Genomic DNA, 72,089 nt, shown 5'->3' with positions numbered 1-72,089 from the left:
GACAAAATTACACATGAAGTAGTGATATCTATCTTTGGGGGTGAAATAGAATAACAAATGCCTCCTCTGCAAAACTCTTTAAACAATGTAAACTATCAGCCAATAAATAATATACTGCTGCTGCTCCTTCTGCTAAGTCGCTTCAGTCGCGTCCGACTGTGTGTGACCCCATAGACGGCAGCCCACCAGGCTCCCCCGTCCCTGGGATTCTCCAGGCAAGAACACTGGAGTGGGTTGCCATTTCCCTCTCCAATGCGTGAAAGTGAAAAGTGAAGGTGAAGTCGCTAGTGATATGCAAGTTAAGGGAAGTCACAGATTCTTAAGAATGTCATCCTCAGGTAGAACGAGAGGGTTTGAGTCTTCCCATGCCTCACTTCTGCCCTGCCCCGCACAGACAATGATGGCCTCTGGAGCACTTCTCAGCAGTGACATCGTGCTTCTGTAAGAGCTTCTATTGGCCATACACATGGCTGCCATATTAAGAGAGCATGAGAAGTTGGGCAGGAAGAGTTTAGGAAAAATTGTTACTAAATGTTGTCATAGACACCAACTCAAAGAGAATAAAGACTCTTTGCCCTAGATGTTTTTGTAGGAGGTAAGCTGGTTTTGCTCTAAATTAAGGAAGCAGATGGGACTCGAAATATTTCCTCCCTGGAGCTCCTGGACATGATTTATCTTTTCATCATCACCATCTATCTCCCCTCAACCACCCTTCAGTGCTGAATTAGAAAGTAGCATAAGACATGGTTCTATAAGAAGGTTGGTGGTTGTTGGGGGTTGGGGCAGGGAAATGGGGAGATGTTGGCCAAAGAATACAAACTTCCAGTTATACCTGAATAAGTTCTGGGTTTCTTATGTCCCCAGTTAGCAAAACTGTGTTGTGTACTTGAAAATTGTTAACAGAGTTGATCTTAACTGTTTCCAAACCAAAAACTGGTAATCACGTTATGCAATTCATGTGTTAATTAAACTTATTATGGTAATCATTTCTCCCAGCAATCTTGATTCCAGCTTGTGCTTCTTCCAGCCCAGCGTTCCTCATGATGTACTCTGCATATAAGTTAAATAAGCAGGGTAGCAATATACAAACCTGACGTACTCCTTTTTCTATTTGGAACCAGTGTGTTGTTCCATGACCAGTTCTAACTGTTGTTTCCTGACCTGCATACAGGTTTCTCAAGAGGCAGGTCAGGTGGTCTGGGACTCCCATCTCTTTCAGAATTTTCCTCAGTTTATTGTGATCCACACAGTCAAAGGCTTTGGCATAGTCAATGAAGCAGAAATAGATGTTTTTCTGGAACTCTCTTGCTTTCTCCATGATCCAGTGGATGTTGGCAATTTGATCTCTGGTGCCTCTGCCTTTTCTAAAACCTGCTTGAACATCTGGAAGTTCACGGTTCACATATTGATGAAGCCTGGCTTGGAGAATTTTGAGCATGACTTTACTAGCGTGTGAGATGAGTGCAATTGTGCGGTAGTTTGAGCATTCTTTGGCATTGCCTTTTTTTGAGATTGGAATGAAGACTGACCTTTTCCAGTCCTGTGGCCACTGCTGAGTTTTCCAAATTTGCTGGCATATTGAGTGCAGCACTTTCACAGCATCATCTTTCAGGATTTGAAATAACTCAACTGGAATTCCATCACATCCACTAGCTTTGCTCGTGGTGATGCTTTCTAAGGCCCACTTGACTTCACATTCCAAGATGTCTGGCTCTAGGTGAGTGATCACACCATCGTGATTATCTTGGTTGTGAAGATCTTTTTTGTACAGTTCTTCTGTGTATTCTTGCCACCTCTTCTTAATATCTTCTGCTTCTGTTAGGTCCATACCATTTCTGTCCTTTAACAAGCCCATCTTTGCATGAAATGTTCCCTTGGTATCTCTAATTTTCTTGAAGAGATCTCTTGTCTTTCCTATTCTGTTGTTTTCCTCTGTTTCTTTGCATTGATCGCTGAGGAAGGCTTTCTTATCTCTCCTTGCTATTCTTTGGAACTCTGCATTCAGATGCTTATATCTTTCCTTTTCTCCTTTGCTTTTCACTCCTCTTCTTTTCACAGCTATTTGTAAGGCCTCCTCAGACAGCCATTTTGCTTTTTTACATTTTTTCCATGGGGATGGTCTTGGTCCCTGTCTCCTGTTGCCTGGAGAAATATCAATAACCTCAGATATGCAGATGACACCATCCTTATGGCAGAAAGTGAAGAGGAACTAAAAAGCCTCTTGATGAAAGTGAAAGAGGAGAGTGAAAAAGTTGGCTTGAAGCTCAACATTCAGAAAACGAAGATCATGGCATCTGGTCCCATCACTTCATGGGAAATAGATGGGGAAACAGTGGTAGACTTTATTTTTCTGGGCTCCAAAATCACTGCAGATGGTGACTGCAGCCGTGAAATTAAAAGACGCTTACTCCTTGGAAGGAAAGTTATGACCAACCTAGACAGCATATTAAAAAGCAGAGACATTACTTTGCCAACAAAGGTCAGTCTAGTCAAGGCTATGGTTTTTCCAGTGGTCATGTATGGATGTGAGAGTTGGACTATAAAGAAAGCTGAGCGCCAAAGAATTGATGCTTTTGAACTGTGGTGTTGGAGGACTCTTGAGAGTCCCTTGGACTGCAAGGAGATTCAACCAGTCCATCCTAAAGGAAATCAGTCCTGAATATTCATTGGAAGGACTGATGTTGAAAGTGAAACTCCAATACTTTGGCCACCTGATGTGAAGAGCTGACTCATTTGAAAAGACCCTGATGCTGGGAAAGATTGAGGGCAGGAGGAGAAGGGGACGCAGAGGATGAGATGGTTGGATGGCATCATCAACTTGATGGACATGAGTTTGAGTAAACTTCGGAAGTTGGTGATGGACAGGATGGCCTGGCGTGCTGTGGTTCATGGGGTCGCAAAGAGTCGGACACGACTGAGCAACTGAACTGAACTGTACCATGTTAAACATGGATCATTGAAATGAAATTTTTATGCTTTGTGAATGATGTGCTGTGCTGTGCTTGGTCGCTCAGTCGTGTCTGACTCTTTGTGACCCCACGGACGATAGCCAGCCAGGCTCTTCTGTCCATGGGGATTCTCCAGGCAAGAATACTGGAATGCGTTGCCATGCCCTCCTCCAGAGGATCTTCCGAACCCAGGGATCAAACCCAGGTCTTCCGCATTGCAGTTGTTCCACATTGCATTCTTTACTGTCTGAGCTACCTCAGTTTTAAAAAATAATTAGATGATTTAGCTAAGATCCCTAGAAGGAATTAAAGTAAATATTATGAACTTAACCTAAAATCAAAATTAGAGTCACTTTTTAACCAAAAGTTACATCCTACACAGCATGTCAAATGAAAATTACTCTGGAAAAGTCCAGGTATTCAGTAATATTCAGTATTAGTTTAGTCTTTACCATTTCTTAATGAATCCAGCACTGCCAGTTCTTCCCACAGCATTGGAGTCCTTCACCGTTTCTATTGTTAGGCAACAGATAAAGTTGTTGGCTTGCATTTCAGGCCTAGGTTATATGAAAACTTCAATTTGAATATGCACAGTTGACTTGTCAGAAACTAAAGACATATATATGCAATTTCTCTGTATGATTCAATTCTACTATTTACCTAATACTTCCAGATGTTCAAGCAGGATTTAGAAAAGGCAGAAGAACCAGAGATCAAATTGCCAACATCCGCTGGATCATGGAGAAAGCAAGAGAGTTCCAGAAAAACATCTATTTCTGCTTCATTGACTATGCCAAAGCCTTTGACTGTGTGGATCACAGTAGACTGTGGAACATTCTGAAAGAGATGGGAATCCCAGACCACCTGACCCGCCTCTTGAGAAACCTGTATGCAGGTCAGGAAGCAACAGTTAGAACTGGTCATGGAACAACACACTGGTTCCAAATAGGAAAAAGGAGTACGTCAAGGTTGTATATTGCTACCCTGCTTATTTAACTTATATGCAGAGTACATCATGAGGAACGCTGGGCTGGAAGAAGCACAAGCTGGAATCAAGATTGCTGGGAGAAATATCAATAACCTCAGATATGCAGATGACACCACCCTTATGGCAGAAAGTGAGGAAATAAACAGCCTCTTGATGAAAGTGAAAGAGGAGAGTGAAAAGTTTGGCTTGAAGCTCAACATTCAGAAAACGAAGATCATGGCATCTGGTCCCATCACTTCATGGGAAATAGATGGGGAAACAGTGTCAGACTTTATTTTTTGGGGCTCCAAAATCACTGCAGATGCTGATTGCAGCCATGAAATTAAAAGACGCTTAATCCTTGGAAGGAAAGTTATGACCAACCTAGAGAGCATATTAAAAAGCAGAGACATTACTTTGCCAACAAAGGTCCATCTAGTTAAGGCTATGGTTTTTCCCGTGGTCATGTATGGATGTGAGAGTTGGACTGTGAAGAAAGCTGATCGCCGAAGAATTGATGCTTTTGAACTGTGGTGTTGGAGAAGACTCTTGAGAGTCCCTTGTACTGCAAGGAGATCCAACCAGTCCATTCTGGAGGAGATCAATCCTGGGTGTTCATTGGAAGGACTGATGCTGAGGCTGAAACTCCAATACTTTGGCCACCTTATGCGACGAGTTGACTCACTGGAAAAGAGTCTGATGCTAGGAGGGATTGGGGGTGGGAGGAAACAGGGACGACAGAGAATGAGATGGCTGGATGGCATCACCGACTCGATGGACATGAGTTTTAGTGAACTCTGGGAGTTGGTGATGGACAGGGAGGCCTGGCGTGCTGTGATTCATGGGGTTGCAAAGAGTTGGAACGACTGAGCGACTGAACTGATGTCATCTAATCCCTTTCCTCACTTCTGTTACTTTATAATTAAATTCTACCATCTAGTCCTAGTGAACCATAACATTCCTCTGTAGATAATACATGCCCTTCCAAAAAACACAAAATCATAATTCTTCCACATAGATATACATAACCATAACACATTCACAGATTTCTTTATAATCATTTCTTCCATATTTTTAAACACAGTTGGGATCATCATGTACAATTTGTTACACATTTCATTGTTTTTAGTTTTCTGATATAAATCATTCTGCAATGGACAGATATGAACACATTGGCCTTTCTGACTGTACTTTTAATTTTTAGAATTTTTGAAATAGATTTAAATTTTGAAACAATTATAGAAAAGTTTTAAGTACAGTTCAAAGAATTTTACTTTCTTTAATCATTTGAGAGTCAGTTATCTACCTGATGCCATATTACCCCTGAATATTTCTATGTGCGCTTTCCTAAAAATAAGAACATTCTCCCACTTAACTGTAAAATAAAAACCCAAGTCCAGAATTTAACTTGGATTCACTACTACCATCTAATAATTCATAGTACCCATTCAAGTCGGCCAATTGTTCTAATAACTGCTTGAGAGCGAGTTTCCACCTCAGAGTCAGGTATTATATGCAGTTGTCCTGCCTCTGTAGTGTCCTACATACTGGAATGTTGCTTCAGTCTTTTCTTGATCTCATGGGCTTGACACTACTATCTTTGTTAATGCCTCTCATCTCTTTATATGTGTCTACTCTGGATTTTTACGAGATTTCTGAATAAGAACCCATAAGCGCCAAACTCTAAATTTCCCACCTTTTCTGACAACTGTCACTGTCTCTGAAACCAATCCTTTGATTTAAAAAAAAAAAAAAGCGGGGAAGTTTTAAAAGAAATCTCGTATATCATCTTTGAGCCACAGATTTGTTGCTTGCAGCCCCTTGCCTTTTGTCTCCCTGTTGTTTCCTGCTTCTCACACACAAATGCGTGACCCTGGACAGATCCTCCTCTTCAGGCTGAAGCAACATAAAGAGACTTCAGGGTCTTTTCATCATCTGTGGTTGTCGTTGTTTAGTCGCTAAGTCATGTCCGACTCTGCAACCCCATGGACTGTAACCCACCAGCCTCCTCTGTCCATGGGATTTCCCAGGCAAGAATACTGGAGTGGGTTGCCATTTCCTTCTCCAGAGGGTCTTCCTGACCCAGGGATCGAACCTGCGTCTCCTGCATTGGCACTTTACCACTGAGCCACCAGCAAAGAGTTTTCATCACCTAGTTAGCCCTTTTGATTTATTCGTATCATTTTTATAAAGTTACAGGGCAAAAATCAAAACTCAAGCAGAGTTTGGGGATAAAATAATGACCAAATTAGAAGCTCTAATTTAAGGAAGCAGCTCAATTTCCTAAATGCTCTCTAATTATGTTTTTCATTTACTGTCAAACCAACGGCGACCATAAATTCAAGTGTTATAGTTAGAGAGCACATTTCTGATCAAACAAATCATGAATCTAAGTCAGCCAGTCAAGGCATAGCATGCTCTTTCCCCTTTTTACAGTCATAGGAAGCAATAAATGATAAAGACTCACTTGCAATAAAGCTGTTATCAGACTGTGAGAAAAAAAATCCCATGTATTAGTGGCTACATTATAGCTTCGCCAAGCTAACAAACTCAGATGCCTTTTATTTGAAAGGATATTTTCCCATCACAAATGAGGTACCATGTAATATTTGTCTTTCCAAAGATTTGTCACAGTCATTCCTACCATTCCTGCATGAATCACCCTGGCTCATCTGTTATGACTGAGAAGATTGCTGCCAATGGTCAATATAACTGAAATGATAAATGTGCAGTTGGCTCATGTGAAAGCCCATGTGAGTTCATTTCAGGAGTAACGGGGAAGATTTATGGTGAGAAGGCAGTGATATGTGTGGGAATTTCAGCTGCTGTGAAGCTGAGATGCAGCAGGATCAGAATGAGAGGGTGAAACCCAACTATTGGACTGAGAGAAGTAAAGTTTAGAAAGAACTGCTGAATTCAGATCACAGCTGCAAAGGACAACTTGAGTCAAGAAAGGTGTCAGGTCAGTGCTAACCTAGATGCCCCAGGTTTGCCCGGGGGACACCAGAAGGTCTTCAGGCAGCTTCTGCTGTGAGATGAATAATAACTCCCTTTCCTTTTCTCAGAGGACTCTCTTAAAGCCAATGAGATGACACCTGACAAAAAGAGCTTACACAAATCTTGGTGATGTCCTATACAACAGGAAACAAATTTTATATCTTTTTAAAAAAGATAATTCCTACCATTACTCTCTGTTGAGGCATTATATAATTAAGGAAAACTCATTTTAGTGATCCCCTGTGGCTCAGCTGGTAAAGAATCCGCCTACGATGTGGGACACCTGGGTTCCATCCCTGGGTTGGAAAGATCCCCTGGAGAAGGGAACAGCTACCAACTCCAGTATTCTGGCCTAGAGAATTCCATGGACTGTACAGCCCATGGTGTTGCAAAGAGTCAGACATGACTGAGCAACTTTCATTTCATTCATTTTAGTGATGTAGCTAAAAATCAGAACCTGCTAGTCAGTTGCCCTTGGGTTGTGCTTATCTGTATCCAGCCCTCTCAAATTTTTCATCAACAACAAGGAGAACATGGGTGCAAATGGCAGAAATCTCAGGAGTGAGAGTGGCTGGTGGCCACTGGCCACAGACAAGAGGTGTGGACGAGAGGTGCCCCTTTAAGGTAGCTTCCATTTTCCTCTTTGGGGCTCTTTGCCTAAGCTCAGGACTAGACTTGTGATGAGGGAAGAAGCTCAAATCATTTCCCTATTATGGTAACTGAGCAACTATAGCATATACTTGACCAATTATGTTTCATTTGGATGAAACTTCACTTTGGAATTTATCATAAGAAAAATATTGGGAAAGACACAAAAAGTATATCTAGTTTTCTTCTGGTGATTATGTTTAGTTTTAAAGAATTACCTTAACCATCGTTTGGTGTTGAGGGTGTCTTCAGATGATGCCTAAGAGAATGGTGAATACAGTCCAGAGTAATTTCTTAGCTTTTTTGCCTACTTCAACATACAAAAGTGACATACTTAGAGCATTTCTACCTACTAAAGAATTTAAACTCAATGGACATGAGTCTGAGCAAGCTTCGAGAGTTAGTGATGGACAAGGAAGCCTGACATGCTGCAGTCCATGGGGTCACAAAGAGTCACACATGACTCAGCGACTGAACTGAACTGAAAGAATTTAAGGAAATGAAGGTCATGTGATCATACACGAAGAGCTGTGAAAATTGAAAAAGTTAGATGCTCTAACTGTTGTTAATGACGAATCTCTAGTGACTCTCCTCAAAATGAGGGCAATGCACCAGGTGTGTTAATTTAATAGTCTGAGATGATCTTGTCCAGAAAATCTCTTGAGAGATCCAGCTGAGAAATTAGAGATCTCTGAGATCCAGAGATCCCCTTTTAGAGTTCCAAGAATCCCACAGAACTCTTAGAAACCATAGGATTTCTGGATAAGATGCAAAATTTTTTTAAATACATATAAGCTTGAAAAGGAAGTACTGAGGCATCAGAACAGAAGATAGAACTCGAAACTAGAGCAATATGTGTATGGGACGACATCCAAGCCCCTAGGGCACTGGGGCCAGACACATGGCCTGATGGCTGTGGGCCGGCATTTTAGCAACCATATAGGAATAAAGGTCATGACTGAAGGTTCACACCAGATGGGGAACTGGAACCAAGATTGCTGCTTCAGAGCAGAGTCCTAGAGGTCTGGTCCCTCTGTGAAGAGAGTATTAGACACAACACACCAGTGGCCTCAAGGAAGCTAGTGCCCTTGGCAATTAGTGCATAAAGAGGAGTCTTCACTGAGAAATTAAAATCCCAAGCAGAGATGTAAGATCTGAATTGATATCGTCCATGAGGTATGAGAATCCCAAGCCCAGAAACCAGTATGAAAATGTATCCTGAGGGGGATGGAATCTCTGAGAGCTAGACCGGAAGCAAACGCAAAATCTTTCTTTGAGGTACTTTTATAATGCAAAGCATGTGGAACATCTAAAGAACCAATGTTCCTGCTAAAGACATGCTCACAATTAAAAATTATAGACTACGTAAGGAAATGATCTACTGTGAGGGAGGGTCAGTCAGTTCAGTTCAGTCATGCAGTGGTGTCTGGCTCTTTGCGACCCCATGGATTGCAGCATGCCAGGCTTACCTGTCCATCATCAACTCTCGGAACTTACTCAAATTCATGTCCATCTAGTTGGTGATGACATCTACCTTTCTCTGACATGAAGGTGATGTCATCACCTTCTCCTCCCACCTTCAATCTTTCCCAGCATCAGGGTCTTTTCTAATGAGTCAGCTATTCACATCAGGTAGCCAAAGTACTGGAGTTTCAGCTTCAACATCAGTCCTTCCAATGAATATTCAGGACTGATTTCCTTTAGGATTTACTGGTTGAATCTCCTTGCAGTCCAAGGGACTCTCAATAGTCTTCTCCAACACCACAGTTCAAAAGCATCAATTCTTCAGTGCTCAGCTTTCTTTATAGTCCAACTCTCACATCCATACATGACTACTGGAAAAACCATAGCTTTGACTAGACAGAACTTTGTTGACAAAGGAGAGAGTCAGGAGACAATAAATGGGAGAATTAGGAATTTGAGATAACAGAGAATAAAATAATCAAGGAAAGAAGATGAGATGAATAGATTATTTAGTAAAAGAAATATGTTATAATGTGATATAAGCACACATATTCCTATAAAGTCACTAGGTCATAAGGGATCCAAATGGAAGCCAAAGAATTAAAAGTAAATTTGACATATTTTGATCATTATACTTCAGAATAGATTACCTACAGGGATTACAGAAACTTAATTATGTGACTTGTAATTTGATTTAAAATCATCAAATAGGTTTAGTTTATAATTACATAAGCTTTTCATTGATTTTTGAGCTGGTATATGAATAAATTTTCTTTCATATAAATGTTTTTCTAGTTTTTAACTCTTTTCTCATTATCAAAACAATTAATCTTTATATTTGAGACAAATTCTGAAATATGGAAAAGAGGCAAAAAAAACCCCACCACATTTTAATAGTCTCACTACCTTGAAAATATTTGTACCGAAATATAACTTAGTAGGCCCTTGGTTTTATAAATTAAGCATTATATCATGGGCATTTGTGCATGTTCTTTAAAGTTGTTATAAATATAGCTTAAAGACTTGCATAATATTTCCTCATGGATATACCATTTATTTTATAATTCTCTTATTATTGCCCTATTAGATTGCTTCCAATTTATTGCTATAACTCTCCAATAAACATTTGTGCATGAATCTTGCTTTAAGGGGTTATGTCCTGAGGCTATATCTATGACTTTTTTGAATCAAGGGACAAGTCTTGATTTCATAATTCATGTTTTCAAATGTATTTTTTCCATTCAACAAAATTTATTGAATATCTACTGTGTGCCAGATAACCATACACTTATTACTGTTTTTTTCTAATTGTCAAAATTATCACATGCACTGTAGAAAATTTGGCCAATACTTTGGCCACCTCATGTGATGAGTTGACTCACTGGAAAAGACTCTGATGCTGGGAGGAATTGGGGGCCGGAGGAGACAGGGACGACAAAGAATGAGATGGATGGATGGCATCACCAATTCGATGGACATGAGTTTGAGTGAACTCCGGGAGTTGGTGATGGACAGGGAGGCCTGGTGTGCTGTGATTCATGGGGTCACGGAGAGTCGGACACGACTGAGCGACTGAAAAAAAAACAAAAAACACACATGTGCGTGTGTGTGTGTGTGTGTGTGTGTAAAAGGACAGAGTAGGAAAGAGGATGTATAAGGGAACTCACCTACTTCTCTGGATCTAAGCCAGCAAAGAGAAAACTCCAGTTAGAAGAACATTTGCTTGGCTGCTCAGTCGTGTCCAACTCTTTGCAGCCCTATGAACTGTAGCCCACCAGGTTCCTCTGCCCATGGAATTTTCCAAGCAAGAATACTGGAATGAGTTGCCATTTCATACTCAAGGGGATCTTCCCCAACCAGGAATCAAGCCCGAGTCTCCTGTGTCTCCTACACTGGCACGTGAATTTTTTACCACTGTGCCACGTGGGAAACCCCAATCTTTAGAATATATCTGTATTACAACAGGTAAATTAGATTACTTCCTTCCCAGAATTTCTCCCATCATAACTCTAGGATTTGATGAAAACTTTTGTAGCTACATTCAAAAATGATATTAGCTTACCAAGATATCTGTTCATCTGAAGCATACACCCATCAGAGCCACATATATAAACTCTAAGCTTTTCATTACATTTCAACTCAGAGAAGCAACACTAACCTAATGTGATAAAATGAATCAAATTTATCCCAGAGCAAGAACTTCCTGAAAAATCCAGATTAAAAAAATTAAGTTGAACCTCTTTCAAATAGGCCAACACCTGAATTTCTCTCTTACACATAGGTAGATATATTGTTTTGCTTGTCTTTTCAAGTTCTGCATTGCAGAGAAAAGAATTTAAAAGTCAGAATGCTAAAATCTGGAAATAAGGTAAAGGATTGTGTAGATAGAGCCGGAGGGGGGGAATCAAAGGACAGTAAATTCCTATTATTAAATGCTCTGCTCTAGTGCTGGATTTTTCTAATATTTAATTAGTGTTGTTTGACTTTTTCGGACCCTATGGATTGTAGCCCAGCAGGTTCCTCTGTCCATGGACTTTCCCAGGCACGAATACTGCAGTGACTTGCTATTTTCTTCTCCAGAGGACCCTCCTCAGCCAGAGATTAAATTCATATTTCTTGTATCTCCTGCATTACAGGAGGATTCTTTTTACTTGCTGAGCCATCAGGGAAGCCAGAATTCTTCTAGCACGGAGCTCTAACTTCAAGGGCACTACATGTGGTTATGCATTTGTGCACTGAATATTCCTAGGGGGTGCCATTCACAGTGAGCTCTGGTTGAGGACTCAAGCTCTATAAGTCAATTTGTGTCTATCTGTCTATGTATCTGGGTTTCCCTGGTGGCTCAGTAGTCAAAAATCCCACCTGCAATGCAGGAGCCACAGCAGACCCAGATTTGATCCCTGGGTCATTAAGATCCCCTGGAGAAGGGCATGGCAAGCCACTTCAGTATTCTTGCCTGGAGAATCCCATGGACAGAGGAGCCTGGTGGGCTACAGTCCATAGGGTTGCGAAGAATCGGACATGACTGGAGCTACTTAGCATGCACACATCTATGTCTCTATCTACATATAAAAACATTTTTATATTACGTCAATTTGTGAATATATATTTATCTATTAAATATTACAGACTGAGATGACTTCAGAGAGAATAAATGACAATGGTTTATTGTATGAAGGGACTCATTTCTGAAGAAACAAAGAAAAGTGACAATCCTGCACACAGTTCAAGAAAGTGAAACACCTTTTTGCAAGGGAAGTGTCTTTTGCACAGTGCACCAGGCTGAGCTGCAACCATCACCAAATTTTTGAACAGTGGCTGTCCAAAGCTAAAGCTATGTACCAAAAAGATGGATTCTGTATCTTTATATATGTGATTTTATGTGCTGGGAATGTAGATGCTTGTCCTTTAGGATAGTTTTAGGTGGCATAATGAAGTTCCAAATATGCTGCTCATATCGATTACCAAATATTTCTCAAACACCCACTTTGTGCAATATAAGATGTGAGGTTCTATAAGGATTAAAAGCATGAGTAAGATATAGACCTTGAATACATGTAGCTTGGAGTTGATTTGGAATATAAGCATATAAGAATACATATGGTAGAAAAGCACAAGATATTATTAAAAAATAGCTTGAGGCTATGAACCTATGTCAGAAGAAATTTAAGAAAATAGAAATCACTGCAATTTAGTACTGAAATATTTCCTCAAACAATGTTCAATGGTAAGGAAGAGGAAGCTCAAAATGAATAACAGGAAAAACTACAAGCTGAAGGTTTTCACTCAACAAGAATAGTTTCGCTTGTGCTTCTACTCCCCACCTGTGACTTGAGTCATTTCAAACCCACTGGCCTAAACAACCAACTCAGAAAACTAAGAAAGGAATGGAATCGGGACCCACGAGGGTAGATTCTGACCCTGTGTCTCTCAGCCTAAGCAAGACCATAAACAGTCTGGTTTGCCTCGAGACTGACGGGTACTATCGAGCACTGGTTGCTGAAGATGACAGGCTCCTTACTTTCCATTTCTGGGGCCAGCACTTTCCTTGTGAGTCAGGTAAGACTGGGTTTTAAACCCTGAGCAAGTGCTTTCCTTTCTTCATCTGAAAAATGAGCAAACAGTGAGCTCCTCAAGGAGAGACAGTTAACACATGAAGACCATCTGATACAGTGGCTGGCACACAAAAAGTTCCAAGAAAATATAGCAGGTGTTGAGCAGCTGCTTAGTAAGGAAGAGCCGCTGCTAGACAGATGGAGTTGGAGGCTTTGTTATCTCACCTGCAGCTTAGTAGCCCTGGGCGCATCACTTCAACTCTGTACCTCAGTTTCCTCTTGAGGCACTTTGTGGGAAACTGTGAGAAATAAACTTCCCTGGTGGCTGACAGTAAAGAATCTGCCTGTAATGTGGGAGACCCGGGCTCAAACCTTGGGTTGGGAAGATCCCCTGGAGGAGGAAATGGCAACCCACTCCAGTATTCTTGCCTGGAAATCCCATGGACAGAGGAGCCTGGAAAGCTACAGTCCATTGGGTCTCAAAGAGTCAGATAAGACTGAGCAACTAACACTTATACTTAAAAACACCTAATACATGTACAGTGCCTGACACACCATAAATTCTCAATAAAAATCTTAGCCATTCATTGCAGTGAACCCCTGGTGGCTCAGCAGGTAAAGAATCTGCAATGCAGGAGACACCGGAGACGTAAGTTTGATTTCTGGGTCGGGAAGATCTCCTGGAGGTGGAAATGGCAATCCACTCGAGTATTCTTGCCTGGAAAATCTCATGGACAGAGAAGCCTGGCAGGCTACAGTCCAAAGTGTCGCAAAGCATTGAATATGTCTGAGTGCATGCACGCGTGTGTGTGTGGGCACACACATACACACACACACATACACAGTAGGAATTAGTAAATTATTTTACCTATCTATCAAGGTTGTTGGAAGGTTAATATAAGACCATCCATAAAGGTACTTACCAAAGCTTCTAGCTTGCGGTAAGTACTCAATCAGAGTTGCATATTACTTCAGTGATTATTATTACTATGATTATTGGTTGTACTATATTGAGTACACTGGAGAAGGAAATGGCGACCCATTCCAGTATTCTCCCCTGGAGAAGTCTATGGACAGAGGAGCCTGGCAGGCTACAGTCCATGGGGTCACAAAAGTTGGACATGACTTAGCTACCACCACTACCACTATATCGAGTAGTATAAAACAGATTTTTACATTTCTAATGATTTATTATTCATAATTAATTAATTATGAATTTATTATTCATTCATTAATTAATGAGATGGTTGGATAGCATCACACCACTTAGCTACCACCACCACCACTATATCGAGTACTATAAAACAGATTTTTACATGTCTAATGATTTATTATTCATAATTAATTAATTATGAATTTATTATTCATTCATTAATTAATGAGATGGTTGGATAGCATCACACCACTTAGCTACCACCACCACCACTATATCGAGTACTATAAAACAGATTTTTACATGTCTAATGATTTATTATTCATAATTAATTAATTATGAATTTATTATTCATTCATTAATTAATGAGATGGTTGGATAGCATCACCGGTTCAATGGACATGAGTTTGGGTTAACTCCGGGAGTTGATGATGGACAGGGAGGCCTGGCATGCTGCAGTTCACGGGGTTGCAAAGAATCAGACATGACTGAGCGACTGAACTGAACTGAACTGAACTAGGTGCTATCATAAGTTAGTAAAAAAAAGCAGTTTTTCACATATGGCTAAGAAAAGATGTGAATTGAAAAGGGTTATAATAATATAGTTAAGGAAAGCACAAAATTGATTGGCCTTTCTGGAAAGGTTTTACTTTACTACTTTCAAGCTCTTTGCAAGATAGATTTTCTGAGGTTTTAATGTTTAGCCATCTGAGTTAAAGATATATTTATTTCCTCCACAGTAATTCGAGTCAGTCCTCTGGTATTCAGCTAAATTGAACTCGGGTATTTTGGAACGGTATCTGTTGACATGAATATATTTGGCATCACTAGGGAATCTAAAACTACATACAGACGGTGTCATGATCCCTCACACTCAAGATGACCCAGTATCATTATGAAATAGAAGGAGTTGCTAAAAAGTTTCATGCTGTCATTTCTAATACTGAGCATAAAGGCACGCTAGTGTCTGGTTAGCAATGGTAGTTACAAAGATTATAGTTTTGCAAATATATTTAATGATATGTATTAGATACGTTTTGCTATTTTGCTCAAAAAAGTAGAAATGGAACTCTGGTAATATATGCGAACAGACACATAACTGTTTACTCGCCTTCCATCTGATTTTGAGGTGACTGTGTGTGGTGGGAAGAGTTCCCTCGCTTGCTTCCTCCCAAAGGCATATCCGATTCTAACTCAACTTGGAGGAGACGGATGTACACTTGAGATTTTGTTTTGGTCTTGCCTAGATATTTCCAGTCTAGACAATTCCCTGATGGCTAAATTTAACTAAAAAGCTAAGAATTCTAGAAACAAATTCGCCTGGGAAGAATATCTGTGGCTCTGGGTCTTCTGCGATAACGTTTTATTTTTCTAAGTAAAGAAGTAACACGAGGAGGCCCTTAATGCTGAAGGACCAGACTTTGTCACCTCGCCTTGGTTTCAGGTTTTCATGGGGCCTGTCAGAGGTCAAGACAGGCACAGGCCACTTCCATATTAAATCAAAACAAAATAAAAAAGAAAGAAAAAGGAAAAGAAATGCAAAACAGAGTTACAAAAGTTGTGATATATTTTGAAAGTCAGTATCTAAGGTGTGAACTGTTTCAACCCACACACACTCCCGTGTATTTATTCAGTTCAATATAATTATGCCATTCCCAAGATGATTAAAGGAGTTATTAGGGGTTTTATTAAAAATATTGATTCATGATACACAACAGATGTGGCCCAGTATTGAAACACAGAGGTGGGTTGAGCAGTTATGTTTTCTTTCTTCAAACCTGCCAATGCTTCTCTGTAATCATAGGTATAACTGGGTGGCATTGAGGCTCTTTGTGACAGAGAGGACCAGGGCTGGTGACCCTCCTGGTATTTCCCTTCCCTACAGGCCCAGGGCATCTGCACTGGTGAATATTCAGCTTATAGATCCACCTGTTAATGTCAACTCTCTCCTGTGGTCAAAGAGGGGATTAACCTTCAAGTCTGGGCTGCACAGGCACACTTACTAGTGGAATCTGGTTTTTTCCAGTTTTATGCGTTTATTACGCTTTGAGAAAGGTGATCTGTTTGACCTTTATTTTCAATGAATAACAGTCAAAATGCAGCCAAAACAGAATGACAAGTGTACACTGATGGAGTCAATAGGCCTTGGGGGGAGGCAGTGGAGTATATGGAAAGACTTTGGGCAGAAGGTAACAATAAACACACATATTCTTAAAGGAAGTTACTGATGGGGGCTCTTTCTATGAGAGAGGACCCCTCAACAGCGTAACAGGGGTCTGGAAACTGATGAAAACCTCCTGAGTGTGCTCAGCACACTGATCAAAGTTCAGTCCAACCTGCACTGTTATTGCCCATGCAGCTGTTACCTCTGGTTTGTTAGAAAGGCCCAAAGTTTCCAACTGGGTTGAGTAGCTGTGACTTCACCTGGGGATTGTCCACTTCCATGAAATTTCATTTGCAGATATCAGAGGTGGCTTCCCTGTCTCCATTTCCCAGGAAAACCTAGGAATGAGGGAAAGAAGAAGGAGGGAGACAGAGAGAAGAGTAAGATGGAATCTTGGCAGATGGCAGTTGGTGCCCATGAGCTAAGAGGTTTGAGTTGGTGGAGGGAGCCTGAGGATTTGGATCCTTAGTGTGAGACCCGGTGAGCAGAAACAGATATCAGTGAAGGAAACAACCAGCAACCAGCTGGCCTCAGGCTGGGGGAGGAGAGGCCCCCACACTATGACCCCGTAGAGAAGGACTCATGGAAAAATCTGAGGCTGGTTTACAATGACAGTTTATACAGTTTGTCAGATTGGGGAGTGAGGTGCTGGGGTTGCAAAGAAGGCTTCGGGCTTGGGGCCAATGTCCGAGAAGCTCGTCCCTGTGCTTCTCATTCCTCTCACTAAGAGGCACTGATAAATCATTTTATGAACTCATAAAAGGGTTACAAGATCATCCTGGTGGTCCAATGGTTAAGATTTTGCCTTCCAAGACAGGGGGCAAGGGTTTCATCTTTAGTGGTAGAGCTAAGATCCCACATACTTAGGGGCCAAAAAACCAAAACATAAAAAGAAGCAATATCATAAAAAATTCAATAAAGACTTTAAAAATGGTCCATGCAAAAAAAAAAAAAAAACTTTAAAAAATAAAAGCGTTACAAACTTTTTGATACATCTTATCTGGGTTCCACTCAGGAGCCAAGGACCTCTGTTAAAATGTCAGGTCCAGCTGTCCTCCAGTGCTTTCCTGTTTCCCCAAAGTATAATCTGAAGTTCTTTCTGAGGTCTATGGGGTGCTTTAGGACCCAGCGATGCCCCACTGCCTCTTCTGACCTCCTTTCTCCCCTCAGACTCCCTCAGGACCCCAAACGCCTTTGCTTTTCTCTGATTCAAACTACCAAGCCTTGACCCTTGTGGTCCGAAGACTTCAGAGGCCTTGTACCCTCCCACTTCATTCTGGCCTCTTTTTCCAAATTTATCAGTTTCCCGGGGCAGCCATGACAAAATGCCACAGACTAGGTGACCTAAATAATGGAAATTAGTTTCCTCACCATTCTGGAGGCTGAAAGTCTAAGATGAAGATGCCAGCAGGTTGGTTTCCTCTGAGAACTGTGAGGGGAGGATCAGCTCCTGTTCTCTCTCCTTGGCTTACACGTGGCCAGCTTCTCCCAGTGTCCTCCTTCTATGCGTTGGTATCCAGATTTCCTCTTCTTGAAAAGATCCCAATCATAATGGATTAGGGGTTACACTAATGATCTCATCGTAGCTTATCACCACTATCTCTGTCTCTAAATATGGTCACGTTTTGAGGTACTGGCGGTCAGGACTTCAACGCACAGATTTTAGGGGGACAGTTTTAGGGAACTGTTAAGCCCAAAATGGGCTTCCCTGGTGGTTCAGCATTAAAGAATCTGCCTGCAATGCAGGATAAGAATATACAACTAGAAGCATTTCTCCCAGTGTTGTTTTTGTTGTTGTCGTTCTTTAATAAGCAAATACGTGGGCTTCCCAGGTGGCGCTAGTGGTAAAGGACCCATCTGCCAATGCACAGATGTCAGAGACATGTAAGTTTGATCACTAGGTCAAGAAGATCCCCTGGAGGAGGGAGTGGCAACCCACTCCAGTATTCTTGTCTGGAGCATCCCATGGACAGAGGAGCCTGGGGGACTGCAGTCCAAGGGATCACACAGAGTTGGACAGGACTGAAGTGACTTAGTATGCATCCACACAAGCCTCTTATCAGGAAAGACTCCCTGATACATCCAAAATAGTGTCCCTATTAAGTGGCATACATTTATTGTCCTATTTTTTTAAAGGTCATCTTCTACCTCAGTGTCAACCCTAGAGGGCCAAATTCTTTGTTTTGTTAATCGATGTATCTCTAGTACCTAGTCGGAAAGTAGCAGGCCCCCAGTAAATATTCAAGAAAGGATGAATGTGTATTATGAAGACATTACAAATTACTCTGCAAAAAACAATGACAGAGAATGATGTTCAAGGTATGTTAAATGAAGAAAGCACACTTTAAAAAGCTGCCTGCTTAGCATGGTTTCATTTTAAAATCATACACATATAATTTATCTTTATTAAAAGAAAGCTTAGAGAACAAAAATAAATAAATCTTGGAGAGATACGCAACAAAATACTAATAGTGGGTGGCTCTGGAGGTGAGATTTTGATCTCATATATGTGTATTTTCTAATTTCTCTTTAGTGAATATGTATTACCTCTGTAAGAGGAAAAAGACAATACATTTATCAAAAGTTAATAGAACATATTTTCCCATAACTTGTAACTGACTGTTATGTTAAGAGAGAAAAAAATACATTATTTGTCCTTTTCAAGGGGGAATGGTAGGAAATGCAGTGAACGGGCAGTCTCTTGGAGCCCAGTGACTGAGAGCACAGCCCATAGAATCTGCCCAGCCTAAATTCAAGTCCTCACGTGTCACTTTCTAGATTTGTCATCTCAGGCATTCTTGCCAGTTGTACTGAGTCTCAGTTTCTTGTCTGTACGATGGGCTAACAGTGGTACACATGGGACTTGGGCTGCCTTCCATCTCTGGCCCAGGCTGGAATTTGATTCTTTTGAGCTCAGTGAATAGACACCAAAGGTCAAGGACCAATCCAAGGATCTGACTCTTCTTTAGTCTCTAGTCAAGAACAGGCCAGGCAACATCCAGAGTACCCCATGAATTGCTTCTGGGCCTGGGCAGGGACAGGCAGCAGGAAATAATGAGGCACTTGCTCTAAGTGCTGAAGTTTTAAGGGGACCTCAAAACACTCACTGATCAGGAGAAATAATATTTGGATGGAATATTTTCAATAAATATATGTTTAAAAATCTATAATGAACAAAATGTCAACAACTTTAATAGAGACAGATAAGCATTACTAATTCCTCCTTTGTTTCAGGCTCCATTATGGCTCAGCATGGCACTGCTCCCAGCCCACAGACCGAAGGTGGGGAAACTTCAATTATTCAAATCATTATTAATTGCTACTTAATTATAATTAATTATCTAAATTGTCCTGAGTCTCAGAACGAGCATTGCTCTTTCTGTGATTGTTTGGCCCTCAGTCAAGGCCCTGTAGGGATACGTGTGTGTGTGTGTGTGTGTGTGTTCAGTCACTCAGTTGTGTCTGACTCTTTGTGACTCTAAGGTAGGGAATGTGTATTTTTCTGATCCTATTTATTTCTTTCTCCTCAGTATACCTCATCACAATTGCTACCTAGACACAACTTTATCTTGTTGAAGACCCTGAGGGGCAAGTTCCTTCCTATTCTTTTATAGAAACATAAAATGCCAGCAAAGCAGGATTTCTACCTAAAGGAGGGCTAAACAGAATTTGCAGATGTTGCAAACTCCTCCCCTGATGCTTCTGGGGAAGGGCACACAGACCTTGGCCTACACCTTGTTTCAAAAACAGGCAATAGCAAACAGAGTGTTCATTCCACCTACTTCCCTGGAGAAGGGAAGATACTTCTGAGATGGGATCAGATGGGCCATTGGTCCCAGGGGGAGAGTTTCCCTGAAGGGCTTTCATATTTCGTATTATGGGGGTGGTTTGTGGATATTTGTTTCTGCATATCAAACACTTCACAGTATACATTCACATGGAAATCGCTAGTTAAATGTAGCAGCTGTAGAGCTTCCCCACTGGCTCAGTGGTAAAGAATCCACCTGCCAATGCAAGAGACAGGAGTTTGATCCCTGGCCCCAGAGGATACCACATGCCATGGGGCAACTAAGCCTGTGTGCCATAACTATGGAGCCTGTACTCTACAGCAGGGGAGCCACGACTACCGATGCCCATGCGCCTAGAGCCTGTGCTCCATGACAAGAGAAGCCACCACAAAGAAAAGCCCATGCACCACAGCGAAGAGTAGCCCTCTTAGCCACAATTATAGAATGCCTGTGCGGCAAGAAAGATCCAGCACAGTCAGAAGTAAATAAAGGGAAAAAAAGTAGCGGCAATAATAATGTTTAGAGTTTTACTTACATCAGTGGCTTCATTTTACAGGACACTTTTTTTGCTGAAACCATAGATTCTAAGTTGCTCTGCCAAGGTAATCACTAGAAAAATAAGATATTCTTAGCATATAAACTTTAGGAAATTTCTCCTGCTACTCTTCCCCATTTAATGCACTCTGTTGTTTTCAAGAAAGAATCTGCCTGCAGTGGAGGAGACCCAGGTTTGATTCCTGGGAGGGAAAGATCCCCTGGAGAAGGAAATGGGCACCCACTCCAGTATTCTTGCCTGAAGAATCCCATAGACAGAGGAGCCTGTGGGCTACAGTCCATGGGGGTTGCAAGAGTCAGACACAATTGAGCGACTAACCACCACCACTATGTTGTTTTCAAACACATAAGTTGAGACATCACAAAATGAACATAAACTATGGCAAATTGTTTCTGCACAAATCTGTGTTCTTTCTAGCTACCAAAAAACTCAGAGACCAAGCAGGGAAAGGAATTGTTTGAACGGCAGGTAGCGCATAAGACTTAGATTTGGTTACAGTATAAGTTTAGCAGAATATATTATAAGGTGATGGTCTGGATGAACTTCAGAGGTTGATGAACTTTGGCGAATAAGTTAACTTTGAGGTCTTTTTTTTTTTCTCTGATTTAAGGAATGTTGCTCACCATACCTCTCCCTTCCTCCTCCATATTTTTAGATTAATACGCTTATTAGGGGAGCAAAATACACTGGGACTACATACCTGCATCCAGTAAGAAGTCTGACTCTCCTGAGACCACCATGTGCTGATGGATGTCCAGCTAGTTCCAGATGTCCCAGCCTTCATAGACTAGGCACCTGACAGGAGAGTGAGGAACGCAGCTGACAGCCAGAGCAGACACTCCAGCTGTGTGGCCCTGCATGAACCACGTCCAGTTGCTAGATCCACTCCAAATGAGGCCCGAACTGTTCCGGGTCAGAGAGGATTGGTCCCCACTGTGCCCTGCCCGGGGGGACCCACAAAATTGTGAGCATCAGAAAATGACTATTTTTTAAATAGATTTTTATTGGAGTACAGTTGCTTTACAATGTTATGCTAATTTCTACTGTACATCAAAGTGAATCAGTTATATGCATACATATATCCCCTCATTTTTGGACTGCCTTCCCATTTAGGTCACCACAGTGCATTGAGTAGATTTCCATGTGCTATACAGTAGGTTCTCATTAGTTATCTGTTTTATACATAGTAGTGTATATATGTCAGTCCCAATCTCCCAATCCATCCCACCACCTCCCCTTCCCCCTTGGTGTCCCTACATTTGTTCTCTATGTCTGGGTCTCTATTTTTGCCTTGTAAATATAGTCATCTATACCATTAGAAAATGACTATTGTTTTTAAAAATTGCTGTAGAGGAACAGAAACTAGAAGCAGAGGCACACACACAAAAAAATAGAGAAGGCGGAACAGTAAAGAATAATTGTATCGGTTCTCACTGTGATTGCTGGTACTCAGTCCAACTTTTTCATTTTTCCAACTTTTATCATTCATTTATTCATTCAAGCAGAAACATATTGAGACTGTTGCAAGCCAGGCATTATACTTTGTGCTGCTGCTGCTGCTGAGTCGCTTCAGTCGTGTCTGACTCTGTGCGACCCCATAGATGGCAGCCCACCAGGCTCTCCCATCCCTGGGATTCTCCAGGCAAGAACACTAGAATGGGTTGCCATTTCCTTCTTCAATGTGTGAAAGTGAAAAGTGAAAGTGAAGTCACCCAGTCGTGTCTGACTCGTAGCGACCCCATGGACTGCAGCCTACCAGGCTCCTCCATCCATGGGATTTTCTAGGCAAGAGTACTGGAGTGGCTTGCCATTGCCTTCTACTTTGTGCTGGGGATACCAAAAAGCTGAATAAAATAGCTTTGTCCTTAGGGGAATGGCTAGTTTAATGAGGATGTCAAGCAATTACCATACAATGGGATACAAGGCTGCTTTAGAGAAGGAACTGATTGCACTGAAGATGCAGTGTTTCGCAGCTTTAAGAGTCAGATAGCACTGCAGAGGAGGTTCTGTTTGAGATAAGCCTCAAAAGAATGAGTAGAGGTTTACCAGATGGCCAAGGTGGGACAGGGCAAATTCTATGACTACAAAGAACAGTGGATTCATTTTTGGACAGTAGCTTCAACTGCTCCTGTGGTCTCGATTTTTCCTTGCCTCTCCTGAGCAAAGTATTGATTGCATAACCAGAGTATTACTTTCAGATAAGTATTTGATTTTATCTGCATGGTAAGTATGACTGGAAAAACACAGCTCATGGGGTGTATGGCCTTACAACCTAGGCTTATCAAACAAATACCCTACATAAGGTAAACTTACTCACCAGAGGGGACAAGGCCTCTGCACCCCCACCCCCAATGTAACCTGTGTTATTGTTATGTTTTTTTCTAAGTGTGCTGTCTATTCAAATCTGTCTCTTAAGACAAGTTCTCTGGCCCCTACCTCCTTCCAATTTGCTGTCTTAATCCCTTTTGATAGAAAAATTGTAGAAGTACTTCATGGTGAATGCCATGCTATGAGGATAAAAACTGATTTGTTTCCAGAAAAGGGCAATACTTTCATATGAGAAAAATTTCATGTCCTAAAAATCCATGAGCTTTGTTTCTAGGAGACAAACTTGGTGAAACAGACATCTTCAAACTTTTCCCTACTGCCAAGTTTAATGGAACTCCTTTTTCTGCAGTGTTTCTAACATCAACTTTGTTTCCGGAGGCCATTGTCAAAAAGGCTAGGAGAAACTGAGGAGAACATGGTGAACCACTGCAAGAAAATGGTTCTAACTTCAATAAGGCAAGTTGGCCAAGGATTCCATTTTAAGAGTATAAAATTAAATGAAAGTACAGAGAATAAACATCTTAAATACCTAAGATAACACACAGGGAAACAAGTGGAAATAGTGAAATTTGGAAATGATGGGGGGAAAGGAGCGTTGGCATGATTAAGAACAAACAACTGAAAGCATCTAATGTGTGTGTTTTTAAAAAACACTCTGCCTTGTTCTAAGTGGATTTGGCAGTGAGTTATTTCCTGGGTAAGTATAGAAGGGAGGAGCTCTCTTATGAGACTAGTTAAGTATAGACCACATACTGTTACAGTCTCTGGAGCTGGGAGCAGAGCTGGCACCTGCTTTAGAAAACCAGCAGCCTGAACAAGGCTCTTCCAGAAGAGAAAGGCTCCTCTACCTTCACTTGGAGGTGATCAGAGGAAGCACTGGTGGGCTGAGAAAGATTTTAGATTTCCTATCATACTTAGACAGATGGAACTGGAGGTAAATAAACCATTAAATGGCAGATAAAAATAATGGCCGCAAGGAGGCAGAAGGAAACCCCTCGACTCTTCTAGTACTGCAGACTTTTCCTAGAACTTGCCTCAATATTTGGGATTGTAGCCACAGTGACTTGTCCAGTGAGCATTTATTGCCCTGATGGTATGGTAAACTAACAACTTTTTGATTTTTTTAGAGCATCATTTCAACTAAATATGCATTCTCATCTCAACAGACTGACTTGGCAGAAGGAAACCTAGATGGTGTGAGAAGAGAAAGAAGGTGGGAAAACAGTTCAGAAGGAGTAGGGAAGGAAGACAGTCGGAAGAGACATGGGGTAGTTTATTACAATATGACTCCCAGTATTGTCTAATGCCCCACTTACTCCAAAACCTGGATTATAATGTTCTGAAGTCGGGAATGAGAGAACTCAAGTTGTTCTACATGAAATCAGGTATAATAGTAATTCTCAACTTTTTTGTTCACATATGCCACTGAGAATATGATAAGGGTAGATTCTACATCCAGAAAAAAAATGTACCTATTACACACAAAACCCTCTTCTATAAGACCAACTATTTGTAATACTCAGGATAGAATCCAATTACTCACAATATGCACATATAATATATAATCCTGTTTACTTGACCATTGTAGACTCTTTCTTGCATCTGACCTAGTTTTATTCTACAGTTTGTCTTTCTCCACTTTTTTTTGTCCTTTTAGCTTAAGAAAAGATCATTACAGAACTCCTTGTATAACTTTTCAAATATGCTTGCAAAAGGCTATGAAATTTTATCATGATCATTCTTGCTTTAAGTTGAAATTTCTCTAATCTTTCCTTACAGATTGTTCCTTACAAAGAGTGCTTTCAATATCCAGTTTCAATGTCTAGTTCTACCTTCTGCATTAGTTATTCAGCTATATAATTACATTTTCTGAGCCTCCTTTGCAGCTATGTATGGCCATAGACTAAGCTTTAAGTCAATGTAAGCACTGTGCTATATGGATTTCTGAAAAAATCTCCCTTCTCCTCCTCCACCCTACTGTCTAGAATGAAAACACAATAGCTGGAGATAAACAGACACCCTGGGCCATGAGTTTGAGGGGTGATGAATAAGACTGGTTTATGGACTTCCTTATTAGAATATAAATTTCATGAGAACAGGGACCTTGTCTTTCTTGGTCAAAGCAACCTAAGTTCAGTTCAGTTCAGTTCAGTCGCTCAGTCATGTCCGACTCATTGCGACCCCATGAATCACAGCACGCCAGGCCTCCCTGTCCATCACCAACTCCCAGAGTTCACTCAAACTCATGTCCATCGAGTCGGTGATGCCATCCAGCCATCTCATTCTCTGTCGTCCCCTTCTCCTCCTGCCCCCAGTCCTTCCCAGCATCAGACTCTTCCAGTGAGTCAGCTTGTCACATGAGGTGGCCAAAGTATTGGAATTTCCGCTTTAGCATCAGTCCTTCCAGTGAACACCCAGGATTGATCTCCTTTAGAATGGACTGGTTGGATCTCCTTGCAGTCCAAGGGACTCTCAAGAGTCTTCTCCAGCACCACAGTTCAAAAGCATCAATTCTTCAGCGATCAGCTTTCTTCACAGAAACCTGACCCTAAACAGTGTGGCCGATAGTCAGAGCTCGGGAGCATGCACGCTGTCTCTTCAGGTGTATCTCACCCTGTGGGACGATATGGACTGCAGCCCACCAGGCTCCTCTGTCCACAGGATTCTCCAGGCAAGAATACTAAAGTGAGTTGCCATGGCCTCCTCCAGGATATCTTCCTGACCCAGGGACTGAACCTGCATCACCTGCATTGGCAGGCAGGTTCTTTACCACTAGCACCACCTGGGAAGCCCAGGAATTCAGGTGCTGTGCTTAATCGCTCAGTCGTGCCTGACTCTTTGTGACTCCATGGACTATAGCCTGCCAGGTTCTTCTGTCCACGGGGATTCTCCAGGCAAGAATACTGGAATGGGTTCTTTGCCCCAACCCAGGGATCAAACCCAGGTCTCCCACGTTGCAGGCAGGTTCTTTACCTTCTGAGTCATCAGGGTATTGAACAGCTATTAAATGAATAAGTTGAATTAATGAATGTGTTTACTCCAGATCCATGTAAAACAGGGAATGTTCATATATCAGTTGGCATATGCAAATGTCAGGTTCTATCACAGAATCAAACTCTAGCTTAATTCAAACATTATTACTCCTCTGCTTCCCTTTTCTCTCCCAGATTTGCCACTGTCATAAAAGGATAGGTTTTTTTCTCACTGCCCTCCAATGTTCTTTTAAAAACAAAATATTTTCAAATCTATTAATACTTTCATAATGGTGCTTCTGAATATTTTTTCTGCTTAGCAAGTTTAAAATTCTTTAATTTTCAAGGTCATGCATATCTATTTTTGTATGTGCCTGATGTCAAATGCAGGCACTATTTTGAAACTTAATCTTAGGCGTTGTCTCAAGTCTATAAGAATCGTCCAAAATGGTAGCTAATGACATTCCTAGGACTTCAGACAATATTATTATTGTCATGGAATGTAGTCACTAGGTCCTAAGGATTTAATGAGATGTTCACTGAAACTGAACTGCCTTGAATCCTTTCCCACTCTACCATGGTTTCCCACATTTTAATATATTGCCTGTTTTTGTATCCAAACCTTACTTATATCTTTTAAACAATTAAATTAAATATTAATCATCTTTGCTTCCTTGATTTTTGAGGTGACCTTTCCATCCTGGTATCCTTTTAATAAAGAAGAGTACTCCCTCTGGGTTTTTTTCCTTTCCTTTTGGTCTCATGTGTGATTAAACGGTTTGTAAAAGTTCACATTTTTTTTTCAATTACACGTCATTTTTTAATTTTTTAAACTCTTCCCCATTCAAAGGTGTTGCTATTTCTTTTTACTATTTGGAGGAACAAATGTTCCCAGCATCCACTCTTGTGACATACCTGTTTTATACCCGAGCTCCTTGGTTTTTTGCTCAAATTTATTTTCAACTTTTCCAGTTTTGAAGGAAGCTATCATTTGCTTTTTATATCAAGATTTTCTAATGTTTAAACTTCTTTATACATTATCCTCGCTTTCCTGGAGTAGCTTAACAGAAGCCTATTATAACAGAGAAAAATAGAGGTCATCAGATGAGCTCTTCCTAAACCTCTTCTCTATCAGAAATGTCTCTATTCTGACAGACCCAGTATAGGTGTCTGTCACCCAGGTCCTGTTTCCTTCCTTGTTTTTCTCTCAGTCCAAAATTAATCTATGCCTGCCCTGGTGTACATCCACTTCTGCCTTCTTGAGGACCTTGCTCTGTCAATTTTCCCATCTCCTCTAACCTCAGACTCCAAACTTTTTTCTCCATTGGCTCATACCCTTTAACATACAAATATTCTCACATTTTTTTCATCTTAAAAAAATTATTAACTGTACATTTCCTTGTAATGACTGGCATGTCTCTCCTCTCAGCCAAATGTTTGGGAAGAAAATCCTTGTCTCCACTGTATCACCTCCTATTCATTTCTTTTACTCACTGCTTGCCTTCCAGTTTGCACCCATCCCCAGTCACCCATGTACCATAGTCAGGGGTATTTGTAACTTGTCTGCCCTCTGGACAACCCTGGACTCTGTTTAGGGAATTACAAATAGAGCTTCTACTGGCCAGGTACTGTGCTAGGTGCTCTGTTCCAGAAAAGAGAAGCAGATGTGGTTTCTACCGTCATGGAACTCAGCTGATTAGCCATTTCTGATTAATACACAGGTCCCTTGATTTCCACCACTCCCTTTGGCAGGTTTACTTAAAAGCCATTTAAATGTCCCTATTTTTGAAGTTCCCTCTCTCCCTCTCCCTCCCTCCCTCCTTCCTTTCCTTATTATACACATCTTCTCAAGGCAATCACTTCTACACTAACAGCTTCAACTACTTTGTGTGTACTCCAATGACAATTTTAATATTGTTCTCATTTAACAGTTTTATTTTACATAGGACATGCCATTTACTAAAACCATAGATTCCAAGTTGCTTCATGAAAAATATTTTAGTCTTAAGTGTCAGCATTAGGGGATTTCCCCAATTACATTTTAAAATTGATTAAAAACATAAGATGGGATATCACAAAATGGACTTAGCCTATAGAAGTTTACATCTAACTCTTAACCTGAGCGCTCTACTTCCATGCCCCCACTAACAGAGCCCCAGATGATCTTCCTCCTCAAACCTCTTCCTCTTTCTGCACTATCTAGGAAAAAGTCACTGTGCTCTCCCTCGTTCCCTAAGTCAGAACCCTGCTGCTGCCATTTTTGCCTCTCTTTTTCCCCTCTTGCTCCATATCTGGTCACCAAATGACCTCAAATACTTTCCCACCACACCAGTCTCCACTGCTTTTAGTTTGAATTCTCACTCCCCTCTTAGATGAATATAAAGTCTCTTAATTGGTCTCGCTTCTTCCATCAATCCTCCTTATTGTCCAGAGTGACCTCACTAGAAACCACCTGACTGTGACTCCTTAACGTCACAACATTCAAAGGCTTTCATGTTTCTGGGGGAAAAAAATCAAGCTCTTTGCCCTAGAACCTACTTTGGGGTTAGATAGATCTAGGTTTGAATTTCAGGTTCAAGTACTTGGCACTAGTGTGACTGACCTCAGACAACTGGACTTTCTAAGCCTTTATTTTCTCATGTGCCTGACTGAGCTCATCGAGGGCAGGGCTACTGCAGGAACACAGTGCCTAGAAAGTAGGAGGGACTAACCAGTGTTGAAAGAAGGGAAAGTATTTTAAAATCCACTTCAAAAAATTGTTCTCCCTTAGAGAAAATCCTATGCCACTTCCAGTCAAATTTGACTTCTACCTTTATCTTCTGATAATCACAGTAAAGTGCATTTGGCGATCCACACAATCGGAGACCAAATCCTGGCCATACCCCTGAGCAATCATGTGACCTTGGGAACATATCTGTACCATCATCTTCATTAAATCAAAACCGCGGTACTTCACATTGTGACTCTCAGTTTTGTATGAGAAAATCGTGTTTTGTGCTTTATGTTACTGGTGAAAGTAGGAAAACCTGGAGACTCGTGCCGTGGAAGAGAGAAACAGCGAGAAAATCGAGTTGCTGAATCCCAGCGTTTCAGAGTTGAGAGGGAGGAGTTCGGTCCCTAATTTACCGATGAGGAAGTGGAGGGGTGACGTGTCCTCAAGTCTCATTCAAGACACGGACACAGCTCTTTATTGAGGACCCGGGGGGTTGCTATGGTTAAACCGAAGGCGGAAACTAACACTCTTTCGAAGTCAGTTCGAGAGGGAAACTAACACTCTTTCGAAGTCAGTTCGAGAGGAGCATTTAGTTACGAAAAACTGTCAGCGATTCGGGTGTAACTAAGTTCGTCGAGCAATGCATCAAATGAGTCAGCTGTCAGACTCGGTGAAACCGAGTTGCTAACGGAACTGACTCTACTAACAAGCCTTCTACAGAGCCCACTGACTCAGAACAGCTTCGATTCACAAACTCCCGCAACACTTCCCGGAGGACCGGAAAGCTCCGAGTGCCGCACGATGAATGGAAACAGGAGTTCAGGGCGCGCCACTCGAGGGGCGGAGCCGCCGCGGGGCGGGGGCGGGGCATTGTGGGTCACGTGCCTGCTCTCTCAGGGGGGCGCTGGGAGGGAACTCTGTGTGTGATTGGTCCGTCGTAACCAGGTGACCGAAGGACGCGTTCCGGTTGGCAAGGGCCGGCCAGGCGAGCGGCTTTCAGTCGGGAGGCCGCGGCGGAAGGAGGAGGAGCTCCAACCGCGCTCTCTCCCGGCAGTGGCTGCGCGTCTCAGCGCTTGTCGGGTCCCCACCCCTTTTAAATAAGCCGGGCTGGTCGCCGCCTTCACAGACTAGTTGACTCCGGGGAGGCGGCGGCGGGGAGACAGCGAGGGTGCGGCCGGGGCCGGAGCCCTGCCCCGGGCCCGGCGGCGGGGCGGACGGGCGAGAGGCAGGCGAGGCCGCGTCTACATGCGCGGCGCAGCCCCGGCATAGCCCGGGGCTGCCCGTGCCCGCCGCGCCATTGTTGGGGGAGGGGGCGGCTTCTGAGCTTGGCGGAGTCGGGGGCCGAGCGGAGGCGACGGCAGCGAGGAGCGGAGGCGCCCCATGGGGAACACGCTGACCTGTTGCGTGTCCCCCAACGCCAGCCCCAAGTTGGGCCGGCGCGCGGGGCCGGCGGAGCCAGACTACGAGTCTGAGGTCTACGAGGCGGCGGCCGGAGACGCGGTGGCAGTAGCCCCGGCGCCGGCTGCCGTGGAACCCACCGAGTTGGATTTCGGAGCGGGTGAAGGCCACCACCTGCAGCACATCAGCGACCGGGAGATGCCCGAAGGTAAGGAAGCGGCCGGCGCGCCTCGCCCCTCGCGGGGCCGGCGCCGTCTGCTCTCGGGCTTCCCTCTGGCCTCTGCCGACCCCCGGGTCCCCCGGGAGGGAGCCGCCGCCTAGGGCTCCTTCCTGCCTGGAGTTGGCTCTCTCGGGGCTGGGCACCGGGGACGGAGGCTGGCCCTGCCTGGCGTCCCCACCCCTTATTCTTTCCCCGTCGCGTCCGGCCAGTCTCTCTCCCTCTTCTCTACCCGAATTCTTCCCCCATTCCCATTTCGCAACCCGACCCGAGACCCTCAAGTCTGTGGCCCCTCCCGTTCGTGATTCTGTTTAACATTTCGTGGGACTTTGTAAAGACTTTCTGATGTATTCTCTCTTTTCTCAATGAAAACTTAAATACTCCCAACTTCGGCGATATCCATCCCATCTCCCTATCCTTACCTATCCAGATGGTCCCTAAGTGAAGGAACGAGGTAAGGATCTAGATACGCTCGTTAGGATAGTTGATACTCGGGACAATTAAGACAGATTTTAGGATTTGTTATTTAAAATAAAAACTGAGATCGACAAAGTTAGTGTGGCGTTAAGTAAAATTCTGTCTAGAGTTGTCCTGATTGAAGCGACCTTATTCTAACTATAATCTGAACACGATAGGAAAGAAAAAGGTGAGATGGGGGTCTTAAAATAACTGTGAACGGTGTGAAACGTTACTGCAACGGCTGCAGGGAATAGTTGTTTTTTTTTTTACCCAAAGACGATCCCACGGAGCTCTGATTAAGAGTCCCACTTTGACACAAAAGTGTCTTCAACTCCCCAGGTTGAACCAACTTCACTTGCATGTTGCCTCTTCTAAGGGAGGGGTGGGGGTGGTTCCTGAGACTGTTGGTCAAAAGTTTCAAAGGAGAAAAAAGAAATCAGACTTTTATTTGTAATACAAAGATTTGGCAGTTAAGATGGCAGATCCTGCAGAAAAGTTGTCTCCATGGCTACCTCTCCTTCCAACGCACTCCTGCCTTTGGAATCCTATTCAACTTTCAGAATGTTCAGGTAAAATTCTGAAGACGAAATGGTTGGGGGTGCGGGTGGGTTGTCATGGAGAAGAGAGAGAGGAGAGGAAATGTTTGATTTTTTTCCTCTAGAATTTTGGAACTGGACGGCTCTAGGTTTTTTTTAAAAAAAAAATTCTGGATAACACTGTGGCTTATTAATAAAGACTGTGTCGTGAAGATGTTAAAGCCCCACTGGCCCGGTTGTTTCATTTAAATGCCAGAGAGTATTTATTTCATAGAGGAAATGTCTTATAGCTCTTCTATTTAAATTTTATTTGGGCTTGCTTAATTTTTTTCAAAGTTAGAATAGGTAAGCCTGTGAACTCACCCATATGATAGACATGGCTTTGTAAGTGGGAAGTACTCCCTTTTCAGAATAGTCAGATACTGTGAAAGAACAAATTATGTAAATTAATTGTAGCTTTAAAAACAAAGTTTGTGCATACTTGTGAAAGCTGCTCAGCTTGTTACTATAAGGTCAGCCTCTTAAGTGATTTTAAAAAACAGTAGTAGGCTAGTGTAGGGAGACCAAAGTTGGACTTTCCTATAATTCTTTTAAGATTTACAGCGTATTTCCGGGTGTATTTCACTTGACCCTTCCGTCTATGAATAAGACCTATGAATATTCTCTCTGTGTTGCCAATGAAGAAGCCAAGACTTAGGGATCTGAAATAACTGTGTAACATAGCTAGTGAACAGAAGAGACAGACTTGAGAGTGGCAGATACACCAAATTCAGTTGTTGGGTGCTTAAAAAAAACTGGAATGCACTATTTATTTTATAATTTATCCATAAGATAGGCCTATCTCAACTTCAGTTTTGATTATTTCCATTTGAGTTTATTGTTCACAACTCAGAAGCAACATTTACCTCTCCATTCTATGTACATTTATTACAATGGATAGGAATAAAAAAAGTCGTGAGATAGCCTAAATTTACCAGTCAGGTAAACATGTTGGTGTATTTTAAAGAGTTTGTTCTGCTGACCTCAAATTGAAGCCGAGAATGCCCTGGACAGAGGGACATTAGGAGAAACTGGTAAGCGGGCAGGTAAGGTACGAAGCATTTAGTGAGGAGGTGTGCTAAGTCGGGAACTAGAAAAAGAGAGTTCATGGGTACAGAATTTACCTTTTTATGTTTGACCTGATTGTTTAAATTTTACTTAAATTTGTCTCTTTTTTTTTGACATTTAATAAAGTGATAAGAGAAACCGCAATTTCAGCATTTGCCTATTATTAAGTTTCCATAGAAACAAGGTCAGAACACCAAATGTAAAGTGCAAGCACATTGGAAGTTTGCTCTTAATGTTTTTATTTCAGACAATTTTATATCAGTTTCCCTGGAAACTGAGAAATACCTACATTGATATAAAACATTTTGGCTTTTCTACAGTGAAGAATTATTTGGTTACTTAGACAAAATCAAACATAATTGACGCTGTGTCTTGTTCTTCAGAAACCTTTGAGAAGAACATGATTTCTTCAAGCTGTTTCAGTTAACTCCTAAGAACCTAGTATAAATATCAGATAGACTCAAAAGAATTTTGTTGCTACCTTGCCTTTAACAGTGTATCTAATGTAACTGATGTTAGTGTCAATAATACAAAATAAGATGCTAAGGTCCTATTATCTGATTTTCAAACAGCTTTTATATTCTGCCCTTAGGAACTTTGCTCATTTTCTGGTGCAAGGTGCTCTCTCAAATGATTCCTTCCTTCCATCCTCCAAGGAGTGGATAGGGAAAGAATTGACAATGTAATGGGGAAAAAACCTCTGAGCAACAGGTCTTTCCTCTCTTCAGTAGCTATTATAAACACTTTTTTTTTTACTTTTTTGATAACAAACATTTGAGGTAAAAGATTTACAGAATACTGAAAAGTCATTCACTCATACTCAGAATATCCAGAATTTTTATTAATATTTTGGTGTTGATTCTTCTGAACCTTTTTTATAGGTATAAACAAAATGTTGTGTTTATTGTATGAAATTGTTCTTTGAATGCCACTTTGTAACTTTCTCTTGTAAAGTGAAGACAGGAAGCTCCCAGAACCATGCTGACACCTGAAGCGTGCTCCAGGATGTATTTCCATGCAGCTGCATGTAGCTGTACAGTCTGCTTTTTACCACCTGTTTAATGGTTGGAGCATCATTCATTTACCCACCCTTTTTGGTTGTTTTTATAATCCCATTATATTGCTTTATTCTGGGCACAGACATAAAAAGTGATGTACTTCCCTGTAGAATTCTGGTAGTACACTTTGTCTTATGACTTAATTAAATTCATAGGGTGAGTCATTTTGTAGTTAAGGTATTTTAACATTAAATGTTCTTTCCCCAAATTAAAGTTCCCATTAATTTTTCACTGAACAGTAGATTTCCTATCTTAGGTTTTGCGGTTCTTGGTAACGTTTGTCAGTGTCTTTGATTCTGAGTAACTGAACTACCACTCTAAGAGATCTGAAATTAATGTTGATCTTAGGTGACAGGCACATCAAAGGACAACATTAGAAGAAATCTTAGATGATGTAGGAAAATTGGGAGAAGCATAAATGATTTGGGGTACACTGAAATGGATGATTTTTGGGCACCATTTAGGGGCAAGACAAACAGAGGTTATACAGACAAAACCCAAACCCTAACTCTGGTACTTCCTAGAGGTACCTGGGGGCTGATGACACAGGGATAATGTCAAGTAGCGAGACACTGAGAAGAAAGAAAATGATGGTCACGGACTGGGGAGGAAGGCAGTGTTACTGGGGGTGGTTTCCTTAAGTGACCAGTGAGCATCCTAGGAGTGAGGGGAGCCATGTGAGGTTCTCAGAAGGGAATATGCTTGGTGGAGGCAGAGGGCAGAAAGAGGGTGGCTGCAGCTGAGTGAAAGAATGCCAGGAGTAATATCGGGGGATTAAGGCCTTGTGTGTCCAGTAGGCCTTGACAAGAAAAAAAACGGATTTCAGTCTAATTGTAATGGGAAACCATTGAAAGGTTATATGCAAGTGAATGATGATAATTCTTAAAGAAGGGGAAGGAGGCATGGGGAGGGGGGTGGGAGATCAGACCAGCTACTGTCATGTGGGCAGGGGTAGTGTGAAGCAGGGAGACCAGCTCGAAGGCTGGTGTAGTCGCTCAGCTGAGAGCCAACAGTGGTTTGAACAAAAAAGCAATATTAATAAAGGCCTAAGGAAGATCCCCTGGAGAAGGAAACGGTAACCCACTCCAGTATTCTTGCCTGGAGAATCCCATGGACGGAGAAGCCTGGTAGGCTACAGTCCACGGGGTCGCAAAGAGTCGGACACGACTGAGCGACGGTACAGAACGGAACGGAAAATAGGCTGACTTGAAGAAACTTGAGTGAGTCTAAAAGTAGGCTAACAACAATATGAATGGGACAAGTCACAGAAAAAGAAATGCAGATGGCTTTTAAACATATCCTCACACACAAGAGAAATGAAAATGCAATTACTGTAGCTTCTGTTGGGAGAAAATTCAGAAACCTGGCACTGCATTCTTTGGTGACACTGAAGACAGTTACATTCATGTATTGCTGGTAGAGATGGGAAATCAGTCAGCCCCTTGAAGGGGAAGTAGGCACAGTCTCACTTAATCCAGAGATCCTACTAAAGGAATTTATTCTGAAGGTATAGGCCGCATATGTTGCATTATCTTCAGTAGCAAAATATTGGAAATAATTCAGATGTCCAGTAAGGGACTGGTAAACTAGCACATCCAGACAGTGAAGAATTAGGGAGCTGTGAAAGAGCTCTCTCCACTATTAATGACTTCATCTCCAGGGGATATTAACCTGAAAAAAAATGGGGAGAGAATATACACTAATCTCCGTGACAGAAGCAGGAGAAATGATGTGTATTTGCTTATTAAAGAAGAAAAAGGAAGAACACTAGGAGAAATGCTTGCTCTTGTGTACTCTTACCCTCTTTCCTTTAGTGGGTAGCCTGACTTAATGACATGAGTTTGCGCAAACTCAGAATCGTGTAGGACTGGGAAGTCTGGCGTGCTGCAGTCCATGGAGTTCCAAAGAGTCAGACACAACTTGGTGACTGAACGACAACAAAGCACTATTTATTTAAGATATTATTTGGCTGAGGGTGATGAGTGGAGATAAATGTTCACTTTTGGCTTTTGAGTTAATTTGTGAAAGCTTTGATGTGTCATTTATTATGCTTTATATAGTATATCCCCTTCATGGAATGCAGCCTTGTCATGGCGAAAGGGCTTGTGTAACTCAGTGAAGCTATAATGTATAGATTGCTCTTGAATTTCATTTGATTCTCATTATGTTCTGAGTTAGGCAGTGTAGGGATTCTTCTCTGAGGTATAGAGTTGTCCACGGTTTTATTCATTTTTAAAACCTTGATAGATCAGGACTATAAATTCCAAATACATGATATATAGGAACAGAATTTATTGATGACATTTTGTGCTCTGCTTTTAAATACTACCTTTTTTCTCATCCCTGTTTAAAAAATTGTTTATTTTTAGGGTATTAAAGTAGTAAAACTTTAAGAGTTAAAACAGTAACATTGCATAATGTGAAATGAAATCACCGTAGCTTGCAACCCAGAAAGGTTCTTAAAAGTCCAAGAAGCCTGAGCTGAGTACTCTTTAGAAATACATAAAGCCAGGTACACTTACCTGTATATCATCTCTTGGTCATGATCATTACAACATTGAGGATTAAGGTAAGACAGGACTGAGAACCAAGTTAGAGGCAAGTTCAGAAGCAGTTTGGAAGCCAGGATGGTCAGAAGCTATGGAAGCAGGAGCAGTAGAGGGGGTTGCAGGAGCATGCTGTGTGCCCTCTGGTGAGACAGCCCAGTTCAGCATCGGCTGGCAAGAACCACTTGGCTCGGGTGGAAAGTGTGGACTCAGATGAAATCACTGGATGATCGTAAGACATGAAATGTATTATTAGCCATAAAACTAATACACTATACTACTAGGGGTGATAGGGCAGTGCAGTAAATGGAGTAAACCTTTAAGTAAACTGGAGCCCAGAAAATGCTGACAATCCTGTTTAATTGCAATATATTAAGTGAAGATAGCATACTAAAAAGCATGAGATAAAAAGCAACCTAGGCAGCATATTTAAGAGCAGAGACATTACTTTGGTAACAAAGATCTGTCTAGTCAAGGCTATGGTTTTTCCAGTGGTCATGTATGGATGTGAGAGTTGGACTGTGAAGAAAGCTGAGCGCCAAAGAATTGATGCTTTTGAACTATGGTGTTGGAGAAGACTCTTGAGAGTCCCTTGGACTACATGAAGATCCAACCAGTCCATCCTAAAGGAGATCAGTCCTGGGTGTTCATTGAAAGGACTGATGCTGAAGCTGAAACTCCAATACTTTGGCCACCTCATGCGAAGAGTTGAATCACTGGAAAAGACCCTGAGGTTGGGAGGGATTGGGGGCAGGAGGAGAAGGGGACGACAGAGAATGAGATGGCTGGATGGCATCACCGACTCGATGGACATGAGTTTGGGTAAACTGCGGGAGTGGGTAATGGACAGGGAGGCCTGGCGTGCTGCGATTCATGGGGTCTCAAAGAGTTGGACACAACTGAACGACTGAACTGAAGTGAAGAAGAACTAAAGAGCCTTTTGATGAAAGTGAAAGAGGAGAGTGAAAAAGTTGGCTTAAAGCTCAACATTCAGAAAACAAAGATCATGGCATCTGGTCCCATCACTTCATGGGAAATAGATGGGGAAACAGTGGCTGACTTTATTTTTGTGGGTTCCAAAATCACTGTGGATGGTGGTTGCAGCCATGAAATTAAAGGATGCTTGCTCCTTGGAAGGAAAGTTATAACCAACCTAGACAGCATATTAAAAAACAGAGACATTACTTAGCCAACAAAGGTCCATCTAGTCAAGGCTATGGTTTTTCCAATAGTCATGTATGGATATGAGAGTTGGACTATAAAGAAAGCCGAGTGCCGAAGAATTGATGCTTTTGAACTGTGGTGTTGGAGAAGATTCTTGAGAGTCCCTTGGACTGCACGGAGATCCAACCAGTCCATTCTAAAGGAGATCAGTCCTGGGTGTTGTTTGGAGGGACTGATGTTGAAGCTGAAACTCCAGTACTTTGGCTACCTGATGCGAAGAGCTGACTCATTAGAAAAGACCCTGATGCTGGGAAAGATTGAGGATGGGAGGAGAAGGGAATGACAGAGGATGAGATGGTTGGATGGCATCTCCGACACAATGGACATGGGTTTGGGTGGACTCTGGGAGTTGGTGATGGACAGGGAGGCCTGGTGTGCTACGATACGGTTCATGGGTTCACAAAGAGTCAGACTCGACTGAGTGACAGAACTGAACTGAAGTCAATATGTTGTCGTTAGTCTCCTTCTGTCAAATGTTTTCTTGATGACTACCCTATCTGATATTTTGACAGGGAAAAATCATTGACAGTTTGACAGCACAATTTTAACACTTTTAGGCTTTGGTAATGCATTTAGTTAGTTCTAAGTTGCCTTTATTTTCACATTTTTAACATCTGCAATTGAGATGGATCTCACGATTGATAGAATGTTAGGTTGGAGGAAAAGCAATGTTCACTGACCTGGTATTTTACAGGTTTCCTCCTGGGAGTGTTTATATTAAGACCTGAGCTTAATTTTTTTTAGTCATCCTTTTTCTACATAAGTCTATCATGCTGTCAAATAAGTTGCAGTTTAAATTGATAATATAAAAGTGATGGGTCTTAAAATATAACTTTAATGATAACCCCTAATCATGAGCTCAAGAATATTTCTTCTGGGTTAAAACATTTTTAAAGATTGCTAAAGAAGTAATTTTAGGAAGAATTCACATATAAAATGCACAGTAATTTCTCAGAATACCTCTAACATTACAGTGTGTGCTTGTTGTAGGAGAGGGGATGAGGGGAAGGGTGGGTGGTAATGCTTTGTTTCATAGTTCATAGTCTTACCTTTGTGACAGTGAGGAGTACAGTAGATTTTTTTCATCGTCTCCTTAGACTCTTGGCAAAACAGTTAATGTAGCATGCAGAAATACAGTATTTATGTGTGAGTTTACTGTCTAATGGCTTACCTGTCAAGTCTATAGAATAGTGATGTAGTTTTCACTAGCAAAAAGTGCAAGTTGTATAGAAAATTGTTATATAGGCTGTAAACAGAAGATTAATATTTTCTGAAAACCTCATGAAAATTGACAGCAGTAGGGCTGTAGTATGTTTAGTACATATAAATGATAGGCACCTCACCAAAGTGGAAATGACACTGATAATTATGCGAAAGTGGTCAAAACTATGTAATCAAAAGAAATACAGATTAGATCTACAGTGCTGTTCCTTATTTCTATTAGTAGGACTTTCCTCCCCCTCCAACTGTACAGAGCAGGGGTAGGAACTAAAATTGTCATGATTGGTAGTATTATACATTAATGTGGCCCCACCTTCAGGAAGCAGTTTAGCACTGTACCTTGAGCCATGAAAATAATCTAACCTTTTGGCTTAGACATCCCACTTTTGAAGATCTTTGCTAAGGAGATAAAACCATTATTTATTTAAAAAGCTGTGTAATAATAGATGAAAAGTTTCCTCATCAAAGAATAGAACGTTGTAAGTATCTGCCTAAACCCCAGCAATAGGGAATTGGCTAAGTACAGTATAGGAATAACTCTTGATGGGCTGTTGTGTATTCATTAAACAGTAAATATGCAAGTCAGATGTAGAAGGGTTGTTAGTAACAAGAAGACATAAATTATACACTAATTAGAGCTTTTTCTAATGTATAAGGAAAACAACTAAAAGTAAGGGTTGTGAATCTGTGGGTTAATTTTTAAATAGTGTCATTTTGGCTCATGCAAATTTTTGTTCATGACATTTGTTAAAGGAGTGAGCAAGTGACTTTTACCTTCCCCACCTTCAGTGTGATCATCAGTCCTGCTGGTTGACCAGGTCTCTTTCAGTTGCAAGTTTGAGAAAATGTCTCAGAATTACTTAAATTAAAAAAATATATATATATTGACTTTTATATAACTGGAGTTGATAGTACTTGACCCAGGAGTTCAGTGATCTCACAGCCTGTCTCAGTTCTGGTCTTTTCTGTTGATCTCTCCTGAAAAGCCTTTCCCCTCACGATGGCAAGAGGAGTGTCCAGCAGCTCCAGACTAGCTAAGGAGCCTAGGGTACTGCTCTGCCTTTTTCTGCTTCTTGGGAAGTGCTAGGAAAGCTGTGATCGATCAGCCAGTTCTGGGTCACGTACCCACTCTTGAAACCTCTAGGGTAGGGTAGGGGGAGTGCCAGCTCTTTTCTGGTCATTTGGGCAAGTTTACTTTTTTCCTGCATGTTGTCATTTCTTTTATCCCAGCCTTCTTGCTTTCTCTATATAGATCCGTAGTGGCACATACCAGTAGTACACGCTGGTTTGGCAGGGTGGGGGTGGGGTGGGGGTTAAAGCTTGCTTCTCTTTAATCCTGACACTTTTCCTGGACTTCCATTGACTCTTGTTAAATTTTACCATGCTGTAAACCCTGATGAAAAATATGGCTACTTCCAAGCATTTCTGCTTATTTTTTAGATTCCAGTGTAGTCTGTTTACTTTCTGGTACAGGTAAATAGTCATGAATCCTTTCAGAAGCCTTAGGTCGAAAGTCTCTGCCTGTCAACTTTGTGTGCAACTGAAATAATTTATTTTCCCAGTGTCCCATTTTTCATATATGTAGGGGGGGAAAAACTTTAATTTTATGAGTCTTTTACATAGAACTGTTGAATAGAATATTTTCTCCAAAAACAGCTTAATAAACTCCAAATACAGTGAAGGAATTTTCATGAAGAACAAAGCGGTTGGTTTAGCTATGTAAATTTCTAGTGCTGGCAGTAACATTAAAATTCTCATTAAACCAGGAAGTCCCAAATTACTGTTCATGCAAAATTCTTTCTTTGGGGAAGAAAAGGGTTCTAGGTAGATAACATTTGTGAAATGCTGGGTTAGACGGAATTCACTACTGGACTGGTTAGTTTTTAATATATCAATGTATATAGTCTTTTTATTCTCGGGGATAACATGTAAATCACCTCGATCACCAAACTCCCCTTTAAAAATAGGCCAATTATTATGTGGCTTGGGAAATATTGCCTTAACTATTACTCTTTAAAAATCTTGGTCCAGTTTTTTAAAAGATTGTTTAATTGGTTTGAGGCAGACTTCACTGAAGGTGCCCATAGGGCTTTTATGTTTGTTTTAAACAACATAAACAACAGCCTTACTGTCCAATGTGGCAGCTGGTGCTTGCTTGATATTTCTGCCTAATTAGAAGACTGTCCCACTGTGGTGCAAGGTGAACTGACAGCAGACCCACCTTTTTTACGTAGGTATGGGCAAAATTTTTTTCAAGAAGCCCTTTGATGTGCTCCAGGAAGTACTCTTATTGGAGCCCTCTATTAATCATTCAGCATGAAAGGAAGAAGTGAGAGTTTAGCTTTGGAAATAGAGGGCAAAGTTAAAAATCACTATCCTGGAAGTGTTCCTATGGATCAGAACATTGAACTCTTATGTATTCCTCTTAAATCTGCCATGATGAATAGCCCCTAGATAAACAGCAGCCAACTAAATGAGTTCGTTTGTTGAGTAGAGTTAGAATTAGCCATTGGATTGTCTGAAGAACATTTGCCAAAAGCAGCTTATTTGGTTATAGCATATTTAATAGATTGAGCTGGTATCTGACAGTAATTGACGACAGCATAACTTGCTTCTTGAGAGTTCCTGAAATGTGCTAGTAATATCAGCTTAAAGAGAGGTGACTGAATTTTTAATCAATAAGTAGGAGTGGAATCACATACATGATTCACCTAAAAGTGGCACAGACTAGGTGCAAGTTAAAAAAAAAAAAAAAGCCTAAGACATAGCTCTGGTTTTATTCCACACATATGGAGAATTTCAGCAATTTTTCTGTTTCCCAATAGAATTTTTATGTTGTTGCCTTTACTGCAGTTTTCTTCTTGTCGTTACTAAAAGCTCTTAAGGCTATTAAACATGATTAAAATCAATGTGTAGCTGTTTTAAAAGTCATGTCTTTTGCTACTCAAGTAAATTGTCACACCTTTCTTTCTTCTTCCTGTGCAGAGTTAGCTTTGGAATCAAACCCTTCTGACCACCCAAGGGCAAGCACAATTTTCCTGAGCAAATCTCAAACGGACGGTAAGACTGTTTTTCCCCCCCTGAGAAAAAGATTGAAAACTGTTTTTGTTTCGTGTATTATAGGTAGATACAGAAAAACACTTAGAATGGTTTAAATATTTTATTTTTTCATATGTGATAATATTTTAATATGTGATGTTTCATTTTAATATCATTTTTCCTTTAGGTGTCACTGTTTTAATGTGGAGAAACACTTAGACCATCTGTTTATACACTCTGCTGCTACTTTATCAGCACAGTCAGCTTGCCACATGATTTAGTTGTGGTCTGTTTTTCCATGCTACTTTGTCCTTTTCCTCTTGCTCCAAGAGCACATGAGTTAAAGATGAATGATAGGGTTTAGGTCACAGTTAGGTTTTCCTTTGATTAAAAAAATCAGTTGTTATGTATGGGAATCGCGTCTTGTGATTTTGGCACCATTTTGCACAGTGCTCAACCAGATGAACCTGTCTCACATCCAGATTCATGTGAATTTTTAAGTTCTTTTGAAAGTTCTTATAAGAGCTTTTAGCTCTTCAAAGTTTTCTCATCCTAATGTAGTTCTGGGCCAGGGTAATCAGAGCAACATGCCTGCCATATGGGGTTTTCCAGAAGGTTATCCTCAGTATGGGAAACCTTGTGTAAATTTCTGGTGTCCTGCTTGTTTTAAGATGAGAATCGGAACTAGAAGTTTTTGCACTCCTGCTTGTCTTGCCTGCTTGTCTTCCTTAATATATGTTAAATACTAGTTTATTTGCTAAAAAACCATACATGATCAAGTTTTTCAGTTGTTTATGAGAGCAGGAATTCAAGAAGTGAATGTTCTATAATCTTTGAAGTAATGCAGCACAGTGAAAAATAGAGGGTTCTTTTCCTCTTTTATTTTCATTAGATTACAGGTTTTTATAAAAGGGTCTGTCTCAGGAACAGCCAGACGGAAGAGTGCCAGGCTTAGGGGCAGGGCACAGAGTGCTCATGCCCTCACCACGTGTTCTCCAACCTGGGAGCTCCTGGGGTTTCTAACTTGTATTTTCTTAAAGTGTGTGTGCTTTGTCTTGAGGCAGTTATTTCTGGTTAGGATTACTGTATTTCTTAGTCTTTTCCAGAGTCATGAGCTGCTCACACTGTAGGGAGATGGTGGAGAGAGTAAAAGAAACACTACCCTATGCCCCTGTCTCTCCTCCCCTAAAGGAATTGGTGCTTGTGATGTCATGGGAAAGAGTGAGCCTAAGACCCTCTTTGAGCTTGTATTCCTCTGGCCTTTGTTGGAGCAAAATAGTTCTGTGTGCTGTTGATGTATGTTTAGTGAGATCAGCACACATGTTAAAATTTATAGATAACATTCCAGTGTGTAAAGACCCTGTATTTTTTAAGTTGGGTGTTTGAGTAGGTGACCAATAAGTGGTTCAGGATGCTTCCAGAGACATGGGTGCTTGATCAGAAACTGGTTGTTAGAGTTGTCATCAGTTAATCCTGGTGACTAAAGTACGTGTAGAACTAGAAAATACTACATACTGTGCAGCTGGTAAATTTATTAGCTAAGTATCTCACCTAGCCCTATTTGCTTTGTCCTTTTCTTTTGTAAATGGAGAGCCTTTGATTTGTACCTAATACAGAGTATCTGTTAGTATTCGGTCAAATAGTAAAACTAAGTTTTTAGATATTATTTATAGAATTAATTTTGCTGGGTGATTTAAATTATATATTTTGTTGGAAGTTATTTTAAAAAATAGAATGAAATTTTAACTCATTGTGTATATTGGCAGTCCATCAGATAATTAGTGATATTTTTCTATGGTATTTATATTGGAATTCATCAGTTAATTTTTTTTATTCTTAGTGCGAGAAAAGAGGAAGAGCAACCATTTAAACCATGTAAGTAAATAGTTGAAAAGTTAAGAAATCAGTAGTTTGATTAATTAAAATGTGTCTTCCATGATTCCTAAAAAGTATGATGGATCCATTGCTGTTAGCATTGACCTCTTATTTATAAATTTTCTGAATCTCTAGTTCCTAATTATCAAGTATATTCAGAAAGGTTTTTGACTTAGTAGTTCCCATTTTTTTTTAAGGGTCCTGACATTTAAGTTAAATTTCAATAATATGGTTATAGTATAAAGATCTACCTTAAATTCTTTTGCCTTAAATTTTTGATCTTAGTTTTTAACCGAAGTAATAAAAGTGTAATACATAATTTAGTTTTTAGCACTGTCCATTGACTTCTTAGCACAGCAGGTGAAAGCTTAACTTCCTCATCCACTGTGATTTTATTTCACTCCTTCTGTTCCCTTTTTATGCATCAGTTTTTATTAAATCAGAATCACTGTTTACATTATTATGACTAAGCAAGTATTGTTCATTGCTGAGCCATATAGTTCTCTGTGCCGCCTCCTTGTACACCTTTCATTCTTTTTCTTCAATATTAATGAAATCTGAGCACTTCTGCACTTCTCAGGATAATGTAGTTCTGCTTTTTCTAGCAAACATGATCTCACACAGCCAAACACAGTTGAGTAGCTCCGTGGCCAAATATCCCTGTTTTCACAGTCTTCATTTTTTTCGTGTGGAATTAATTTCCTGACTATATTCACTGGCCTGTTTTCTAACAGCTATTTTTTCCCAGAAATGTTGTAACATTTGTCACATGCCTATCAAAAATATTTTCCATCCACAAAATCACACCTGTTCCATTTCTTCTTAGAGACACTTTGGCCAACCTTTTGTCTTCCTCACCCCTACATGCTAGTGTTTGCTGGACTGGCTTTGTGCCTGTTTTCCTGGGATATCTGTGTGACATCACCTGGGATCTCACACCACTGCTCTCTTGTGTTGGGTCCCCTCTGTCCTAGGTTCTGTTTCCCTCTGTCTTGTTACACTCCCTTGTTTTACTGGAGCACATTTTCCTGGAAAAAGGCACATGGGCAAAAATTTTATAAAGACCTAGCCTCTATGAAGCTCCTTATATTTGATAAAGTGTAGAATTCTTGATAAAGTGTAGAATTCTAGGTTGAAACTAATATTTGCAGTTCTGGAGACGCTTCCCTCTTGTCTTCTCATTTTACAGTGTTGCTCTTAAATCTATTGAATTTGATGCATTGTATATTACCAAGTTAGTCATTTCTCCATTCCCTCCTTCTGTGGAACCTTGTGGTATCTTCTGTCTTTGTGGGGTTTTGAAATTTCATAGTATGGTTTGGTATAGACCTGTCACTCTATTGGGGCCTTTAAACATGCAGAACATCTCTTCTAGTGAATTTTTTTGTGTGTATGGGTATTTTCTGTTTTGTTTTTTTTTCTTTTGGATTCCTGTTAATCAGATGTTGAAAATTTTAGAGCAATATTTTTTTTTAAGTTTTTATTTGCTCCTGCATTTTTATCATTCCTATCGATTCTTTCTTCCTGTTTTGATCTCTGACTTCTTGGAGGTTTCCCTCAAATATGTGATGGTCCCTCACTGTCTGTTAAGATCTAATTGGAAGCATCACTTTGCAAACTCATTAACTGATAGACCTCACTGCAAGGATTTGGCGACCATGCCTCTGAATTCTGAACCTGCCTTGGGTTCTGTAAGACAAATTGGTTTAGTTGTTCCCATCCCAGTCACTCTGTAGGTTCCAAGGTTGTGCTTCCTCTGTTCTGCCATGTCAGTTACCACTCCTTTATCTAGTTTTTTCATCTTACAGACATCAAAAATCATCTGCTGTTTATCCTGTCTTGGGTATAGCTTTTTAAAAAATACTTTTAATTCTAATGAGATGATATCTTGAAAGAAGGGGGAAAGGAAGTAGATTTGTGGTTAGTCCACTCACAGTTGGATTTGTACTTTGAATATAAATTCTAAGTTTAAAAGTTTTAATTCAGTATAATTAATGATGCTGATTCAGACAATACTTTCTATTATACCTATAATTAGAATACTGTACATTTCTACTAAGGCCTAGATTAAGAATCCTATTCAAACTATTCATCCTGCCACATTGTCCATTAATGTGCAGTAATGTAGATGGAGTAGTTTACACTAATGCATTTCTTGTTGTTTTGTTGCTAAATCAGATATGACTCTTTTGCAACCCTATGGACTGTAGCCCACCAGGCTCGCCTGTCCATAGACTTTTCCAGGCAAGAATATTGGAGTGGGTTGCCATTTCCTTCTCCAGGGGATCTTCCCGACTGAGGGATCAAACCCGCGTCTCCTGCATTGGCATGTGGATTCTTTACCCACTGAGCCACCAGGGAAGCCCCACACTAATGCATAGAGTATTACAAAATTTTAAGTTAAAGTCTTAATAATTATTAATAAGCACATCTAAAACTTGCAGAAAGGGGAGGAAAAAAGTGAATTTCACCTTAATTTTTTTTATGGGTTAAACTCAAAGGCAGTAGGCAGGATGGGAAGATTCACTGGGTGGGGGCAGAATTTCAACAGGTGCTTGACTTTTAATAAGTTTTGGGGGGGATTGTTACTTATTAGTCTTCCAGTATGATTATTTTCTAGTCTCTGCCATTAAGCCTGAAGTCTGCTAAGTAAGCGTTTTCCCTTTTTGTAAAGTTTGTAAAAGTCCATCTGTTCTGTCCTTAGCTCTGAATGACGGTAAATACTCTCTTTCAGTGAACATTAAGCTATCAGTGGTGGGTTTTGCTGTTTGATTTTTGTATTTGCATTTTATATCATTAATTCATTAATCTTTGTCAGTGTAGTTTATTGAGGTTTTGAGCCAGCGATGATAAAGCTTTAATCATAAAGGACAGTTACCTTAAATTTTAAAGTGAGATGAGGGGAAAGTAAGCTGTTGGCAGCTAATATATCCAGGCTTTGCTCAGAGGCTTTAATTCTGCCATCCTTTAGTGAATAGTAGATGCCAGAAGTTTGAGTCCCTTCAGGAGTAGGCCTGGAGAAGTGTTCACTGTTTCTTTGGTAGGATCTAGCCAGTAGTCTCGGAGAAGGCAATGGCAAGCCACTCCAGTACTCTTGCCTAGAAAATCCCATGGATGGAGGAGCCTGGTAGGCTGCAGTATGTGGGGTCGCTAAGGGTCGGACACGACTGAGCGACTTAACTTTCACTTTTCACTTTCACACATTGGAGAAGGAAGTGGCAACCCACTCCAGTGTTCTTGCCTGGAGAATCCCAGGGACAGGGGAGCGTGGTGGGCTTCCGTCTATGGGGTCGCACAGAGTCCGGACACGACTGAAGTGACTTAGCAGCAGCAGCCAGTAGTCTGTCGGTTGCTGATAGACTACTTGAGTCCCCATAGTCTGTAGGGCCACATCGAATTAAACTTCTTAAATGTGTCAGCACTAATATTTCCAAAGATAAACAGATATAATTCATAATAGAGAAAAACGGGATAAATATCACCCACAGCCAAGCTCTACCTGCTAGTCTATATTTTGGTGCATTTTCTTAACTATTTGTATTACCCTCATAGATTTTATAGGCAGAGCTGACTGTTACTATGTGTAGTGTGTCATACTCTTAATAGTAGTGACCTTTTAAAAGATAACTTCATTTAGAATATAAGTATTTGAATGACACAGTTTTCATGCTGTGTCTCTTTTGAGATTCTAAAATTACACATTAACCAGATAGCTTAAGGAATATATGAGTTTCAGTTCAAATCATTTCTAGCTTGAAGGAGAAATTCCTCCAAATAGTGATAACAGGTATGCTATGTCTAGAACTTTTTGTTAATAAGGAGTAAGTGGCCTTACCATAAAATATCTGGAACAAGCAGAACGGTAGTTTATACACCATTTGGATAGGTCTTATTATTGGCTACTGGCAACGTTTATTTAAATGCTCTGTATTTTAAAAAACATCGACTAGATTTTCTCCTTGTTTCACCTTTGATGTATTTGTGGAGGACACTGATAGAGTGTGACAGCATGGTGAAAAGTACTTTATATTAATAGGAGGAAGGAAGGCTCATCTGAATTAGTAAACAAAAGCCAACAAAACCAAGTGTTAAAATTGTTTGTGTTCTGTGGTATTAAAGAATGCGATTACTCTGAGCTACTGACAGTGACTGGGGTTTGATTATTGGCCTTTACTTAAAGGAAGAGAATTGTCCTAACATAGTTTAGGCTATTTTAGTATTTGACTATGGCTGTGTTCTTGGGCTCTTCACAAATAAATGGATACTTCTAAAGTGTTTTAAAGATAGTTTATTCTCTAGAGGGTCTCACAAAGTTTTTTGTCACCTATCCAGCACCACTGCAGATAGTTCTAATGTGTATCATTAAGTATGATTTACCTTCCAGATGTAACTGATCTTAAATAATCTGTCAAACGCTTGTTGAATCCTAATTTGTCCCAGATTCTGTGCTCAGCAGCTGGAGTAGGAGGAGTAAGAATCTTCTGTAACCTGAAGGAGCTTGATTGCTTACTTAGGGGGATACCAGGCAAGCAGTTGAGACCATGTAACCAGTGGTGAATTAGATGTGTAAGTGGGCAGAAAGGGAGAAGTTTGGTGGTGTGGCTGCTGGCCAAGGTATGCTGGAGGTTGATGAGGTCAAGCTTGCCGGGACAAGGAGGGAGAAGCCGCCATTGCAGGCAGAGAGCAGCGTGCGCAAGGCAGCGGAGTGCCATGATGAGTGTCAGATAACATGTAGAGTAGAGATAATAAAACTGTGAAATGAGTGGCAAGTATTCTCTGAGGCTCTCACTTGTATAATATAATGGCAGTCTTACTTAAACATCAAGTGAGAAGTTAAATTCTCAGAGCTGCTTTGTCTATTTCTTGTCTGTGAGAGAATCTTAAAGCTGTACCCTTTTGTCCTCCAGATAAGGAAACTGAGGCCCAAAGAGATCTATGGCCTCCAGGTCACTAGTGATAGAGCAGCCCTGCCGTGCCCAGCCTCTGATTCAAAAAGGCTTGTTTCCTCACACTGTCTCCCAAACTAATACATTTATGATTGGCGTTCATTTACTGTAGTGAAATGCTCTCACATCGATATTGTATAAAGCATTGCATTTTATTGTAGTAAATGAATAGAAATTGAAATATCTGCTGCATTCCATTGCTTAAGGAAAAAACACTGAAATCTTACTATATGCTTTCTACATTATTATAAAGGCAATTTATAATAGGTGCTTGCCAGGTTCATTTGTGGGTCCTGTATCAAGGCAGCAGTTTATTCCACATTTCTCAGATCTTGCCTGTGGAAGTTAGAGTACAGAAGTTTCCCATGGAGCTAGCTGCACATGATGCAACACTCAGCAGTTCATGGAGTGTAAGGAAAATCTTAATGCTTTATCGTTTGACATTTTAACCAAGGAAAAAACACACTTTTATAGGTTTAACTTACTGTGACATTTTCTTCTATCTCCCTTCCCCTTCAGGTATCTCCAGGGCAGCTTACTAAAAAGTATAGCTCATGCTCAACCATATTTCTAGATGACAGCACAGTCAGCCAGCCTAATCTTAGAACCACAATAAAATGGTGAGTACAACTAGGTTGCCAAGGGCTGAGTGACAGACTCCCTTCTTGCTGAAAGCGTCCTAGCCATACGTAATTTCATTCATTTGATTTGTCCTTTTCAGTGATCAGGTTAAGAAACTGGTGTCAACTATATGTTGGTTTCAAGGACCTAAATATGAGTCTTCAGTTTCCATTTTAATCATAGAGTACATGATAGAAGGGAAAGTCAGTTAGCAAGTAAGAAATCCCAGGAAAAATGTAAATCTTATTTGATGCATTTCTATTGTTAAGATAATGTTGAACATAATGAGAAAGAGAGGTACCTTTTTATTGTATGTTTCTAGAAAAAATTATTTAAGAGTTGGGAGTGTCCTACAACAATGTATATTAGTTTGGAAGCTACCATTAGAAGAAGGAACAGCTTGTCCCCTACTGGCACCAAAGCGAATCTGCAGTTAAATTTTATTGGACTTGGTCAGATTTATCCCATCGTGCATTTTTTTTCCTGCAATATTTCTGTATGAAATTGTACTTCTCCTTCCTCTCCCCCAAAGAGGGGGAAAATATATCAAGACTGTTATAAGGGGCATACTCTCAAGCTTAATTTCTCCATAGATGAAATTTGTTCAACTGAGATTTTAACTTAATAGACACATTTTATTTTTGTTTATATATGTGTATCTCCAGCACACTGTATCAATCAAAGCAGAGAACAATAAAAGAGATGAAGTTTCAGAAACAAGGCTGTGGTCAGGCTTATACTTAAGAAGACACGAACAGTGTTACGATGACAAAAACTGTTCCTCAATTTCTGGAAGCCCCTCATAGCCCACAATTGGCGATGCACAATTCAGATCGCCCTAATGATGGGAACGTTCAAGTTATTTAAGAGAATTAAAAACCAAACAGGATGCAGACCTTCCTGCCTCTGTTGTCGTTGTCCATGAAACATTAACTAATATCTCCTTAGCATATTAATATTGACTTTCCAGAACAGTTTGGGAAATGCTACTTGAAAATATTAATATCCTTATCATTAATTTTACTTTTCTGTCTTAAAAATATAATTAGCTTATAAATTTAATTTCATTTTTAATGTGCAAGGCTTTTTATTTTTTAGCTATTTAAATGATCAGTAACTTCTAACTTTAATTAAAAACAACCAATTCACAATCATAATAATGTAACTTTCATATAATACTAGTTTTGGTCAAATCATGTTTCAACAAAAACTGAGCCCCATTGCTCTTTAAAGCCCTGAGTTTTTGCACTTCTCTCAAAATCACTGAATGTTTTTATTCAGCCAAGACACTAAATCTGTGGGTTAAAAAACTACTCTAACTGTGGCTAGACTCACAGCTTCTTTTGAATTCAAAAGAGCCTGATGTTCCAGTATATAATTCAGAAGTAGTTTTAAAGATTAACCTTGCTCAGATGAGTAGGTTTCATGCTTTTTATTCTCACTGTAGTCTTAATGTTTGGAAATACAGTAAATTTTTCTCTGATTAAGTTTGAAAAATGAGCATTCAGCACATTCATTATTGGTGAAATAAAGGTTTACTGAGAAAATTAGGGCAAATTGGCTTTTAGGAATGATTTTGAAAAATACCACAGGATTAGTTTTCAGTGGGTGGGTGAGCCTTATTAGAATCACCTATGCAACTTTTTCAAGATGTATGTCTCTGAACACATGAATTCCACCTTTCCTCCCTGCCTCCAAGACACAGTCTGTGGGTCTGTCTGGCTCTCTCTCTGTCCCTCTGTCTCTTTCACACACACACACACCCTTTTGACAAGCTGGGGAATGATGTGTGAGGCATGATTTTATAGACAAAAGCATCCTGAGAGAGTCTGATCTTAACCCTAACTCATTCATTCCTAAACTTGGCTGCACGTTGCAGTCACCTGGGGAGCTTTAAATACAATCCTGTTGCCCAGGTCGTACCTAAGGCATTAAATCAGAACATTTTGAAGCAAAAACCAGGGAGTATTTAAAGCATCCTGGGTGATCCCAGTGTGCAGCTGAGCTTGGGAACCATTCTCTGCTTCGAGGGTAGGAGACAGAGAACTACTACTGATAATTGGTGGGACCTTGAGTAAGTCAATTTTAAGCCTTGATTCCCTTATTTGTAAAATGGGTTAAGTGTCATATAAGGTTCAATTGCCCTTTTTATCATGTAACTTTTAATTCTGTTACTTTAAAATCAAATTGAAGAAACTTTGAAGCACTATAGAAGTATCCATCTTTGATGCTAACAGTGTTACAGGCCTTTCTGCAAATGCTAAGATTCTATAGACTAGTTACAAAATTCAGATTTGCCTTCTCTCAATTATTTTGAGTTTCATTTTAGATACTGAGAACAAAGGGAAACAAATAACCAGAGAACCCCTTAATTGCCCTAATACACAGCATCTGTGAATAACTTAGGGCTATAGTAATGTAAAAAGTATCTGAGGACTTGTATCTGTTGGTTAGTTAATACTTCATTTAAAATAATTTGGAAATACCTGTCATTAATAGTGTACTGTGCTGTATTGTGCTGCCTTATTAGCAGTGCTTATTTCAGGATAACTAGGCCTATCATCAATTTTGTGACTATAAAATCTTGCTATTAAATTTTCTAATAATGTGTGAAAGTGATTTTCAATCCATTTTATTTGGTGTGGAGCACTTGTATTACTTACTTTTAGAGAAATAATGGAAAATAGATGTGATAGAGGGATACCGAACTAGATCGACTGAAATGCAGTACCTGACAAAAAGCCACACCCACACAGAGAATCTGCTGTGTGGCTTAAGTTTAACCATGTGGATAGATGATATAACTTGTATGGGATGAAAGATTGTGTACATAGAAGGACAAATTACTGGGGAAATATATAATAATTTATATAATAATCAACCCAAACATGTCTTCTAAGAGCACATCTAGCACTTTGGGTCTCCTAGTTTTGCTTAAAGCCAAAGAACCTAAAGCATGGGGGATAGCACTATGGGTACTGCGCTGAATTAGCGGGTGTGGGGGCCACTGGGCATCTGGATGTCTTACCTCTCTGCCAACCCTTTTAACACGTCTTCGGGCCTAATGTGATAAACATCAATTATTACAATATTTTTTTTTTCCTCCACAGCGTAACCTTAGCAATATATTACCACATAAAGAACAGGTGAGCTCTTTTAAAACCCATCTTGATATTCCAGCTAATTAATTTACACAGTATCAAGTTTCGTGTTAAGTAATAACTATAGACAGTATTTAGAGTAAGCTTTTACTGTTAGAGTGCTTTTATTAGAGTATTGAAGTGAATCATTTATTTTTATTTTGGGACTCTTAATTCTTTAAGTTTTATGTGGTTTATGTGGATATTTACTGTATTAGAAATTGAAATTGAAAATTAAAAAAAATAAATCCATTGTATGTTAAAACAGGCTTTCCTTAGCACTACTGAAATTTTGAGCTGGATGAAGTTTTGTTGTGCTGTGTGTTGCAGAGTATTTAACAGCACCCCTGGCCTCTACTCTCTAGGTGCCAATCGCACGTTCTGCTTCTCTCCACATTAGGACAGTGAAAACTGTCTCCTGAGGGATGAGATCACCATCTGATTGGGGACCCCAGTGTTTAACATAAGTCATTTTTTTAATGAAAAATAACCATTTTCCACAACAAAATAGTGGAGAGAAAAGTATCTCATTAATAGGAGACAGTTGATTCTCATATCAATACTGTCTTCAGTCATTTGCTTTGAAGAAGCAATATGAAGATCCAGCCACATGCAGACATATAGTTGGGAAAAGGTGAATTTTTAAAGTCTTGAGATAATTTGGCATATTCTTTGATACTGTCCTAAAAATCCACATGTGCTAGTTTATTAGTTAAGATGGAGTTCCAAGTCATTATCAGTGAACTTGAAGTAGATACTATGTTAATGCCCATTGAGCTGTCGTGCATACTGAGTGGATCTTTTTATCCGTTCATGATTTTATAATATTATACATTGTCATTTGCAAAGTATTGGTTCACATTTCTTTAGACAGTGTCAAAAACTCATTCCAGTTAGTGTCACCACCAGTCTTATCAGAAAAGTCATTTTAAGTATTGAGAAATCAAGCTCACCATAAATAAAGCTCACACTAGAAGGTACACGTTTTCCAAAAATCCTAATATTTTTAGCTTGATGGTTTGAATTTTATCATTGGCAACAAATAGTTTAGAGTTTTCTTTGAAGTGACAGGCTCACTTTGTTCATTTTTTTAAAAATGACTGTCAGTTGGTGTTTCATGAAAAAAGTAGTTTAAATATGATGTTCTAGGGGGAAAAAGTGACTTACCAGTAAGCTACAAGTGCTGTTAGTACAGCCATATTTCAGTACATACAAGTGCTTAATGCATACTTTCCATTTACTCAGAATATGAAAAAGAAGAGTAAAGGTTTAAGAACACTTAATTTTTAATCTTTCATCAAGGATGTTCTTAAGTGAAGCAGATTTTTTACATTCATTTGACCAGGAATAGCTTCTAATTTAGTTTCATACCACTGGCTTGATTCACACTCAGAAACGAGCAATTTTACCCACTTTTGCTTTTATACAAGCGTAGTTAAGTGTCACACAGTGTAAAGGCAGGTGATGTCTTGGTATTCTTATAAAAAACAGGTTTGACCTCTTGGACTTTCAGGCTTTCTGAAGAGGGACCAGGGGAGATTTCCAGAGGCCTATAGACCACATTTGCAGAACTGCTGTTTAAATGAGTACAGTGTAGTAATGTGGTGGAATTTACAATGAAAAGCCTGGTTTCTCTTAAAAGACAATTAACATTTTTAACTCAGACTATTTAAAAGAGACAAGAAATAACAATATAAATATATAATTATATAATTAGATTATATTTATATATAATACATATTTATTATATGTATAAATTTATATATTATTATATAATATATATAACTAATAAGAATATAATATAAAGAACAAAAGAGGGGGATAAAAAACAAGAAAAATGCATGAATCTCGTATTTACATTCATTGAAGTTAGAAGACTTTATTGTCCACTACTGCCACTTTATAAAATGTTCTTGTATATTCCAGTGTGAGGTTAGTGAAATGAAAATGTATTGGTCTGCTAACATTGCCTGTTAGAAGGGGTCTGTGCAGGTAAAGGCAACTCTGGTTGTAGAAAAGATTTCATGCAGCTTGGTGTGCTGAGGATAAAATAGGTCAGAAAACCTTTCTAAGGGCAGAATCCAGGAGAATATGTAAAACTTTTTGCTTTATTGAAGGTTAAGCTTCCTCTACTCTTCTCTCTCCTCTTAGCAGATTCTTTACTAAGCTAGTAACTCCTGAATTTTTAAAATACACATTCTTATTTTATAGAGATGCCAATAGATCCTTGGATATTTTTGATGAGAGATCACATCCACTCACAGTAAGTGTCACTTTTATTGAAGTTGTATTTTTCTCTTATTACAGTTGTGTTTATTTAATGCTGATTTGCTTTGAAATTACTAGAAGAAAATTACTGCCTCCAGCTCAAAACCAAGATTGTCTTCCTTTAAGTCTTCCCCCACCCCATGTTATGTCTACTCATTTTACCAAAGGCATGTTGTGTCAGGGGTGTGACTGATAAGAACTGAGTTGCGCTTTGTATGAGAGTGAGCAGGTAAGTAAACATACCCAAGTAACAGAAAATGTATCTTTTTAAAGGATGATTTTCCATAGCATCACACAATATAAACATTTCCTAACAAATATGTAAGACCTCTAAGGAGAACGTTTAAAAAGTGTTTAAATTTTAAACTAATTAAAGTGACAGGGTTTTAAAATTCACTGTGCTCAGTAGACTCGTGTGACTGGTGACTGCTGTGTAAGACAGCAAACTCTTAGAGCCTTCTGGTTATAGGACACTGGAAAGGTGTTTTCATAGTTGACTGCAGAAAAGTGTGATGATGTACAATGATCAACAAGACTTTTGAGCCTAAAAGTAGTTTGCATTTGGTTAGAATTCTTTGGGGAAGAAGGTGAAAATACATTTTCTAAGGTTGTGCCTGCATTTTTCTTTAATGAATGGTAGTAAGTATTGAATCACTATGGTACTTTAGGATTCCATTGTTTATGTTTAAGACTACAAGACATGTCACTTAGTCAAAAGTATTTTAGGTAGCACATGGGCCCACATATGAAGATTGCTGTCTTGAGGGTGCTTTTAAGTGTTTTTCTTCAGTTGATACTTACACTGTGTTTTTTCTTCTCTCAGCGAGAAAAGGTTCCGGAGGAGTACTTCAAGCATGACCCTGAACACAAATTCATTTACAGATTTGTTCGCACTCTTTTCAGTGCCGCACAGCTGACTGCCGAATGTGCAATAGTGACTTTGGTAATATATTTTTCTCTTTAATATAAGCATCTCTAGAAATGTTTTTCTGGTACAGAAGGTATGGGCCTGTTTTCAAATGAAAGTAGGTTCCTGAAATGATCATCAGAACTTTACTAAAGAGAAATGTATCAAAAGGAAGTAAAACGTACAGATTTGAGCTTTAGTAATCATTATGATTTAAAATGTTGCCATTGCTTTTCTCATCACAAAACAATTGGTGCTAAAGGCAGCAGGAGAGACTTGCGGTTTCTCCTTCCACACCTCAGGACACATGCACACACAGTGCGCACAGGAACACACCGACAGAGTGTGCTGGCGGGTAGGATGGAGGCAATCACTAAACTTTCTGGTTCACGGCCGGTGCAGATTCAGTGTGTTTCTGAGTCTCAGGCTGTGTTGCCTAGGCAGTTCTAATGTGTGTCTTGATTGAGACCAACTGCCTTCAACTCCCTGTCCTTGGACGATAGTGTTAACCATCTCTTCTGTCCTCTGGTGCCTGCATGTGAAGGTAACCAGGATGGGGGTATCTGTAGTGTTTGGAGAGACTTTACTCAAGTTAGCCTGCCAAGCTCCAGCTGTGTTAAGGACCTTTGTGTCATCCATACTGAATTCCTATGGTAAGATTTTATCATTTGAATAGTAAATCATATTCAGCTGAGAGGTAGTTGGGATTGCCTAACTCCTCCCTATAGCAAACCTATAGGGGAAAGTCAGCTGCATGGTCTGGAGGGAAGGAGTACGTCCACCACTGCCTGTTCCCCTCCAGGCAGAGTGTAGGAGAGGAGGCTTTTCCTTTTGCAGAGAGACCCCTCAGTGGGCACCGGGTGAGACACAGGCCTTTTCTTGGAGCTGTAAGCCACTTGCAGCGCTTAGTTAGCATGTGCTTGAGAGAGGCAGGGGTGGCGCTGGCCCGTGGAGAACTGGGAGATGCAGGCAGGAGAGTATGTGGGTTGGAAGAGGGACATTTCTTCGTGGACAGGTTCAGCCCAATGGACCTGTGAGCAGCAGAGTGGCAGTGTCTAGCAGTCATTTGACTGTATGGGATTGGAGCCTGAAGCTGAGCGAGAGGCAGGGAATTACGTATAGCTGTTCAAATGCAGCGAAAGTACGTTAAATAAAAATTGAGGAGAAGATAGATCTGTGGGGACTGTCAGCACACATCCCCAGAGGAGCCGGAGTGGTAGGAAACCCAGGAGAGAATCAGAAGAGATGCCAGGAGAGATTCAAGAAGGAGAGCATGGTGCACATGCTGATCAGTGCCAAGGAGTTCCTCAGGGCATAAATATGCACCAAATACCTACCTGTGTCACGGTTCTAAGTGCTGGGGATAGAGGAGAGGTCTTGCCTTTCTGAAGTAAGTATAGCAGACATAAACAAAGGGCTTTTGATTTTTTTGTATTAGGTTTTTATTGGAGTATGGTTTATTTACAGTGTTGTTAGTATCAGGTGTATAGCAGAGTGTAAGACTTTTTTTAAATGAGTATTTTTAAAAAGATGACTATTTCAAGTAGCAGTGAAAGCTAGAAAGAGAAAGCGAGGTAAAGGGATAAAGAGATTAGAGAGGCTTCCCTGGTGGCTCAGACAGTAAACAATCTGCCTGCAGTGCAGGAGACCCGGGTTCGATCCCTGGTTTGGGAAGAGCCCCTGGAGAAGGGAGTGGCCTCCCACTACAGTATTCTTGCCTGGAGAATTCCCCATGGACAGAGGAGCCAGACGGGTCCATGGGGTCACACAGAGTCAGACGACTGAGTGACTTACCGCATGCATGCTAGAGAGACCAGGGAAGAGCCTCTGTACAGAGGTGAGATCTGAACCGGGACCTGGCTGGACTGAGGAAGATGAGGGGCACTGATCCCACAGGCAGAGGGGCAGAGCACAAGGTGCTGAGACAGGAACGGGTCCTGTGTTGAGGGATCAGCAAGGTGGCCACTGTGGTCAGAGTCGGGAATGAGCGAAAGAGCACAGGTGATGAGGTCACAGAAGGACGATGGCGTCTCACACAGGGCCTCGTAACTCGCAGGCTACAGAAGTTATCTGTTTGATGGGAAAGCCCTGGCAGATGTTGAGCAGGCCCGTGAAGTACACTTAATCTAAGAGTCTCTCCTGGCTGCCCTGGGGAGAACAGACTGTGGTTGGCAGTCAGTGGAAGCAGAGAAGTTAGGAGGCAATGGCAGTGACACAACTCAGAAGTGGTGGACACAAGAGCAGAGCCGTCAAGTGACCAGTGAAAGTGGAGATAAGAATTCCGAACAGATTGGAGTGAGATAACTCAAGTGGAGGTTTTTGGTCCCAGCAGCCAGGCATGTGGCAGTGTCTTTCAGCTCTGAGGGCAGGCCTGGGGAGTGGGGCATTGTGATGAAGAGCTCTGGTTGGTTGTTATGAAGGCAGCAGTGCCTGAGTAGTTGCAATGGCGCAATGGCAGTCAGGGGCAGACTAAAGTGGGCTAAGGAGAGGATGGGTCATGAGGGGTCAGCCTCAGGACGTTTCCTGAGGAAAGTGTTGTAAGGGGTGGTGAGGGACGGGCTGAGAATATGTAAGAGAACACTGGAGAAAATCTCTGACAGAGAGGGGGTTGTTCAAGAAGAGATGAATTGTGGGAACAGTGTTGTGCAGAAATGAGAGATGGGACTGACTTCATTCATGGAAGAGTTAGCTTCAGGGGAAAGAAATGTCACTTCCACTGAGACAGGAGGGCGAGTGGTATAAATGAGACCACGTTTGCCTTTAGTAAAGGTGAGAGGAAACTGAGGGATTGCCCCTAAGTTGAACTGCCTCTATTAGTGCCATAAAGTAGAGAGGGGGACCCTGTAGAGAGATTGGTTCCTAGAGAGTACTGGAGCATGCGGAGTTCTCTGGGGAACGGGGCAGAATTTCACTAAGGGTATGTAATCTCAGTAACCATGTTTGAAACACAGTTGAGTTTGGAGAGCTTTGGCAGATTTGAGCTGTCAATCTGATAACATTCTCTGATAAAAACTGGATGTTTTTCTTTTTGTCAAATGGCATATATTCTCTTCTGCAGAGGTAACACCATCACAACTTAACGTCTTTCATCTTTACTCAGCTGTTAACTTGGTCTGGTTGTTTATAGAATAGCCATTTGATACATATAAAAGAAGCCATGAAGTCATCCCACAAACTACCTGGCAGATTTAGAGGAGCCCCAGGGATTCAGACACCGGCAGCTCTTAACCACCTTAGAACCAAACAAATTGACTAAGTTGCAGAATATGTAAGACAAATGAATTATGAAATAATGGAGATGTGAAAAATAGGGGATATGAAAAAAAGCTCTTTATGTGCATGAGTCTTCCTTAAAAAGGCGCTAAATGTGGTAATGTAAAGCTGCTTTGTACTGCCTGTCCTGCTGTGCCACACAGCAGCCACTGGGAGGCTCTCTTGACCACCAGTTATCATCTTCAAGTTCATCCTCTGAAGAGAAGATAAAGAACTGCTCAGTCTTACCAGAGTTTTACATACTCAAGCTTTATGTAAAATTGCCACATACCCACCACCAGTATGGTAGGTACATTGCACACCGTAGGCACTCAAGCATTTACTGAATGGTTGAATTGATGCTGGGCTTTATGTGCTGCCTTTTACAAGTGGGAAGGTAATAACACAATGCCTGTCTTTAGAATGCCCTTTGCTGAGACGCCCTTTCATTCCTGCGACCAAAATTGGGTTGGAAATTCACATGGGCAGAGTCGAAATACCAGACTAACAGAAATATCTGCCTTACAACTGTGACCTGGCCTTTGGCCTTGGCTGGCCGAGCAAAAGTCTCTGTAGAAGCAAAGAATAAAGGACATGTTAAAAACAGATGAAATCTATCATTCCTAACAATTCTTATCACAGCCCTTAAACTGAACTAAAATCAAAGATCAGTCCTCTACTTTTGCAGGTTTACTTAGAAAGGCTTTTAACTTATGCTGAGATCGACATTTGCCCCACTAACTGGAAAAGAATTGTTTTGGGAGCCATTCTTCTTGCCTCCAAGGTTTGGGACGATCAGGCTGTTTGGAATGTGGACTACTGCCAGATCCTCAAGGACATTACAGTTGAGGACATGTGAGTTTGTAAGGTTACGGTGAACTGTCTAACCATTTTCCAATACCTCATTTGCTCCCATAAAGTTTACATCTTAAGAAATGTTACATTTTAAAAAAGGTTACATTGCAAAGAGAGCTGAATTAGGTATAAATATAAAATTAGACTTCTATGTAGTATAACCAGTTGTTTTTCCCATCATTAATTAGTTAAATGTTGGTGTGTTGTTATTGTAATATTCTGCTTGGTAAATTGAAATTACTTTTCTGGTGGTTTTTGCCAAACATTTTACAAGCTCACTACCAGAACAACATGATGCAGTAAATAACTTCACATCTTTCTTAAAGCTGTCTACCAGGTCCAGTCCGTTTTTAAGAGGCACATGTCTGGCCTTGGAAGTTAATGGTCACTGCTGAGGTCTTAGCACCTCCAGACTACTGAGAGGTTATAACTTCAACTTGAGTCACACATTGTACATTTGTTTTTGCAGGTCTTTTCTTTTGTAATCTGAGGTTGTATCTAAGGTTCTATTGTTACAGAAACCATGATGTACAGATAACCACACAGAAAGCTTTCAGATCTCTGTGTTCTGTCTCCTCCGCTGTTAGGAGTGTTTCCCGTGTTTAGAAATAGGTCTGCTGAGTTAGGAAACTCCTTTGTCTCAGGTAGCCCAGGAAGTGTCACTGGGGCCTCACCTGGGGCACTCAGAAACCACAGCAGCACTTGATGGGGCCTTGAGTTAACTTGGGGGTTCCTCACAGATGGCACGCTCACATGGGCATGAAACATCAGGCTTCCATTCTGGCTTGCGGGTAGGGGCCCCAGGGGTGGGAGGCAGCAGGAACCAGAGAGGTATTTGCAGCAGACTCTAGAAAAGTGCTCACTTGACAGCGAAAATGTCCTTGTGGGTGGCATTTAGGAAAACGTAAAGGGGTACCTCTTTATTATAGGGAACAGCAGAGGACGATCAAGGTCATGGCAGGCAGTGGCAAGAGTTTGTTTTTGTTACCTTTGCGCCTGACTCTTAATTCAGAATTACCAAAGTGCATATTTACAACTGAAGCAAAGAAGCTTGTGACTAAGAGAAGGGAGCAGTGATTGTTGGTAGCTGTCAAAGTGGCTTTTGGTGAAAATGTCCACTTTGGTGATAAAAAGTGTCACGGTGACGTTGCTGGTAGCCACCTTAGTTTTACAGCAGATAATTCGAGATGAGTAGAAGTACTTTTGGAAGTTGTAGAAACTAAAGTGACATTGAGCACCACTATCATCCATCTTTAAACTGGTTCCTTGAAGGAAGGAAAATGTGTAGTCATAAACGCCAGGCCTGCCATGATGGCAGCTAATTTTCTCAGAACCTACCATTAAGCTGACGGGGGCTCTGGGTCTAGTTACAGCATCAGAGAACATGTAGGGAAGTGTGTGGATGTTCATAGATGTGAGCCCAGTAGCACTGATGGCAGTGTCTAGCTACAGGAAGAAGCTAATTGTAAACAGCACTTTTCTGTGTAAAACAGAATCACCAGGAGCTGTGTTCGTAATAGGCTGCTTTTGTTTATGATCTTTGGAAACTGGAAAGCATTACAACCAAGTGTTCAGGTCACATTTGTCTCATCCCCCTGCTGTTAGCTGCTATTTGTAATGGTCTCATTTTGAGTCTAAATTGAAAAATTGGCATCTATCAGCTTTTCCTTAAAAGTTTTCTAACATCCATGTATCTTGTTTGAATATATTTCCCTTCAAAAGAATAAGTTAAACTGAGCAGCTGCTGTTCAGAAAATTTGCTGTGCCTATAAATGGCATGCTCTTCAGTCATCTAGTCATTTAAAAAACAAAACAAAAAAAACGCAGAAGATGCGTATTCTGTAGTCCTAATGCTTTTTTCTTCAGTAAGTAAAGCTCTATTAATAGACATGTTAATCCTATGAAGTACTGTATTTCCACACAATTAAGATGTATTAGTGGAAGAGAATATAAAAGGGATAGTGAAGTGCATTTATTCCTGTAGTAAATTAAGTCCTGATTAGTTGATTATCAAAACATTATCTGATTTACATTTCTATAGACTTATGGTCATATGAACAGGAAATTAATTTTGGAGGTAGGTTCAGTTAGGTTTAAAGTTCAACAAATGAGAAACCTCATTTCTGCTCACAGTCTGCTCTCCACACAGGAGAACATCAAGCATTTGATGACTTATTCAATGGATAAAATATTAACACTTTAAAACTAGGAAACACATATACTGAAAAATCACCCTCATTTGTCTGAGTATTTATCATTTTTATCTAATTAACTCTTTAAAGTGATTGCTGTGAAAGTGGTAAGACTTACTCTGATTTTCTTTACTTAGATAAGCAAGTGACTGTGTATGGTCCTGTAGCAAAGACCTGCTCCCAGCACCCTACTTTCCCACTTCATTCAATTCGCCCCCTGCATGCGTGTGCACCTTCTGTCCTAGCCAGGGGTGGCGGATGGAGCACAGGGGAAACTGCTCCATCAGAGGTCATATGCTCAAGTGCATTTAGTCTAGCCAAGACGTCTGCCCTTAATCCTACTGCCTCCCATAGCTTAAAAAGTGTATCCCATCCTGTCCCAGGAACACCTTCTCATCCTACTGGGGTTAGAAGGAACAGAAACTTGCATTCTGCCCTTTGCCACAGTCCCCTGCACCGGGGCAGGGGGAGGGGATTCCCTTTCCCATCAAGTGTAGCTTATTTATTTATTTATCTGAGATGAATCCTTGTTGCCTCAAGAGTCTTCTCCCCTCAGAGATAATAGCAGTGGCTCTCCATGGCTCCATTTGTTGCCGTGGTGATGTGCTTACTCCTTTTGTTGGCGTGTCTCTACTTCAATAAGCCCCTTCCTGTTATCGGCCTGGTGAAAATGTCTGCAAGTTCTCCAGAGCTAATAAACAGCGTACATCATTCCTTTCATCTGGTGACTATAGCGGGGCCTTGTGATGAGCGTGGAGCATGAATGCACGGCTGCACTAATGGCAGCACGGGTGCATAAGAGGGCCGCAACCTCTCCCCCCTTGTCCCAAACTCAGAGTGCCAGGACGCAGAAAGAACCACAAATAGCTGCACCTTGTTGAACATTAGTGTATTAATCCAGCTGGGGAGCCATTATTTGTTTCAAAACAGTATTTAGAGCTGTCGTAGTGACTCAGAACAGGGTTTCTGAAGACAGCCCAGTTGACTAAAATTGTCCTGTGGTGGTTTTGTCTTGTCCTCCTCCCCCAGGAATGAGATGGAAAGGCACTTTCTGGAGCTCCTTCAGTTTAATATTAATGTTCCCGCCAGTGTTTATGCCAAATACTACTTTGACCTTCGCTCCTTAGCAGATGACAACAACCTGAATTTTCTGTTTGCTCCTCTTAGCAAGGAAAGAGCACAGAACCTAGAGGTAAGACTGTGGAATCACTCACTGGGTTTTCTGTCAGCCACCAAAGCCAACATCTGTGGCTATCTTACACTAAGCAGTGACTAGGAAAATGAAAAGCTGTTAAATTAACAGTTTGAAGAGCTTATTAACCCGTTGGCATCTTATTCCCTGTGTCTTTTACAGGTTAGACAGGGATCTCACATTATTTAAAAAAAAAAAAAATTACAGATATTATGTCTTCTGGAACCATAATTCAGAATATTTTAAATCAGATTTAATCTGTTCTTAATGGTTTTCCATTTGAACCTCCACACTTACATATAACCATACAGGCATAGTTTCTTTCTAATTGCATCCCTAATCATATGCACATTGATAATCTGCTTACCACTCTCAACTGTCTTAGCTTGCAGTGTATGTGTGTATCACAGTTCGGTCCCATGACGTTATTAGACCAGAGGCATCAGTGACTAACCTGCGAGACCTGTACTTGAAAATTACAATGTGGGTTCAGAAACTGGGTGTAGAAAGTACATGGGTTTTTAATGGAAACGGTAACACACATGGGATGAAGTGATTTGTAGTGGTGATTTGAAGGGTAATTTGAAGTAGCTTGTGATTCCTGGTGGGTATACAGCAAAATTTACAACTGAAATGAATACATATAAAACTGACACTTTTTCTGGTGCCTTGGTACTTTAGAATAAGACGTTTTTCTATGGTGTATGAAATTGCACCTTGTCGTGCTTCATCGGGAGAAGGCAATGGCAAGCCACTCCAGTCCTCTTGCCTAGAAAATCCCATGGACGGAGGAGCCTGTAGGCTGCAGTCTGTGGGGTCGCTAAGAGTCGGACATGACTGAGCGACTTCACTTTCACTTTTCACTTTGACACACTGGAGAAAGAAATGGCAACCCATTCCAGTGTTCTTGCCTGGAGAATCCCAGGGATGGGGGAGCCTGGTGGGCTTCCGTCTATGGGGTCACACAGAGTCGGACACGACTGAAGTGACTTAGCAGCAGCGCTTCATCATTAGACCTTTCTTGCCTTCAACACACACCTACCTCATTAAAATTTTCTTAAGAGTGTGTAGTAAATAATGAAGACTGAATAGAAGGTAAACACTGATTTTTTTCAGGTATGTTCATTATGTTTAAGGATCTAGTATGTAGGTAACATCATATTGCTGTTAGACGGGGCCTATTTTGGGAACCCAGTTTTTAAATAAGTTCCCCCCTGCCCCAGCAATCTCATCATAGCCCTTCAAGGATATTACCTTAGGGAATCAGCAGTGTAGATATGAGCTATCCAAAGTAGCAGTAACTGTGAACCTAAATGAATGCAGATGTGTGGCTTATCAATGATGCTTGCTTTTTTTAAGGTTGGAATGTTTTTTTTCCCTAATGATACCTATGTTCTATTTGATTGACTTTCTTAGGCCATCTCCAGATTGTGTGAAGACAAATACAAAGACTTCTGCAGAGTTGCTGTAAGAAGGTCTTTCAGTGCTGATAATTTCATTGGTATTCAGCGCTCCAACGCCATCCTCTCATAAACAGAGAGAGGTGAGGGATTGTAACATCATGAACCCCTCGTAACAAGGACTGGAGAAATACCACCTCTCCTGAGAAACCAGCAAAGTTAGTATTTTCACCTAAAAGAAAGACACTGAATTCAAGAGACTCACGGACAGCAAAGATTATGGTCATAGGAAAAAACTGGACCTTGTCAATGCAACATACTCGTTTGTCCTTTTTAATGTAAACAGAGTTACAAAAACCACTCCAAAGCTAAAAGCTCCCAACCCACCCACAGATATTTGCTTACTATGTAGGCCAATAACTGTGAACTATGTGAGGTTTTTTTAATTAATAGTTTAAATTTTTAGACTTTAAAGACACTAACTATATAACTTTTACTTTTTCCTATTTTTCTCGCCCATATTGCTGCATATGCCTTTAGAATCAATGCAGTATTACTATTCAAACATGGGACTCCTAACAACTCATAAAGCCACTTAGGAACAGACTGTTGTATCATTGTTCTGTTTTGAAGGATTCTTCTTCCCTACTATTTCATTGAAGCTGCTAGTCATTTTTGGCAATCAGTTTAAACCAAAAAGCTGCTGAATAACACCTGTCATTCAGATTTTTTGCAGGCACTACTTATTAGCATCTTAGCATGTTTGGGATCATAAGCAGAGAAAGTATGTTGTTACCTGCTTCTATTGGGTCCGTGCTGCGTTTCTTGTTAACTCTAATGGTGCTTCTCATTTTCTGATGATTTTCCTCTTTGTTAAATACTTGCATTAAAGGTTATTTTCCTAATTCCAGCCGACCTGTTAGTCCAGGAATAAGCAGATAGTGAAATAGAAGGTGTCCCAAAAGTCCTGGTGCAGTTTTAAGCTTTAATACAGTGTGCTTGGACACTCCAGGACACTGCCGCAGAAGTATAAAATGCTGCAGACGGAAAACATCACTTGAAAGTTTACTTGAATTTCTTCTAAATTCATTTAATTTTGTAAATCTTAGATGTTAAGCTTTTAATTTTAATTTTTTGTTTTAGCCCCTCTTGAAGATGGCAAACAATGGGCTGAAACAAAAAATTAAAATTAAGAGCTTAATGTTTAAAATTTACAAAACCAAATGAGTTTAGAAGAAATTCAAGTAAACTCTCAGGTGATGTTTTGTAAGTTTGTAGCATTTATACTTCTACAAGTATCAAAGCTTCAAATTGCACAAAGACTTCAGGAGGATATCTTGTATCTTTATAGACCTGGCCTCCTCTTTTTAAAATAGTCCTTTGCCTAGCTGGGCTGTTTATCTGCTTGAGCACCGAAGTTTCTTTTTTCCGGATTTGGTAAAGGAATTATGAACAACAGCATTAATTCTCCTGTAATAAGTTGAAAGGAATTGGACCCTAACAGTGATAGGAAAGGAAGTGATAAGAAACAGCTTTTCCATCCTGTGTGTTAACCTGGCTGTAGGTGTGTCACTTCAAGTTCTGTTGTTTGAGGAAAGATAAATCTTAGGAACCCTTACCTCAGGCTTTTTAAAACACAGGGTACCACTTAGCCATCAGGAAGCCCATTAAAAGACAGGGAGGTCCAGTAGTCAAGTCTTCTAGGAAATTGTTAATGATGTCACCTAAACTTGAAACATTATAAAAAAAAAAGTGTTCTCAACTATGTAATATCTTTCTCCTCCTACCTTCTCAAATGTAATCCTAGGAATTTTGCCTGTAAACAAAGCATTTCTGGACCAGAAATTCTTTCTTTATAGCAAGGCTTCACATTATATATTGAGTGGCACAGGTTCCATCATTTTTAAAGGACAGAGACATAAATGATAAATAATGGATATAAAATATTACAATCTACCACCTCAAAAAATATTGTTTATGGAGCTTGGAGATTCAAGTATTGATTGCAGTTTTATTTTGAAAAGAATGCTACAACTTATGTGGTTTTTCTTCCTCATGTTTATATTAAAAGAAAAGCTAATAAACTCTATTTTAATTAAAATACATGGCTGCTGTGTAACTTCTCACTGTTCACATAACATTACGGTTCTGCCTAGCTCAAATGTTTTCAATCAGCTCTGATAGTCAGGCCTTAAAGCATTTTCCGACTAACCATTCAATAGTTGTTTTGACCGTTGCCTTTAGTTAAGAGCTAGGCATTTATTTCTTTGGCTTATGTTCTTTTCAACCAGAAGATAATTTAGTACACTTAAAATCACTGGCTGTAGTGCTCAGTGGCATAGTGCATTAGATGGCACTTTGGAATTGTGTGTTATTCTACCAAAAGGGAAAAGCACATTGGAAGATAAAAGGTAAAACACAGAAAGAACGGAATTACAGAAATACTGTTGAATCAGAACATGACTTATTTGAGGATTTCAAGCCATTGAACAGAAAGAAAATGGAAGAGGAAGTAGAATTGCGGTTGTTATAAAGAGGATGACTTTTAAACTAGCCATGTAATATACCAAATCACCATAAGGTCTCTTTAAGACCCTAGTCACCACGCTCAAGCAATACTCCATCACTCCTGATAGTATTGCTGTGTTTTTATCCACCTTAATTCACTACCTAAGGTCAAATCTTTTAACTTTATTCTTGATAAGCTGCTGATTAGGAGAAATGATCAGAATTAGTGCAGAAGGAGAGAAAAACTATGACAAATCACTGTTACTAAGATAATTTGTACCGTGTAATAATATGCCAGTTACTAAGCAGAAATGCTGACATATCTTGAGTGGTCAAAGGTTAAAAAGTGGGGGTTGGAACATTGTTTGGACAAGACTGTAGCTTCAAGACAAGTTAGTAGAATCACTAAAAATTGCTTTCAGTGTTAATTCTAGAGACAATAACAGCCATTTTCATAAGTGGAAAACTTAAAAAGATTTAAAAGTAGGTTCTCATAAATACTATAGGGCATGGAAACTAGTTCCTAGTAGGGGAAATAGGATAGTTTTGAGATTTCATATCTAGGAAGGGTTTATTCCCCAAAGTACTAAGACTATAAAAGAAAACCTCAACTCAAATTTATTTTCATTTTTAGTTTTTGGAATATACTGACTGCAATTTAAACTGGAATACAGTGAACTGAACTTTATAAGGAAAAGACAAAGGTTTCTAATCTACGTTTGAATCAAATGAAATTGTCATTTTTCTATTCACCCTAAGACAACTTAGGGCCCAGTATTTCTGAGTTTTTTCCATCCTGTATCAGATTCTATCATGACCCTATTCTATCACATCTAAAGTACCCTGTATGCCCATTATCGAAATTCAGCATTACTAAATCCTGGTTTTATAACAGCGCATGTTTCATTTGTTAGTTTTCCCATTCTATAAAATATACCATTGATTTTTTTTTGAAGTGCTGAAGTCAGTATTTACTGGAAAATAATTCACTCTATATATTTCAGGTTATGCAATGTTTTTGGAGGTGTTTACCGATAGCATGTAGGTTACCTGAACTCTTTCATCACACAAGCCTTCTAACCACATGTAAAGTGACTGGGACTGTTCCCTCACCCAGAAGCTGTAGTCTTTGAGTACAGAGCTACTTGGTAAAGCACTTGACAGCTGGCAGAGCCTCTCTCAGGCAGTGCTAGTTTCTATGCAGAATCTGTAGATTATCCCTAGCATCTATCAAGGATTGCTGCTGCTGCTGCTGAGTCACTTCAGTCGTGTCCGACTCTGTGTGACCCCTTAGACAGCAGCCCACCAGGCTCCCCCATCCCTGGGATTCTCCAGGCAAGAACACTGGAATGGGTTGCCATTTCCTTCTCCAATGTGTGAAAGTGAAAAGTGAAAGTGAAGTCGCTCAGTCATGTCCGACCCTTAGCGACCCCACATACTGCAGCCTACCAGGCTCCTCCATCCATGGGATTTTCTAGGCAAGAGTACTGGAGTGGCTTGCCATTGCCTTCTCCGCTATCAAGGATTAGATCACCTAAAATCTTAACTGTTAGCCACTTATCAACCTGGCCAGCCTGACACTATGCCAGCAAAAATAACTAGGAGTCCTTCAGCAAAGTCTGGTCTTGTACACAGGTGCAGTCTGTTTGGTTTCTGAGGCAATTTACACTAGTCTACTTTAAATGGGTTTGGCAGATGAGAGAACATTTACTTAATGTGAAACAAATTTTAAGAATACCAGTTGTGGCTTAGGATCTCTAGGATGCAGAAAGAACTAGGAAAGTGAAATAGAAATTAAGAGGACTCCAGAGGCAAATGAAAAGTGGTTAACATTCCTTAAAAAAGCTCCAGGTTAGGTGGTTATTGTAAATGTGAAGGGAGCTAGTAATTTGAATATTAGAAAAATTCAGTGACAGCCTCAGAACCTAAGGTCCTCAAGAATGTGTCCATATCTACTCAGATTGTTCTAACTTTCTCGTAAAACATTATTCCTTCATCTTAGCATTCTCATTTCCAACCTTTACTTCTAGCTCCCCAGACGGTGGCCCTGTATTTCCTCACTGTGGGAACTGACTCTTCCAAAGGCAGAGATTCAGTGTGTGGTCACCTCCCACTGGCCTCTCTCAAGAGGATCATCTTAGCTTCACCCTCTGACTTTCTGCTAGTGCCCCATGTGGCAGTGCTTGATGCTGGTTACTACTATGATCCATTTCCAAAGCCTTAGCAGGTTCCAGGAAATACAGGATTTATATGGCTCACAGACTAACTAGTCCCTGTGATCCCCTTTAATCAAGTACTTGGGCCCTCCTCAAGGGGCTTGTTCCCCATTTGCTGCACTCAGTCCCCTGACCTGCCCACAATTCTAGATGTATCTCAGGCGAAGCAGCAACCCCACGTTCCAAACTCCACAACTTGTTTCACCTTGCGGAACAGATGCCTCACTCTTAAGGTAATCCCTCTCATCCAATGGAGGCAATTCCATTCCAACTCTTAAAATCAAACTTCTACATCCACCCCCATCCCCTCCTCTCACCAATTTATTCCCTTCTGCTTCAAAACTGCATTCATCTTCCAAACATGAGGATAGGGCAATTTGACCTTGCCTGGTCCTTTCCATGTCCTAGTATTTCACAAGATGTGGTCCCTGGACCATCTGCCTCTCATGGGCTGAAAGCCTGTAAAAAATGAGTGGAATCCTGAAACAGATAAACATTAGTGGAATATCTGGTGAGATCCAAATGAAGTCGGGAGTTAATATGATAATCTTCAGTTTAACAAAAGTGCTATGATAATGTGTTAATACCAAGGCAAGATACATATATATTTGCAATTTCTCTGTAAACCTAAAATAATTCTAAAAGTTTACTGAAACAAGCAAACAACAAAAAGACCCACTTCCTGGACCCTAGACTAAATGAATCTCAATTTCTGGAGCGAAGCCAGGAAATCTACATTTCTAATAGGAACCCCCAATGATTCTTACACAAACTTGAAAACTAGTCTTTCAATTCTCTTCCATCCCCTGCCTGAATGGCTGCTTCTTACCTTAACCTGGTTTAATCCTGCAGATCCTCTCAACTCTAAAATATAAATACTATGATTATCCCCCTTTCACAAATGAGAAAGTACTAAGATGAGCGTACTAACAGGTTAAGTAATCTGTCTAGGATCAAGCAGCCCGTGATTGGAGCTGAAATTTGAGTCCCTTGTCTGTCTAGCTCCCAAATCTATGCATAGAACAATTCTACTGCCTCTTATTCTGTTGGACGTAACCAATTAAAGAGCTCTGCAACTGAACCACTAAAAAAGCATTATGACCTATTTCTCTAGCCACTTAAGTCTAACAGGCCCCTTTTCTACTGGTGGGGAATAAGCAATGAGAAAGCATCGGGAAGATGTGTCAACTATGGAGACCTGTACGGGGAAGGCACTGTGGCTCTTCTATCGGGATCCAGCTCAACTACTGTATTTTCTATTCTCTCAAATGCCCTAATGTGTACCAGTCTAACAATGTGCATCTTATTCACTTTGACACTACATTCTCTCAGGTTTGCTAAGCATCTGTCCATATTGTCAGGGAAGTGGCAACTTTAAATCAACTTACAATAGGTCCTCTGTATCCACAGGTTCTGATCAGTGGATTCAATCAACCATGGGTTGGAAATACTTGGGGAAAAAATTTCAGAAAGTTCCGAAAAACAAAACTTTAATTTGCTGCATACCACCAACCATTTGCATTATACTTAAAACAGCTCCTTACTGAGGATTTGTATTAGGTATTATAAGTAATCTAGACAAGATTTAAAGTATATAGGAGGATGCAGGGGGAAGACGGAAGGGCTGTGTGTAGGTTAAATGGAAATATCGCACCATTTTATATAAAGGACTTGAGCATCTGGATTTTGGTATTTGTGGGAGGGAAAGTTCCTGGAACCCATTCTCCACAAATACAGAGGGAGACTATACATCTGCTTATCTGGGCTCCCCGACTGGTGTTTAGACCTTAATGAAAGTGTTAGTTGCTCAGTCACGTCTGACTCTTTGTGACCCCATGGACTATAGCCCGGCAGGCTCCTCTGTCCATGGAATTCTCCAGGCAAGAATACTGGAATTCTTCAGGCAAGAATACTGGAGTAGGTTGCCATTTCCTTCTCCAAGGGATCTTCCAGATCCAGGGATTGAACCCAGGTCTCCAGCATTGCAGGCAGATACTTTACCATCTGAGCCACCTGGGAAGCCTTAATACCAAGTTGTAAATCAAACGATAAAGTTTGGGGAGTTCATGACTGCCAAGCAGGCACACAGAACAGCACCACTTCCATCCAAATTGCTTCATCAGAGTCTAGACAGAGCTGACAGAACACAATGTCAGGCAGTGTCTCTGTTCTTGTTTATTTCCCTTCATTTCTTCAAGTGAACCATAAAGCAATCACATGATTGGCAGGAGAAACCTAAGAAGTATATTCAGGTAAAACATGTTTTTATCAGTTCTGCTTCTGTGATTGGAATTTGCCTGATTTTATTATCGATAAAAAGGTTGCCACTCATATCTGAGAAATCTGATAATTTAGAATCCAGGTAGCTTCCCTGGTGGCTCAGAGGTTAAAGCGTCTGCCTCCAATGCAGGAGACCCGGGTTCGATCCCTGGGTCGGGAAGATCCCCTGGAGAAGGAAATGGTAACCCACTCCAGTATTCTCACCTGGAGAATCCCATGGACGGAGAAGCCTGGTAGGCTACAGTCCACGGGGTCGCAAAGAATCGGACACAACTGCGCGACTGAACGGAACGGAACGGAACGGAAGTGCCTTCAGCCAGCACATGCTCATTCATGTCCAACTCTGTGAGACGCCGTGGACTGTAGCCCACCAGGCTCCTCTGTCCTTGGAATTTTTCAGGTAAGAATACTGGAGTGGTTTGCCATTTCCTGCTGCTGCTGCAGGGAATCACTTAGAAAGCAGTGTGTCTCTTTGTAAAAGCATGAGGAAAAAAATACTTGTATAGCATCTTTTTATTTACTTTACCATTGCTTTAATGCACTTTAAAATTTATCTACATTAATTGGGAACAAAGAAACAAAAATAGACATTTCTTTGTTTTTCATAAATAACTACTCTCCATATTTGATAAAAATCTCAAACCATTATTTTAGCTTCCCACAAATATAATACAGAATTTTTTTTCTGAAATAGTGTCAGCAAATTAAGTACCTTGAAACTAACATAAACCACATACAACTGCTGTTCTACTGACTTCCAGGAACAAAACAAAAAACTTCTTATCAAGATGCTCTGGGTTTCCTTTTGTTAGTGTTGAGAGATTCAGAATTATAATCATCTGCCAGTAATAATTTATAGATTTGAGTTGATTGTCTACA

The 72,089-nt window shown here is 40.5% G+C and overlaps 1 protein-coding gene across 2 annotated transcripts; it reads left to right on the top strand.

The window, feature by feature from the left end:
* The first annotated feature begins 29,768 nt into the window (after window positions 1-29,768).
* Window positions 29,769-66,307, top strand: CCNYL1 (cyclin Y like 1). 2 transcript variants are annotated; one of them, XM_055397003.2, is made up of 10 exons: window positions 29,769-30,359; window positions 41,505-41,579; window positions 43,399-43,433; window positions 48,899-48,999; window positions 52,111-52,146; window positions 54,352-54,403; window positions 55,232-55,351; window positions 59,256-59,422; window positions 62,644-62,806; window positions 64,223-66,307. In XM_055397003.2, exons 1-10 carry the CDS (start codon window positions 30,134-30,136, stop codon window positions 64,337-64,339), a joined length of 1,092 nt encoding a protein of 363 aa, XP_055252978.1. In that variant the 5' UTR covers window positions 29,769-30,133; the 3' UTR covers window positions 64,340-66,307. The 2 variants fall into 2 exon arrangements, with proteins under 2 accessions (XP_055252978.1, XP_088684131.1); XM_088828005.1 differs by lacking the exons at window positions 48,899-48,999; window positions 54,352-54,403.
* The last annotated feature ends 5,782 nt before the right edge of the window (window positions 66,308-72,089 follow it).

Source organism: Moschus berezovskii, chromosome 2, assembly GCF_049115385.1.
Source record: "Moschus berezovskii isolate FMDL1 chromosome 2, NW_MosBer_1.0, whole genome shotgun sequence".
NCBI lineage: Eukaryota > Metazoa > Chordata > Mammalia > Artiodactyla > Moschidae > Moschus > Moschus berezovskii.
Note: the sequence above shows the minus strand (reverse complement) of the source record. Positions and strands in the feature narration are given on the sequence as shown.

Bases quoted from the DNA above. Each gene is read 5' to 3' on its own strand.
- CCNYL1 (XM_055397003.2), top strand. From the start codon at position 30,134: ATGGGGAACACGCTGACCTGTTGCGTGTCCCCCAACGCCAGCCCCAAG. The intron at 52,147-54,351 runs GTGAGCTCTTTT...CTTATTTTATAG, and splicing joins TATTACCACATAAAGAACAG to AGATGCCAATAGATCCTTGG. The intron at 55,352-59,255 runs GTAATATATTTT...CTACTTTTGCAG, and splicing joins AATGTGCAATAGTGACTTTG to GTTTACTTAGAAAGGCTTTT.